This window comes from Uloborus diversus, chromosome 7 (assembly GCF_026930045.1).
Source record: "Uloborus diversus isolate 005 chromosome 7, Udiv.v.3.1, whole genome shotgun sequence".
NCBI lineage: Eukaryota > Metazoa > Arthropoda > Arachnida > Araneae > Uloboridae > Uloborus > Uloborus diversus.
The window spans coordinates 966,201-1,038,289 of record NC_072737.1 but is presented as its reverse complement, the minus strand read 5'-3'; the positions used below and the strand labels follow the sequence as shown (position 1 = coordinate 1,038,289).

Sequence of the window (72,089 nt, the reverse complement as noted above, 5' to 3'; positions counted from 1 at the left end):
ATAACGGTCTACTATTTTCCAGAAGCGTTTGGAATATTTGAGAGATTTCTTTCGATGTTTATAAAGGCGTCCCGCGTGATAAAGAGCGGGGTTTCGATTGAGATTTCGAACTGAGAGTGTATTAGCTCTGTTTATTGCGAGGCATTTCGCCGTGTTGTTTTCGTATTTGGAAGTAAATACGTGTGTAAACGTTGAGTTTACGGTGTTGTGTGATAATTGCTTAATTGCTGATGAATAATTTAGCAGTTGTTAACGATTTCTCCTGTACATAGTGTAAATAAAGCTCCTGTGTTTTTATCAAGAACTGTGTCTTCATTTCAAGAAGGTGGAAGTCTCGCCGGATCCGTTACAATATGTTAAAATACGAAACTTTTCACGTGATTAATAGTTTCTTCTACTGTTTGACCACGGATTGTATGGAATTGGCAAACATCCAGTGAAGGCGACTCCATCTGAATGAGGGGAAAAATAAAAATTTTACGCGCTCATTTGAATGAGACTCTGCTTAATCTAGAGGCTAACATGCATCTGTAAAAATCTGACATCCCTGAAAAATAATGGATGCTTCCATTTCCGCGTGTAAACGGGATGTTTGCCTTTCCATACAATCCGTGGTTAGACAGTACAGTCGGATCCCGCTACAACGCGATCCGACTTACGCGAAATGGCTATAACGCGAGTTTTTCATGAGTAATGAATTTTTTTAGTGCGGACACAAATGACTCGCGTGCAACATGAAATTTTTCGGAAAAGAGCGGCGGAGAGTCAGAATGGGCTTCGTTGATACTAAATATTGGTTTTGTGAATGGACTTTCATCCCTTTAGCATCACTGAAAGCGGAAGAGTTCACCCACTGTATTAGTCTAAACGACGCTTCTCTTTAGTTTATACAAATAACCGCTCCGATTCTTAACTATTTTTTTTCATTTTACATATGAAAGTTGATAAAATACATTCTGATCGCGCTGCATAAACCTTCTTCATTTTTTAAATTATAAATATATTTCCCAAATCTATACTGTTAAGTGCTATAATAATGCTGTAGGGTACATACTGTTAGTACCATACTGCTTTATTTTAAGTTTCTCTCCCCCATTAATCATTGATTTTGTGCTAAATTACAGAATTTTATGTCAAATAATAACGCTTTTTCTAAAATACAGAAAGTCTGTTCTTTGTAAAAGATACTGCAATACATAGTTAATAAATGGTTTGAAACAATATGAGGGGTGTTTACAAACGTTTGAAACAATTGGGTATGCTTATAAAAAATACTAACATACCATGTTCCACAACGCGAAATTCCGACTTACGCGAGGTGTCTTGGAACGCATCCCTCGCGTAAGTCGGGACTCAGATCTAAGTCATAAGGAATGATGGGGTTCCTTGAGTTGAAAAGCAAAAGGGTTCCGTGACCTAAATAGTTTGGGAACCGCTGCCTTATAGGAACACCACTGGTTATGCTTTGTGCGTTTTATGTTCTTTTTAAAATAACTAAAAAGTATTATTTTTGCGAAAGAGAAGTCAATTAAAAAATAATAAACGAAATAGTTAACTAATTTAACCCCTTTTGGAGGAGACTCCCCTCCCCTAAAATCCGTTGCTGGTTTAAGATAATATTTTTTATTATACACATTTTCCTTGGTGTCAGTCAACCTCAAGAGGGTCGAAAACCACCGCTCTAAACTCTTTTGAATTTAAACTCTTTTGAATTCTCCGTTAAACCAGACTCATTTCTTTGGGTGGACAGCATCCCGGCAACGAAAGTGACACAACCCAAAATTTTAGAAAAAAAAAACTGGCTATGGATTTGAAATCGACATTTGATGCTCTTGCTTTTGCCAAGTTTGCTTACTTGGTTGGTGGGGCATTCCACGGTATTTTTGACATTTATGTAGAGTCCGTAACGTGACCTTTTTTGCCATAACTTTTTTACTGTTTGATTAGCATATTGTTTTATTTTGATCTTTTCCTACCAACACACCAGCTCAAATTAAAATAATTTGCAAATCAAACGGCAAATTAAAAAGTTATGGCAAAAAAAGGTTACTTTACGGACTCTACATAATGTCCAAAATACCGTGGAATGCCTCTGGTGCGTGATGGCGTAAAAACGATATAATCAACAATGACCAGGGTTGGCTAGCTTTTGACAATTGGCGGTTTTTTTCTCCGGTTTTACCCACGGTTTTTAAAGCCATGTAAAAAAAAACCTTTTTTTGGCTTGGTTTCGACATGTGTCAAAAACCTAAGGAACCTGTCTAAAATGAATATGGACGACGAAATTCCCTTTTGAGCTATTGTTGCACCAAAATTGAATCAGCACCAGTATCCTTTAGGTTCAATAATTCTTCCTCAGATATAGCCGGCAAGCATAACTGAGAAAAGTTCGATTGCTCCACCTTCCTTGGAGGGATGAGCACCAAAAACGAACGGCCGCCAATTCACGTGGAGGTACAAATGCACCAAATTTCGTTCGATTCCATGCTCCCTTCGTTTTCGTTTGGCACAAAAAAACCGGTTGCATACATACAGATAGACATTTTCGATAATTAGCCGAAATGGACGCAACGCACCTCACAACGTGCAAGTTCGGCGAAATTCGAAAATGTTCACGAATCCAATACTTCTATATAAAGTAATATATAATCTATATATATAAAAATGAATGTTTGTCTGCATGTCATCCATGAACTCAAAAACTACCCGGCAGATTTGGCTGAAACTTTCACCGTTTGTTATTTTTGGTACTGGGAATGTTTATAGACCCGTTCGAAAAAAATCCGATCGATCGTTCCTTTTTTATTCCAATTTAAGTCACAATCCATTGGATAAATACGAATAAAATTATCGGCTGCAGAAATTGATTTGCGTGAAAGATCTCATTGATAAGAAGTTAGCTGTTGCCATTTTTCTTGAGTTTGAACAAATAAATTCTTTCTTTATTGTTTTATGGCTTTTCATGCAAACTTTTTCTATTTGATATTTTTAGCGATGGATTGATCTTGCAAACTGCGTGAGTACAAAATTTGAGTAGAGTCACGGCTTCACTGGATAGCCACTCGCCACCAGGTGGCACTGCAGAGTAGCAACTTCTGCCCCGTTCAACGATTGTCATGAAAATCAGTATAATGATGTTTTTTTTTTTTTTTTTTTTTTGTTGGCGTAGCAACGCGCGTCGGGTACAGCTAGTTCTTTTATATAAAGTAAGTTTTAAAAAAGAAAGGTAAAAAACGATTTTATACGCCTTTCGCTTCGCACCTGCTAGATGAGGAGAAGTTGGGAAATGGATGGGAATTTCGTCTTAGCAGACCTACAATGAGCCTGCTTTTTGGTCAATGCCTCGGAGTAGCAGCGAGTGAGAGGGGGAGAGGGGGCAACCCTCCAATATCCCTCCGTCTGGATACTCCAGGTTGGGCCCTGGCCCCAGAGCCCCGCTACCAATCCAACGAAGATTAAAAGTTTAAAATTGGGGGATAGTTGAAGACTGACCCCTGGAGTGGTTAAAGATACATGTAAAAAAAAACTCCTAGGTAACGGGACACCCCTCCATATTTTTAGACTTGTGGTTATGGAAAATATACCTCAAGAATTTTAGCTCCTTATTTCGCTCAACCCCCTCCCCCAAACTTCATACGTATGGGGTGAGGGGCTTAAAAAGTTTATTGAAGTGAAAAAACAATGCTACCTATTATAATATGCGCGAGTAATATGCATCAGTGGCGTATCCAAGGGGGGGAATAGGGGGGTTAGAACCCCCCCTTGAGCCCCAAAATTATATATATATATATATATATATATATATATATATATATATATATATATATATATATATATATACACACACACATATATATATATATATATATATATATATATATATATATATATATATATATATAATGTGTGTGTGTGTAAACTGAGGGCATAGCTTTACTTTAAACTTCAGAAAAATTAACCCCCCAAGGATTTTTTTCGCACATTACTGATATGCATATACATGGCAATAAAATAATTATTTAAAAAAAAAACAGCTGGGAAAATGAAATGTTTCTAAATTAGTGTCATTTGCTATGCTGCGGCTATTGTAAATCAAAGGGTCATGGAGCACCCTCTTAAAATTCGAGCAAGAAGCTAAAACTTTTACAGCATAATACTATTAGTAAGTCTTAAAAAAAATAGGGGGTGTTCTGGACTTTATATTGAAAAAAAACATCTTGAGCCATCCTACCGTCCCCCTATCCTCCAGAAAAAGTTCTGCCGTTTCTTGTTCTTAACCCGAGACTGCTCGCGCAGGGTATGACATACCCACATCTTCGCTTTCAATCAAATTTCTCCCCACCTTTTTTTAGAAGTGGACGATTCCTTGAGTAGCTGACCTATTGACCATAACCTTGAATAGGTAGAAACGGTGGGGACATTCTAAAATTAGTTTCTTTGGAATGGACTTCTACGGGTGTGTCACACCCTGCGCGAGTATTTCTGCTACAGTTCCGAACTGAAGCATACGCAATGCTTCCAAGAGACTTAAAATTGAAACTAGGATCTAGTGAAGACATTGCATCCCCTGCTAAAAAAGCAAAGTCAACCTACAAAAGCTGTACTGAAAGCCCCAATATGAAAAAAAAAAAAAAATTTGTGTGTGAAAAATGTGACAGAAACATTTGCATGGACCATCATATGGCATGCATTTGGAAAAAAAATGTAGAAATTGAATGCAAGTCTTTTAAGAAAGTATTTTATAATTATACTCTTTTCTCTTATTGAGCAATCACGATTGCTTATTGTTCTCATTTGACCGTTTTTGGCGTCCGTGCATTTTTCAACTTGAACCAGAAGCCTCTGCAGCACCACCGCCCACCGTCCTCTGCTGGCGGCGCGCTCCGGTTTTGAGCTATCCGCTTCTCCTGGTCGGAGGCGTCCATGTCCTACACACATGCACGTTCACACACACACACACACACACGACTTCACACACACACACGACTTCACACACATACCCTCACACACGCCTACGTGCATACACACAGGTCTACGCACACACACAACTATGCACACGTAACCGCCCAGGAGGAGAGGCAGGCTTGGGGGGGACAGGAGCCGTTTCTAGAAACAATAACTCCAATGAGTAGGGTCCTGTCTCAGTTCGTGATTGCAAAAAACATAATTTGAATTCAAAATTTCAGAATTCAAATTAATTTTCTTTTTTCTTTTTTTTGCATTTTCAACCTTTCTGGAAAAAAATCGAACTCGGAAAATACTAAAAAACCTCCTCGGGTATGAGATACCCTGCGCGAGCACTCCCGTTCGTTTTGGTTGCGCGAGCAATCTCGGGTTAAAGCGAGCGGCAAAACCACCGACAGGGTTCGTGCTCAATTTCAGAAATAAAATGAAGGAGTTTTGGAGGAGTTTTGAAGGAGTAAAATGAGATTTTTTGAAGGAGTACTAATGGAGTGTCATTAAATGACGTCACAACTTTTTTCCAACATATTTGATTCTCTGCCCCCTTTATCACAAAGTGTCACACTTCACCTAACTCCTCCCCTGTCACATGTCATATTTTTTACAAACATATTGTTACACTTACTGTGTGATGTCACCCCATGTCACAATTTCATGAGCCCGCCTCCTCCTCAAGGCATGACGTCATTTGTGGATGACCTTTTTTAGAATATCATAATTGCGATTAACTAAACAATTGTTTTTTTTTAACAATCACTTAATAAAGTACAGCTACGTATGTATTTTTAAATATTTAAATAATAACTAGACAACCGAACTTTTATTGCCGAGAGTGGTAGAGGGAAAAACAATCATAAAACTTGAAAAAATAGTTAAGCACTATTTAGTGATAACATTTTTATCTTCAACTTCTATGAATTAACTATGATCAATTAGTAAATCGCAAAAAAAAAAAAAATAAATAAATCCACGAAATTACCACATTAAAATCGCCTTTGTGACGAAGTTAGTTGTCAATCAAAGTATTATAAGTTACTGTCATAGAGGAAGATTATGTGATCTTGAACTAAAAAAGAAGGAGTTTTGAAGGAGTTAAAACCAAAATGAAGGAGTTAGAAGGGCCCTTCAAAAAAAATCCTAAATGAAGGAGTATTGGAGGAGTTTTGAAGGAGCGTACGAACCCTGTCTGGAACTTCATACTGAAAAAAAAAATCTTGAGCCATCCTACCGTCCCTCTCCCCTCCAGAAAAAGTTCTGCTGTTTCTTCTTCTTAAAGCGAGCGGCAAAACCACCGAGATGTACTCCCACTCGCCTCCAACAGATTCGAGGCTCCAGTCCAACCGGGACTTTATATAGTCGGGATCTCTCTTCCGTCATTCCTCGAAAGGGGAGGAGGTCCGAGGAATGGGGCCGCCCGTCATGCTCCTCGGGAGGAATGGTCACGCATGCTCCGGCCAAGGAATCCGGACTCTTCTCTCTCGAGATGGAAATAGAAAGGGATTCCAGCCAACTCTGCAGCCCAGACAAGGACACAAACGCAGCCGTAGGGCCCGGGACTAAAAAAAAGACTCATTTTCGTGTACCTGTTCCAGGGGGAATGACCCATTCCCCTCCAATGCATCGGCCTACCCCCCGGAACGATTTACCTCAAATCATCCCCTTCGTGTAAAAATTTCAAAATTCAACTTGGGAAGTGTGTCTTGACCTCTCCCAGGAAGCGTTTTAAGGGGGTCCGGGACACATTTTGAAAATTTTTTTATTATATACTTTAGAGTTTTGAAATTTTTTGCACTGATTCACCATTTATTTAATAAGCAAAATCATAACAGTAACATTTTGCAGTAAACGTTTTTTTCAAATTCGACGAATAAAAGTTAAAGTAAACTGTTTGAAAAAGATATGTTCCAAGTTTCATTACTTTATCTTTATCGGTTCCTGACTTATAAGAGTTTGAATGCAAGAAATCGGGAAAAATGGCATCATGGAGAAAAACGCGTTTAAAGTTTTAAAGTTAAGTACACATTAGTTAGGTGCATGAAACAAAGATAATTATATCTTTCGTTCTATTTAAGATAGAAACAAGATTCAAACCTCCTCTTAAGCAGAAAAACACGGAGTAATTTTTCACATGATAAAAAAAAATTGCAAAATTTGACGATTTATGTGTCCCGGACCCCCTTAAGAGAGACCCCAAGGATTTACGCTTGTGAGAGTACCATTGTTTATTCCCCCTTCCGGGTGACTCTTAAAAACAATAAGTTAATAATTAACTACAATTTAATAAAAATTTAAAATTAATTACAAAACCTGAAAAGAGGCTTACACCAGCTTAGCGATCAGCCAATGAGAGCGCTTTCCCATGATTCCTTACTTAGCCAACCAGAGCCTAAGTTGCATCAGCTCTCGCGGATAATTTAAACGGTTTAACTATTAAATTTATACAGTCACAAAGTACTTAATTACCAAATATCATGATGATATTTTCTTTTTTTCTGAAGCAATCACTTAATTGGCGCACAAGACTAGCTTGTGACCGTGAAGTTTTAAATTTCTAAGTTTTTCAACTTAAAAATTTAGTAACTGTTAAAATCCTATTTGAGACAAGATAAGGGGACCTTGAAATCCCAGATCTGTTCCCCCCATTCGAAGATCTCTTTAGAGAAATAAGTACCTGTGTAAGTTGACCACTCACGGTCCACTACTTTAGTGGTCAACTTAACCCCTTCAGTCGGAATTATGAAATATTTGACCAAAAATGTTGATATTTGGTACACAGTGTACTATGGTAAAGCGTACCTTATAGACAAAATATTGAGTTTGTAGGAGAAAAATTAAAAGAGTTATGGCACGTTCAATATTCCGGACTCATATTTTTGAAATCCATATTTCATATACAAAAACGACAAAATACCGAACAAACTTCATCATAAAATGTTCTACAAACAATTATAAAACAAAATTTAAGCGTTTGAAACGATTCATTAAAGATTATATATTTTTTAAAAAATCAGGAAAAAAACCTCGCTTTTCAGATGAAAATCCGTGGTCGGAAAAATGAGCCACTCTCTATCTCTTAATCCTCATATGTCAGTGTGGTCAATCCCAAAACGAAAAATTATTTCACAGATTATAATAAGCAGAATGTAAAGAATCAACTACAAAAAAAAAATCAACTAATGAAATCAATTATTAAATGATTAGCAGCTGTTTAAAGTGGTTGTCCGGTATACCGGACACCAGGTCTGAAGGGGTTAAACAGGTGGCCAACTTATAGAGGTTGAATTGTATGATAAAGATTTAATTCTGTGCCTGAAAATAGCGGTCAACTTAGACAGGTGGTCAACTTTACAGGTTTTACTGTACATACTGCACTGAAAACGAAAACGCTTCAGACCGTCACAACGCTGAAAAATGTGAGAACCTCCACCTCCTTGATTTTCTGAACGTATGTAAGAATAATCTTGAACGTTTATCTTTACAACGTCAATAGTTTTTTTTGTCCGAAACAGGGGGGGGGGGCGTGGTGGCCTGATCGGTAAGGCATCGGGTTCGCGACCGGAGAGTCCCGGGCTCGATCCTAACCGGTCGAAGATCCGCCGTCTTCATTAATGGTGACTGGGAGACGTTAAATATGCTCGTGGTCGCAAAGTCCTCCAAGTGAAACGATACCTCTGAGGGGTAGCGGACCAGGAATTGCTCGACTTCTGGTTTGGATCAAAAAATCAGAGCCGTCTTCAGGGTCCCATCCAAATGGTTAAACCACAAACTGTGGTAGGTACCCCGGAGTGAAAAGTGTCCGAACGGGACGATGTCGTTCAAGTCGAAACCGAAACCGAAACTGTTGCCAAGTAGTAATCAAAAAACCACTAAAATATCCCCCCCCCCCAACACAGGACGACGCCCACCGCGCCATGTCTTTGCTACTGCTGCAAATGGCAAGTATAAACCACCCAGCGATACAGGGGCGGATTTACAGTACATTCAACGGGGTGGTGGTTGAAAACCGTAAAAGCCATTCGTCCCCCAAAACCCGTCATGTACGAGAGCAGGGAGTCGATTGCCCCCCCCCTTTATCCTGTCTTTTAAATACTAATCCCCTCACGAACTTGTCGCCCCCTTGAATTTGCAAATCTCCCTATAGGGGCTATCACCCCCAGGGTTGGAAACCACTGTTCTAAGTCCTAGCAATGTATTATCATACCAGTATAGTGTAGTCCATGGAAGAAAAATGTTGGAAGACACATATAGAAATATAAACATTATTAAAGTTCAAAAGAAGGGGGGGGCGAGCTTAAGTTAAAATTAAAAAATGGGTAACGCTGTCCATCCACGAAAACACCAACTGTCTAAACTTAATTTAAAGTAAATTTGTGGAATGTACTTGATTGAAATTAGTAGCGATTGCTAGTAATTCCTTCAATTCTATATTATTGGTTTTAGAAAATCACGGTCACGGAGGGAGCGGTCGCCCCACTGCCCCCCTAGTAAATCCCCCACTGCAGCGATACCGTACGTTGATATGCCGGACCCTGTATGACACGTCACGAGTAGGGAATGATGCGTAAAAAATGGACCATTTCGTTTTTGAATTTTCTTATTCATTTTTGAAAGGGTTCAAACCAATTATTTCGATTGGTCTCAGTTTCATTCTGTCTTTGAACGAACTTTATCTCACGAAGATTTTTACGGGCTTTGAAGTGGTATCAAATTAAAAATGACATGGGAATTTGTTCATACAGATAACACAGCAATCATATGGATCTAAAATGACATTTCGAGCTTTTTTAGAGTGTTTTAAAAACCATTTTTACTACCAGGGGCGTCAATTAAGGGGGTCAGGAAGGGGAAATGGACCCCCCCCCCCGCTTTGAGAAATGAATGTTTTTCAGATAAATGGGCGTGGCTTCGGTATAATTTGCATGAAGTATACATCCTTTGACCCTGCCCCCCCAACCCCCTCCCCCCCATCTCCCAGGAAAACCTCGAAATGACCGAGCCTGCTTTTTATTCTTTCAGAACGCGCCTGTACTCCTGAATTGATGAAAATCCGAGGGAGAGCGAAAATTTGTGTAAAGACCATATATACATTTTTTTTTTCTTCTGAGTAACCGATTATCAAACCCACGTTGACTCCATTTTTAAAATTAGGTGAATCAACATCAAATATCAACCACATTCTATACGCTTTGCACGGTATAGGAAATTTCCGTCGCACAACTGCACCAACGAACAAATTTCTCAGAAAACACGAAAAAATAATCCCATTTTTTCTATAAATCTGATGCTAATTTCAAATATCGGACATGAAATCAAGCTAACACAATAACTGAATTTTGAAAGAGTGAAAATACTGTTGTCAAATGGCTTAACAGTACATTTTCCACAAAAGAAACGTACCAAAACGATAAGCTTACCGGGTCTTTTCATTCCAAAATATACACAGTAGTGATGCAGGAGAGGAGGTGATAAAACTTTCATTTCTTTTCTCACTTAAAATCAACTGTCAGCTTTGCGCGCCAGAATCTGGGTAAACGTTCGAAAATAACAGAAACAAACCGTAGAAGGACGAAGCGCTGGCTGATGCCATTCTGAAAACGAGCGAATATATCTCGATAAATAAACATTAAAAACATTCGAATTCCTTTTGTTAGCCTAGTTTTGATGAAAATAAGCGCATATTAAATGTTTTAAAAGAATCAAGAATAATAAGCAAAACACTTACTGTGTTCTTTCTAGCAGAGGTTGTTGAAATAAATAAATAAATACACACAATTTAATATTCTTCGAAAGTATCCGGGTATTCGAAATTATCGTCTGCGATTTCCTTTCCCCCTTTTCGATGTCTCCCCCCCCCCAGCGATGGTGTGCTAAAAATTACATAAGATCGGGACATTTTCATGAAACTTTCTTGCAGATTGATTCCAGTATGTTGTATTAAGTCGGTCTAGGAAGATTAGGCGCCGCAGATTGGGCGCCGGGAGCTTTGGGCGCCGAACATTTACGCAATTTCTTTTCTCTTGACTTCAGTTCGCATTGCTTTTAAATGTCTTTTTACTTCCTTTTCCAAAAAAGGAAGTATTGTATTCGCGAAAAAATTTTCACTCAACTGTCGGCCTTCATTTCCATTTTGCTCGCCCCCGAATGACTGTTGAGTTTATTTTTCAACCCGACCACACGTGGATACATGCCTAAGAACGTACAGACACCCGAAATATCCATTTTGACGACCCCCGACGAGTTAATTACAACGAATTTTCTCGTGACGTCCGTATGTACATATGTATGTGCGTATGTGTGTATGTGTGTATGTATCTCGCATAACTCAAAAACGCTATGTCCTAGAAAGTTGAAATTTGGCACGCAGACTCCTAGTGGGGTCTCGTTGTGCACCTTCTCTTTTGGTTGCATTCGGATGTTCCTAAGGGGATCTTTTGCCCTTTGGGGAAATCATTGTTCATTTCGATGTAAACTCAAGTGGTGTTGTAATTTGGCGGACACTTGGCGATAGATCGCCAGTCTGTTGGTCGCCAACCTGGCGACAAATTTGGCGACCTTTTTTTTTTTTTTTTTTTTCAATTTTAAATTTGCTTTCCATTTGGCCACTCTTGGTAATATTTGGAGAGTAAAATTGCCAAGAATGGGGAAATGACATTAAATTGGAGTAAAAGGAAGTCATGTGATGCACACATCACCTCGTTTGTCTTGAAAGCACGCTTGTTTGAGTCTTTTTTTTTTCTTCAATTTTTGCCAAAATAGCCAGCAAATGAAAGTTTAGATCGACAGCCGATCGGCTACTTTTCTCGCAAGCATGCAACACTGTGCGCATTCAGGAATACTATTGTAAAAGTAAATTATTTCTGTCACACAAGCTGATAAGCAAAGCAATGTGCTAAAAGGAACCCCCCCCCCCCCTTTTCTTACTTACGCTGCATTTTTATGCATAAAACTTTCCTAAAAGCTTCAACTTAAAAGGAGTAGTAATTCGAGATATAGAGACAACTTTGTATTGAAAACACTAAACTGTTTTCAGACTCAATGAAAATTTCGAGATAAAGAAATATTCGAGTTATAAGGCTTAGAGTTATCGCGTGCCTACAGTATATAATATTGTTCATATACATTTTATCTCCATACATCACAATGAAAGGTACATCATCGTAACGTCGTAATCAAGTTTATGTGGGTGTGTTTTTTACTTCCTTTTACAAAAAAGGAAGTATTGTATTCGCGAAAACATTTTCACTCAAAAATCGGCCTTCATTTCCATTTTGCTCACCCCCGAATGAATGTTGAGGTTTTTTTTGAACCCGACCACATGTGGATATGTGCCTAGGAACGTACACACACCCGAAATATCCATTTTGACGATCCCCGGGTTAATTACAACGAGTTTTCTTGTGATGTCCGTATGTACTTATGTATGTGCGTATGTGTGTATGTATCTCGCATAACTCAAGAACGAAATGTCCTAGAAAGTTGAAATTTGGTACGTAGACTCCTAGTGGAGTCTCGTTGTGCACCTCCCTTTTTGGTTGCATTTGGATGCTCCAAGTGGAGTCTTTTGCAGCTTTTTGGGGGTAAATCATTGTTAATTTCGATGTCGCACAGCAAGATGCAAAATTTAAATCTAGAAGGAAAAAAAACAATTCCTTTTAAAATTACAAGCCCAAGGCCGTAGCCATTATTTTGTTTCGGGGGGGGGGGGGTCATAAATTTTCGACAAGCGGACGAAAAAGTCACATGTTGAAATGATGTTTGAAGCATGCTACACATTGATAGAAATATGGCATAGGGGGGGGGGGGAGCAAAACAGAAAAATGAAAAAAATTTAGGAAAAACACGAGGAGTGTTAATTTTCTTGTATTTATTTAATTTTTTCTTTTGAACAGTAATTTTGCTGAATTATTAAGAGTACTTTATCAAAATGTCAGCAAATGTCTTCTCAAAACGTTTTCTCAGATAATTTAAATTTATTTTAATAATATTATTTAATCAAACAATGTGTGATGTCGTAAAAGTGCCAATGCGAAAGAACCTATGACACATAAGGACGTTTAGTTGGCCCTCAAGTTGGACACGAAATAGTACCCACCAATCCATGACCTTTGAGGTTCAGGATTGCCCAAAAGATTGTTGGTAAGGGAGGAGCAGACCTAGGATTATTTTTAACGTTTGGAAATACCTGCCAAACTGACACTGGGTTCGGTATCTCATTTTAGACTCAATTTCAAAAGACATATGCTTTTAAAAACGCAATTTATTTGGCAGTAACACAAGGAAAAGGGTTTGGTTTGCAGACGCTCCCCTGGAAATTTTTAAAACCTTAAAACCGCATTTGGGACTGTCCCCGGAAAATTTTGTTTTTGAAGTTTTAAAAACGCAATTTTGGGATACATTTTGACTTGTTAGGGGAGGCGGTGGTTGCTCTACCTCGGAAATTTTTTGAAGTTATAAGACCTCTACGTTTGATGACGCTGGGGGAGAAGAGAAGGTTCGGGGGTTCCCCCAAATTGTTGCCAACAAGACTTAAAAAAAACGCCATTACACATTTTCTTTGGATGCGTTTGAGGGAAGGGGATGGTTCTTAAAACACATTCTCGAGCATCTTCTTTGGCAACGTTATAGATTGGAGCTTTTGTTAGAAGCAAAAAGTGATGACATATTATTCTATTAGGGCCGCCTAGAGCTGAGGTGGACCCTCTGTCAGTTTGGTCCCCGGGTCTCCCTACCCCCAAAAAACTTGTCAAACATATACTACTCAGATTCCGAACTGGGCCCCTAGCTTCTAGCAAGGCTGACATGGCCTCTCGTCGGCCCTGTATATTGTTACGCAGATTTGTATCACATCTCACCAAATTTGGCTTTGTTGCAGAGATACATACCAAGATATTTTATTACTTGAACCATTGGTGGGGGTCACCCTCGTACGAGCAAGGGCACACATTAAATATTGTGAAGACCCCCCATGAGAAAAAATACCAGTCAAAACAACTCACAAAAATGTCAAAGGCGCAGTCTGCGCCATGACCCCCCCTCCCCCCCGTAGGTGGGCACATAGGGTTCGAAATAAGTCCAATTAAACAGTGATGTTCCCATTAACTTTTCTGAGGCTTTACCCCCAGTAATCCATTTTGCGCAATATGTGTATCAGGGTTGCCAGATTTAGGAACAATAAATACGGGACAGACTTCTAGAAGTGAAGAGGAGGGGGTGGACTTATTTTTGAGACGCCGCTGTAAATTCAATCTCAACTAAGCATTAAACCTCAAAAGCTGTCGCCTATCAAGGTATAAAAATAGTTTTCATTGCGAATGACGACGCATGCGCAGAGTTATATTTCCAATATTAGTCAATCAACAAAGAAGCAACCATTCGGCTCCTAATAGTCTGACGCAAAAAAAAAAAATAAAAAAAAAACAACACACACACACACACACATACAAACCAAATTAAAATTTATACATTTCTTTTTTTTTTTTTTTTTGATGTCAGATGATTTTCTTATTGATCCTTATTTCACATTTTTTGTTTATTTTTTCCCTTACAATAATGTCTCGTTCTGTAAAATATTGTTATCAACTGAATACGGGACTTTAGTCGTCCCGTATGGAAGTTCCCCGGGACACTTTTTCAAAATACGGGACTGTCCCTTGAAATCCGGGACGTCTGGCAACCCTGATGTGAACCTATACATAGTATATGTTCTATACATTATGAAAATTTATGAATTACGCTATGTGTCTAAAAAATGTTGGAGAGTCTACGGCGTACATGGAGTATTATACCCTACGGAAACACCACAGCAATTTAAAGAATATAATTACGTTGATCGGTAACGCAGGTTAGTTCTGTTTTTATTTCGGAATCCACCGACCGTCCCATGCCCACACGCTTCTTCCTCTCCCGAATCGAGGCCATCGCATTCCGACGTCACGCTCCCCTCCTCCGCCCTTCCTTCGCGCATGCGCGGGCTCCGAACGGGACAAAAAGTTGGCCTCCGCCGCCAGAGGCCCAAAGTTCGTGGCAGAGTGCGTGTGTGATATCGTCTGCGGAGTTCGCGTCTCGGTGCCACACTGGATACCCTACAACACTTGTGCGAGATGGGAGAGACGGTGTCCGGCAGCGCCCACAACACGGCAGACTATCTGGCCCAGCTGCTCAAGGATAAGAAGCAGCTGGCAGCCTTCCCCAACGTCTTCCTGCACCTAGAAAGACTCCTGGACGACGGTGAGTACACACATTCCATCACGTGCACGCCATTTTGTTGCCCCCCCGACCCAGGGCCGACATCTTGGCCCCGAATGCCCGTCCCGGACCCACGTTATCGAAGCGCGCTCATGTCGAAAAAAGAGAGACGAAATCGAATCAATTCATGCCCCATGTTTTTCAATATATCGTCTGCGTATGCTTTATGATAATATTTTGTAAACATGTTTTGGCAATGAGAGTCATTAAGAGCGATTGCAACGAGTTTGCGATGGTTTTCTTTCTATTTTGGGGCAGTAGAATTCGTAATTGTGTGTTGGGGCATCGTTCTAATAAAATTGTGGTGTTTTATAACATTGGTTTCTTTTTTCTTTTGAATTTAGTACCAGCAGTTATTTAGCAATTTTGAACTCAAGTCCGTTCGAAGTGAGCTTATGTAACTACCGTACACTAGAGCGCTAAAAGGTGTCAAAAATCCTTAGACGTCATTCTACTGGTTCCGAGAACCCCCTTCCCCATGACTCATTCGAACGTACTTTCGATTTTTCTTAGAAATCGAATGAATCAAACGTTATCACCAGACGATTAAACGAGCAATGTTAAACACTGACGAAATGGCAGGCAGATAATAATAAATAAGTTTTAAACATCGCTACCGACGATAAATAAGTTCCGACAATCCCGTGTCTTACGAAGAGTAGTTCGAGGAGGTAGTGTCTTTTGCGAGAACCACAACACTCTTTTAGCATTTAAAAGTTCTGTGTGTGGGATAGGCTCTCTCTCCATGACCTCCCACACGAGACGAAGTGGATTCAGACGCCATCGACACGAGAAAATGAAGGTAAACAGATTAAGGATTGGAAGCCTTCTCGGAATCAAAATGGGGGGGGGGAGTCGGGGGGACACCCACCTCTCCCATTCCTGCTAAAACGAAAGGAATGTAGGCACTAGAAATGGATCATCTGAGACTCCTTTTTTCTGTCGTGTCTCGTTAGTTTTGAAATGGAGGGGGTGGGGGGGGGTATAAACAAACAACTCAGGCCAGGAGGGGAGGACTTTCATTCTCAGTTGACCTCCATACGTTCTTGACATGTCACTTTCTGTTTGTCATGTCATTTTTGGCGGCTAAAAGGTACTTGCACACTTACTGTCTTGTGAATTTTATATTTCTTGACTGTGAGCCTATACTTTTTGATGCTATCCATTGGTGGGCGATACTTTGTTCGTGCGAAATGATTACCCTGATTATTTGTAAACTGCACCCTGAACGTCGTCTTCTAATTGGCTCTGGTCCCCCTCCCCTTCAATTTCAATTTGGCTCGAAATCCCATTTTCTGGCCAGACTTTTGTTTTCGACGGAGGACCGTGATCGAGTCCCGAGATTTTAACATCGGGTGGGACATTAAAATATGTTAGCTCTAAGTAAATTGTTTTTTTTTATTATGTGTTTGAAGCTTTGAAACTCTACCTGTCATGCGGACATTTAAAAATGACGAAAAGTGTCCGGGCAAACGTACTCTCACGAAAAGGATGGGCTGGACGAAAGTGAATAGGAAGGGACTATTTTATTCGATCCTTTTCTTTGAATGGAGACCAATACTATTTTGCCAAAATGAGGGACTTGAATTCAAAAGAAGAGTGCTCGGGAAAAGAATAAAATGCCAACATCATAGTTTTGTTTTGAAATGCTTCGGATTGAACCGGGGGTTCTCGCTCTCTTTCGACTCGCGGCACCCTTCGAAGGATTGGAATTTTTTCATTGCACCTTAGTCTATCTCTTACCTATCAAAATTATCTCGGAGATTTAGAAACCTTGTCGAGACAAGTAGATTAAAGATATGGCAACCATGCCGACTCTACCGCGGAATGAGTGTCGTTCCCGAAATGTTCTATGTGTGGATCTTTCGTGTTGATATAGTCTTAGTCTACTTCTCATTTCACTTTGTTCCAGAGTTGCCAGATTTAAGAATAGTAAATACGGGACAGGCTTCTGGGAGCAAAAGGGAGGGGGGGATATTTTTGAGACGTCTATTCATGATAAATCTGAAAAATTCAATCGCGACAAAGCATTAAAACTCGCAAAATTTTGCCTATCAAAATAGAAAAATAGTTTTCCTTGTTCTTGGCGACGCATGCCCAGGGATAAATTTCCAATATTAGTCGATGAGCAAAGATGAAGAAACCGTTCGGCTCCTCGTGGCTTGTCGCTAAAACAATAACATACAAACCAGATCGAAACGAAAACAAATTTTGCGTTTTTGATGCCCTAGGGGGGGGAGCAAGGACCCGTAGCCTGTGGGGCCACAATCTTAAATGTAACACCATTGAAAAATCTCTTGTATCGTCTGGAGGGCACGGTGGCCACGGGAGAAGGCAATCGGGAACCAGAAAGCTCGTTGTCGAGGAAATCTGTTGGATAATGGTGGGGTGCCCTCTCTCGTTGGAAAATAAACGACCATGACACGTTTCGGCAAGTGACGAGAGTCTTAAAACTTCTGCCACATTATGAAAGGTTCACATATTGAGCACTTGGGAAACAAAACAAATACGCACAACATCTGCTGTGTCTGTATTATGTCTTTAATAAGCCTTCCGAGCGCCGGAGGTCATTGCCATGGAGTTGGAAAACCCCTGGATTAAACTGTCATCGACTCACCATGCAATTTTTGTTTTCTCGGCAGAAGCGAAGGGCGTCTTTTCCTTTTTCCTTGGTAGTGCAGCCAATTTTCTGGAGTTGTTTTTAATTTAGTTACAGTTCTATGGATGGATAATAATTGATTTATGCATAGGCGGATTTAGGACAGAGTTCCTGGGGGGGGGAGGGGGCAGGATTTTTTTTTTTTGAGCAACATTAGTTGTAACAAAGACTGGATTTAGACTTAACACTGCCCAAAGCGATTTCAGGTTTTGGGTCTCTTTCGTAGTGCAGACAACTTTTTCTGTTGGTGGTGAAAGAGGCCCCAGTTTTTTTCCTGTGATACATAAAGCCTTATATTTTTTATGTTTTTGTGTTTGCTTGTTGTCCTTTTGAATTGAGCTTTAGAGGAGGAAATGGCAACTTTACGTAGGATATAGAATATTTAAAATTTTGGGGGGGTCCAGGGGTTTCTCCCCCCGGAGAAGATTTTGTGAAATAAGATATAAAATTCTGCATTTTGAAACCTTATAGGGGTAATTGGAACTACAAAATCTCGGCGAAAAATAGGCACACGTACTCTTTTGCAATTAATGATAATACGCAGTGAAAACTTTTTTGGGTCGATAAATCAACAGTATTCAGAAAGAGAACAGATGATTATACATTGTTATTTGCTTACATCGGCTGTCAGTTCAATTCAATTAGTTTTTGATCACGCCTCCTATCCATCCACAAATACAACAATGAATTAAATACAAAATGATCAATTGTAAAAAATGCTTTAAAAGAAATTGTGTACAGATTTCGAAAATAGGTAACAAAAGAGTAACATGCTGCCCATTTGGACAATTCATAATTTATACACTTGATAATAAAATTGAAGGACATTTTGTTTAGGAATTTCAAAAGACTGATCCAATTCTTTTCAAGGATTTGAGAACAATTAAGTATATTTAAGGCACTGCATTTGTCCTTTCCAGTCCCTGAAATTTAGTACTTGATTGTACAGTTTTACAGTATTGTTCTAACTCTGTAAGAGCAACTATTTTAAGTTTAAAAGGAAAAAAAACTGTAGATTCCCAATACACCAACTTTTTTTTCGATTACAAATAGTACAGAAAGCGAAAAGGAATAGAAGCTTGGAATTTTTTTTCCAAGCTGAACAGAGATGCAGAAGAAGCGGGATAAAAACAAGAAATACGTAAGAATTTTCAAAATACAGCATTCAGGATTAAAAACACAGCAAGATATGAAATATGCGAGTCACGAAAAATTATCTCAAATAATGTTACAGAAACGTGAGAACCATGATTTTTATATTTTTCCTGCAGCATACCCATTTGTTATAAATTTAAAAACTCATGATTTGTATCCACACTTGTTCCAATTTTCAAGGTTTTCAAGCACTTTAAAATGAAATTTATTTTTTCAAGAACTTTTCTTTTCTATTTTGGAAAAAATCATGAATTTTTTTTGGCGTTCAGGGCTTTCAACAAAGTGGATGTCCCAAGCTTAGCTTGTTTAGTTTGTAGGTAAATCTATTTTTTTTTAAATCTCTATTTTAGCTTCTAATTTGTTGAAATAACCATTGCGTCGATTGTTTAAAATATTGCAGCTGAATGTATAGCTCGGTCAGTCGATATTTTCACTTATATACTTTCCCTAATCAATTTCGGATCAAAATAGTTGTTTTTAACACATTTTTGGCAACCCAGTGACTGCTTTACTACTTCTAATACAGTGTACCTTGCGCCCCCATCGGAAAAGGACATTCGCTATTCTCTTCCTTTTTCACTTCTGAACTATTCAAGAAAAGGAAAAAAAATCATGATATCCCTATGACTTTTTAAACTAAAAGTGGAAAAAAGCACTATGTATTTATTGCAAGGTTCCCACGGGTCCTTGAATATCTTTGAAGCTCTTTATTTGGGAGACTTGTAACAGAGGGGCCTCTAAAGTGCTTAGTTTTGAACAAAAGTTCTTAAATATTTTGACAAGGTTTTGATTTAGCGAGTCTTTAAAAAATGAGAAATTCCATTCAATTTTTCTCTTATTTTGAAAATTATTGATTTCTTTTACTGAAGTTTAAAATTTCAATGAACTAAGGACTGTAATTCTTTTAAATAGTTTTTTTTTTTTTTTTGAAAAAAAAATTCCTGCTCTCATTTTCTGAACTAATGTTTTCTTTTGCTAAAACTGAAACTCCTCACAGAAGCAGGTTTTCTTCACATTTCTTGCCGAAATTCATTGAATGAGCATTTTCCAGCAATCGCGTAGAAACAAAAGGCCATTTTTTGTCTGGATTCCCCCCCCCCCCCGATTCATGTATTCATTTTCTGCACCCTTGTACTATTATAATTTTTCATAATTTGAAATTTCGAAACCTTAACTTACTTAAACTTCTTAAACAAAATTCAGTCATTTCGATTATATTTCGTTTATTTTAATCTTTTTTAAACGCAATATTAAACCACTCCGTCTTGCACAATATTGAACCGCACTATCCTCTACTTTACAGATTTCTTTTTTATTCTGAATTGTTGCTTTTGTTGTATGTTCAATTGTTTAGTCTGGTTACTTTTCCTGTGCTTGGCTACCTTTTAATATGGATTAATATCTTCCTGAATAAAGCGATATGTATAAAATAAAAAAATATATTTTGAACCACTTTGCAAAATCAAAATGTTCCAGAAAACCACAGTAGATAATTCTCAAATCATTTGTTCAGGGATTTCAATTCTGACTTAAATTTGGTGGTTCTCATTTACACTTTTATCCTAACTTTTTCATTTTATCAAAATATATTTTTTTGGTTTTCATTTATTTGTTACTGGGATTTCAAAGAACCCTGTGTAAAGTTCAATGCATAAACGATGGAAATTGATTTACCTACAAAACTGAGAAATCACCATGGTTGGATAAAAAGTAGGGTGCTTTAAAGCAGGGTTGGCCGGATTGGACCCAATGGTTTTTTTTTTAAATAAACCCATTGTTTAGCCCACTTTTGGGTTTTTTAAATTTTCTGAGAAGTTTAAAAAATTAATTTAAATTATTTTACAATTTAAACTTTTTTATTTGTTCTTCATCACAGCCAATGGAAATAAAAATTGAATTTTGAACTTTAATAGTATTTCTTAACTCTTAACGGCATTATAAAAATACTCTTCACTCTTAACGGCATTATAAAAATACTCTTCAAAGATTTTAAATAAATATATAACTTTTTTCTTTAACTGGTCACTAAATAACTCAAATTATCTTGACTAAGTCCTGTTACGTCGGATTTTCTCAATATTTGTAGATTGTACAGAGGAAACTACTCTAACTAAAAGGCTTTCATATAAATTATTTTCTGCAAACCTACACATCACAAATCTAGAATAAACAAGGTATATTTTTTAGAAACTAACAGGTTTTACAAACGGTCGGACAGAAAACAGAATAGGATGTACAGTATTTTCATTATCTTACGAAAAAGATTAATATGTCTTACTCTGTACACAGAAACGGAAAAACAGGCAACATAAAATTCAAAGAAATGTCTTGATTATGCTGGAATTCAGTAAAAAGGGATTTAAACTACTTGAGGTTCTACTGTAGTTTTGCATAACAAAATGAAACACAATAAAGTAAAATGCAAAAAAAAAGGAGTTATTAAAAACGAACAAACAATCGATTTCATCACCCAAGAAGTAACTTTACCTTAACTGTTGGTAATCATGGAAATTAAAAAATCTAAAGCTTCACCATTCTTGGGTTTCGTCGTCTTTTATACTTTTCTTCAAAAAACGCTTAATTTTCCAGCTTCTTATACCCCAAGACAATTTTTGTGCTTTGTCCATATACTAATGCTACAAATGCCCCACATTTTCCCTAAAAAAAGAAAAAAAAACACATTTCTTTTTTAAAAAAACCAGCTTTAATTGGGTTTTAATTAAAAAACCCTGGGTCCATGGGCTTTTTTTAAAAAAACCCCGGGTTTTTGCCAACCCTGCTTTAAAGTGCTTTATTTTGAAGTCCATGTTGGAGTGAGAATTCTGTTAGTTTTACTTTAATATAATTTTTTGTAGGGGTGTTTTGCTAAATCATTTAAAACCTATTCTCAGTCAAAGTGCATATTTATCTTTTTAGGTACAAAATGCTAGCTAAAGACCGTTTCGATGACAATCGTACAATAGGGTAAATAGGGTATCGTAGCCTCCTCTCTAAGTTTCCCTAGAAAGGATTTGTGTATTGCTGGAAGGGCTGAGTGACATCAATACTCTGCTGCACTTAGAGACCATTTTAACTAGGCTTTCCAGATATCCAGACTTAGATAAAATGAAAAGCTTTTAGCAAACACAAATCCTAACTGGAAAATTTTCTGCAAATAATTATTTTGCCCAACTCACCCTTGAATAAAGAATTACATTTATATTCAGGTATGAAAGAGAAAAACAAGTGCTTTAAATCATTTAATTTTTTTTACAATAATATCTAGTTTGCTTATTTTTCACCAACTGAAGAAAACTGCCAAAACCATTATTATTTTTACACATGTGTTTTAAAAGGCTTTTGGAGAAGGGCTTCAACAGAAATAAACTCTGGGATTTTCTTAAAAATTCCCTTAAAAAAAGAAAATTAAATCAAGGTTAGCAGTTTGAAAAAATTTCTGCAGAGCCAAAAATGTTCTGCGAACACCGTTTGGGGGTTCGTCTATAGTATGCAAGACTGCAGATATCCCGGTTTTCAGACCAAATCCCAGATTGCTTCACGATAAATTTGACTATACATTATAGCTGACCAATAATTAACTGTGAAGAATTATTTAAGGTAATTTCTTTGTCATTTGTATTTGTAGCATTGACTGGAAAAATTAATACCATAGCCTGTGAAAGGAATTATTTTTAGAAAAAAAATCTTACCAAATGAAAATGACATGTAAATATTGTTCCCATTTTTATTCCAATTCAAAATGTTTCTTCTTACTAAAGTAACTTATAAATATTATGTAGGAACCAGGGTTGGCAAGGTTTTGGACACTACGGTAAATACCATGGTTTTTACTGTCTTGTCCGAAAATGTCAAATTATTGATGAGTTTCCTGTGTATGAGGTCAATTGTAACCCCCCCCCCCCTCCCGATCTGATGCAACACTTTTTAAATAATTCAATTGTGCAGCAAGTAAATTGGAATTATTCTTATCAATTCAACTAATAAAAATCAAGCACTGGCTAAGATGAATTGTTCTAATTTGGTTGTTTAATTCTTTTTCCAAGAATCAGTCTTCAAATCGCAAGAATGTTACAGTTTAATTTTTCCGTTGCATTTTCCCCTGTCAACTAACTTAAATTTTTGCAACTAAAACACTCGGTCTAGGAACCCCCCCCTTTCCCTGGTGTTTGGATATCTCATCTTGTTTCTGTTTGTGATGTTTTTCCGCACTGTAGGTGTCACTGCTGTTCTGTTATGCAGTGTTTCCAGTTTCCATGTTCTATTTACTTAGCTTCCTTCCATTTTTCATCCATTTGTTGTTCAGTTCACATTGTGTGGGCTTTTCGTTCTTCTTTTATGCACTGATGAAGCTTGCATTTGACAGCCCCGAAACAGCTGTTTGCAGAGTTTTTTACTCTATTTGAATACTTTATTTGTACTGTATACACATTGTTTTACTCATTCCACAGTACAAAGTTTTCGACTGCTTTTTTGCAATTTGTTATAGTTTTTGTGCGTTATAGAATGTATTGTATTAAAAATATGAATTAAAAAAGGAAACTGCACAAGTTATAAAATGTAAGTGCATTAATATATTCTTTAATCTATAATTTAAAAAAAAATCACTAAAACATGGTATAAAACTTATATGCACAAAACACTTTAGATGGGGTGGGGGGGGGGGGGCTGAAGGTTTTTTCCTGTAAAATTTGGCTACAATTTTGAATTGCAAAATTCCTGATTAAATCACTTGAAAAAAGTGGAATGTGGCCAAAAATTAGGAACGGATGTCCAACAAAGACCATTTTCTTCCAATTCAGAGTTCCATTCTTGTTCGAAATAACATCGGAAAGGACCATTTATTTGACATTTTTAGCTTTAATTTTCGTGAAATAAATTGATCCATCAAGTAAAAAATCATTTTTAAATCAATCGATAATTTTTAACTCTGGAAAGTGAGGGGGTGGTGCCCCCCCCCCCTCCAATGTCATGAAATATTGCTGCTATATTAAGGAATTGGAAAGTAATTGTGATTGCTTCCCAGTCATTTAAGATAATGTTGTTGAAACCTGTTCTGCTTGGAAAAATTAAAATATGTTTTTTCCTTGTTTTGTTCTTAGAAATGAATATGTTGAAGTTCTGTGCCTTTCCCTGTAATAAATCGAGTCTATCAAAAAAATTCGTACTTAATTTTTTTTTTTTTTTGATTTGCAGTAATTTTTTCTTGCATTTAAATCAAAGCTAATCTGCTATGCTGAAGATATTGAAAAATAGCTATAATGGTTGCATTAACTTATATGGAAATATTTCACATAAAATTAAATGTTAAGTGAACTGACCTTTCTGTTCTATTTTTCCTCAACATTTCTGATGCTGATCCCATTCTATCAACTTCTCTGTGTAAAAATGTCGAAATCGGATGGCTTCCTCCTAAAGGCATTCCTTTGGGTCTGTTCAGACGCGTACTGCTTGCTGTGTCTAGATTCTTGAGGTCAATTTTTGTTACAAGTATGCTAGTCACTGAAATAATTACATTTACATTGAGAGTTACTCTTGAATGCAACTGAGTCCCGACTTACGATGCGTTTCAAGACTGCGTAAGTAAAAATTTCGCGTTGTGGATAAATATATGCATACAATTTTTTTAAAGCATACCAAATACTATTAAGACACTCATAAACACCTCACAAACTGCTCTAAGGCATTTTTAACCATACACGACAGTTTCTTGCATAAAGAACTGAACTTTTACCGTATTCAAAAAAAATAAAAAACTGGTATTCAGCATGAAATACTTTAAGATGCACAAAATGAATGACCAATGGGAATGAAAGACATAAAATAAAACAGTATGCACAGCATGTAGTAAAATTAAAATGATGTACTATAATAGGGGGTACTGTACAATAGATACAGTAACAATATTTAAGTTAAAAAATGAAGATATTGATGATTTATGCTCCATGATCAGATTGTTCTTATCTAATACATTTTTTAATACAATTGCTTCGCCTTTTCTTCAATTTGTGGCAACATCTCTTCCTGATCTCTTTATTAATCCACAATATAAGAGCAGCTTCCATTTTCATAATATTTACTTTGCTAGTCTGCTCTGCAAGCTTCAATACTGAAACTAAATTCTGAACTTTTACGGTGGTTTTTTTGTTTCGAGTTTTAATTGTACATATGGAAGATTCACTCTACTTATTATCGTGCTACCGTTGGTGTTTTGTAGTTGTTCAAGCATATCGAGAATCTTAACCCTGTTTTGAATTTTTTTTATCAGAAACTTTTTTTTCTCATTTTCAAACTTTAGATGAAGGGGACACTAAGGGGCCATTATATTTCATAGACTTTTACATTTAGAATGAAAAAAATTTAATGAAAGATGTCGAGAGTGGTTATTTGATGCACTAGACTAGTTTGGTGTAGGAACATTGGCTGTCAGTGATGCTTAAAGGGATGTAATAGCATTCGCGAAATCAATATTTAGTAGCCAATAACGAAGGCTGATACTTCCTTCCGAAAAAATTTGTTGTGGGTGAAAAATTCGCGTTGGCTCTAAAATTAGCTACTTGTGAAAAATTCACTTTATAGCCCTTTCGCGTAAGTCAAATCGCGTTGTAGCGGGAGTAGACTGTGCTAGGTTTTTGAACCAAAACTTCTAGCATCTGTGACAGTAAAATGGAAGAATGGCTACATTTTTATTAATTAAAATGGGACTAAACGAAAATCTGATAACAAGCTTGCATAAATACAAAAAAAAAAACTGAACTATAGGGATGCACCGGATATCCGATTACAATAACGTATCCGGCCTACCTGTCTGGTTTTTACTAAATCTCGGGGGGGGGGGGGCCTTCAGGCTCCGGTCCTGGCCAACAGGTGTCCCTTATCTCCCCCCCCCCTCCTGTCCACACCACTACCAGTATCATATCCAGCCAATTATCGGGTATCGATGTGGGGGTTATTCAGTGTATATATGGGAACTATTTGGCATAATATGGGTGTTAAATAGAAATTTCAATTTGAAATTTCAGTTTTTGATAAATCTTTTGGTTGATGTAATAACTTTTCATGTTTCCCTGAATAATTTCTGCTTCTACAGTGGGTGGCAGGGTTGGCAGGTTTTTGCCGAGGCGGTAAAAACCACTGGTAGAAACCGGTTAAAACCGGCATAGCAAAAACCCCTTTCTGCCACATTTATGGCAGAAACTCAAAAAAGCCATAAATGCAATTCCTGACATACAATAGAAAATGTGTAAGAAAAATAATTAAATATTAACCCAAATACAATTTATTTACACTATCGCCGTTCAAAATCAAATTTTACATTGTTTTCACACTGCAGCAGCCTGTAACAAAAAAAAAAAGTTTTGATGCTGTTTCTAAACCTAACCAATTTCCTAATTTGTTGTGCACAAAGGAGAAATTTGAGAAGATTCTTTCAATTCCAACAGAACTAGCTGGCATTATCCTCAAAGAACAAGCAAGATTCTCAAAACTTTCATCTATAGCACATTTTTTCAAACTGGACCACCATGTAGTATTTGGAGTAGTTGTTACAACGTGATTGGAAAAATAAGTTTTGGGAAAAGGGGCCGATTTGTTTTGTAAGGCAATGGTATAAGGTACATAATCAGGGTTAATATTTATGAGTCAAGTTCAGGCACTTTCTTCTTGATTACATGATAAATTTACTCCCAAATACTTTGGATGAAACATATAGGCAAGTAAATGATTATCAGTAACTGCTTGATTAAGCTCTTTGAGAATAGCTTTATTCAGTTATATTAAATGTAAAATGACAAGTTCTTGAATTTTAGAGTTTAATGAAATAAAACAAATCTGTATTTATTTAAATATTTGATATATACATATTACACTTTATATTAAATGCAAACAAAATAAACTGAAAAATTTGTTACTTACAACATTACAAGGCTAAAATTTCTAACACATAGCAATTTAAACTATGATAAATTTTAATGGAAATGTCAGTCTTGTTATTTAACTATTATATTAAGTTTTTGCAATGACGAAATGGAGTTATATTTTTTATTTTACTTAATTGCCTGTCATTAAGTAATTACTAGAGCTATTAAAAACGTTTTCTAGTTTTTGCCAGTTTCTGCCGGTTTTTACCAGTTTCTGCCACTGGCAGGGCAAAAACCAGTTTCTGCCGGCAAAAAGCCAACCCTGGTGGGTGGTCAAATTATTAGGGACAATGCTCGAATTTTCAAGTGTGGGCTGACTATTTGAAGTATATACATACACGTAGCATGAACTTTTCTTTACTCTGTATTGTTCCTGGTATCAATGTTATAGTTTTTTACGAGTGGCAACACTACCAGCCTGCCTAATTTTACAAATAAGCAAGGTTACTACTTCAATAATTTCCTACTAGGCATTTTATGTCTTAACTAGTGGTACCTGCACGGCTTTGCCCGTAATAGAAAATCAAAAGGTCTTTTGGTTCGCCTGTATATTTACAAATAATGTATGGTGAATTTTCTCGCCAATTGACTTGTGCCCATGTTGCGGTTCCACGTAATGATAATTTCGTAAAATACTCGTCCATCTCATGATGATTTTGTTCTTAAAATTGGAATAGAAAAAGAACCACATCGAATTTTTGAAAAATCGCTTCGAGGTGCACACCCCCATGATACAAACTAACTTTGTGCCAAATTTCATGAAAATCAGCCGAACGGTCTCTGCGCTATGCATGTCACAGACATCCTCCGGACAGAGGGACTTTCAGCTTTATTATTAGTGCAGATATTACAATGAGAAGCATGAATTGGAAAATAAAGTATTCCGTAATTAGCAAAGAAATTTTATATCGTTGCCGCAGAGCAGCAGTGGGGATATCTTAAGTGTTATTTTGGGAAGCATTGTTCTGAGGCGACAATATAGTTATTTTGCTTGTAGCACTCGCAACTTATCTTTGAATTTCTGATTTGATGTCGGCTTTAAGAAAATACTTAGGCTAGAAAATGAATCTGTCTTGAAGAATAAAGAGTGAATTTTAATTCTTGAGTTTGAAGTGAAAATAATACAAATAAATAAAACATCTTGCCTACATGAGTCATGCTGATTTCGTACTGTTATGACAATATATCTTGTCATTTCCCTGTCATGACGATATGTATGTAAGATTACAAAACAAGCTCATCTTGCCTCGAGATTGTTTTCACACTATCATTTCAATATCTTGACATTTTCCTGTCATGACAATATGTATGCAGTGTTACAAACAGGGTTGGCATGGTTTTTACAGTCTGTGGTATTTACCAGTTTTTACCGCCTGTGGGGGAAAACCCCCTATTTCTCCATGGTTTTTACTATCTTGTAAGAAAAAAATCCATGGTATTTTTTGTTTCTGCCATTTCTGTGCACATGCTTTTGTTTTTTGAAGTAAATTAAGGCTGAAACTGTTCATATTTAAGATTATACACGTGAACGGTTCAGATTTTTATTTACATTAAAATCAATTTTCAGTGGTAATGCTCGTTCATTTCAAGTCATTACCTAATTTACAACAGCAATCTAACTTTAGAATCCTCCCATCTTAAAATGGGCATTGAACTCGGGACGAGTGGGGGGGGGGGGTAAATAAAAGGAGCAGTAGTTTTTAACTTGGTGAAGATTTAATGTGAATCTTAAATTGGCTGATTTTTGCATGCATGATCATTTTAAGGAGGGAAATTTGGGTTTGTTTTTTTAATATATACTAAAGAATAAATTAATTTTTGCTAACTTTTAACAAAAACAACAATGATATAGATTATGTTTTTGAAGAAGTATTATGTAAACTCGTAACCCGTCATTTTAAAATTTCTCATTCTTAAAAGATTGATATTTGAGCTCATACAGCAAAAAAAGATGCTATTTTATAACAAAAGAATCAATATGAGTTGCCAAAAGACAAATCATGAATTTACCAGTTTAAATCTTAGTGTCTTCTTAACAGTATGCAGCAAAATGAAAGTTTTGTATAGTGAAATGAACAATTTAAGTTTTTGTAGCCCAAAACTTGTCCCCCTTCCCTATTATTTTGGATTTTTAACCAGAGCTTTTGCTTATTACTTATCAAACGGTCCAATGGTTATTTGCCCCAATATGCAACAATTTTAATACATTAAAGTAAACTGTAATTATTAGTTTGTAGAGACTTATTAGTAAAAATAATAAATCACTGCTAGCAGCAATAAACAAGGGCTGATGCTAATAGTATTTCCTAGGTTTTTACCATGGTTTTAACTGATAAAAACCTCGTTTTTCCCATGTCCTGGTAAAAACCAGTTTTTCCCAATAAAACCCAACCCAGATTACAAATGCAGCCTACCTTGATATTTTCTTTATTATGTTGCATACCAGGGTTGGTATAAAAGCTGTTTTTTCTTTTGAAAAAGAACTTTTTTTTTTTAAAACCAGGCTTGTATTTTTGGTTTAAACTGGGTTTATTTGGCTTTTTTTACTATTTGTAGGAGAAACAATTTTATTTTAGGGAAATTATGAAGATTTTATGAATTAATTCTTAAGGAAAGGTTAATATTCTTATTTGTACCTAATTTCTTTGTAATTAAATAATTAAGAGTAAAATCTTGTAATTTCATTTCCTCTTACTTGGATTTCTATAGGAGAATATTGTTTGAAAATCTTTAACGATTATAAAAAATACAATACGTTAATAGGTTTTGGTATAAATAATCAAAGAAAAAATTTACTGTGATAGTTCAGACATTATTAATTACAAATCCCCAAGAATAAATACTTGCAAATTTCCTCATAACCATAGCTATCTACTGTAAATAAAAAAGTGAAAGCTAAATTAAAATCACGCATTCTTAAACATGGGAAAGTATTTTGCACTAGCTACAAATGACTCATAAGTCTGATATACATTATTCAAATACAAAAGTGATGACCGGCAACAGGCTCTGGGCCCAGCTAGACTGGTTCCTAGTCAATTTACAATCCCCAGTGAAGATCAATAGCCCTCTTAAAACTACCTACTCCCTTGCTCATGACCACCTCTTCCGGTAAGCTGTTCCAAGGTTCCACTACCCTGCTGAAATAATGATTTTCCCTAATATGCATGTCAGCCTGAGATTTAAATAGCTTAAAACAATGACCCCTCGTCCTGTTTTCAGTGCTAAACTTTAGCCCCGTAACATCTTTCGTTTTAATAAATTTAAACAGCTGAATCATGTCCCCTCGGTCTCTTCTTTGCTCAAGACTGTACATTTTTAGCCTTCTAAGCCTGGAATCATAGTAGTATAAAAATTAAACGATCAATGTATATTTTGTCTAAAAAATTTTAAAAAAATTACAAATCATGTAATTTATTTACATAATGAGTGACAACAATTATAGAAACAGGACGAGTAAGTTTTAAGAAAATCATTGTTTTTCTATTGTGGACATTATTTCGCCTGGTTTAATTCATTTGGGAATACAATTTTTTTTATCAAAGAAAAAAAAGCATTTTAGCCTTAGTACAAACTTAAATGAAAATACTCTTTTAGCATATTTTAAATAATGAAGAATGATAAATTAATGTTTATTCATTCTTCCACCATTCATACATGAGGCTTTTATTATATTGGGATTAAAAAGTTCTTTGAAGGGGGGTGAAAATTTGGCACTAAATTTTTTTTAAGAGTACAGAGTTACTTTCTGATTTCATAATTTTATACATTTTCTTTTCTTGCTCTGACTTCGTCGTCTGTTGGGGATACAAAAAGTGTGCAGTATAAGTGTAATTTTATGCCTACTCTAAGTGTTCTTGGACTTTTTTTGTTAATTGTTTTTGTTGTCATTTAAATATTCTAGTGCTAAGATATTTTTACACTATGCATCACTTTAATGGTACATAATCTCAATAAATCTTAAGTAATCAAGCAAATTAGGTACTACGTGAAGTTTTGGTTGAAATATGCTTATTGAACTTAATTTTGAAATGCAAAATCGGGATGCAAAAATTAGCAAAAAAAAATGATAATTAAAAATTATCAAAGAACTACTTAGATTATTTTTTCCATTTAATTTTAGAAAAACTTAGTTGGTCTGCCTTGTATATTTAAAGCTGCATAGATTTAAAAAAGAAAAATAAAATAACTATTTTGCAAACTTGCATACCTTAACAATTCTAAATTTGTTAAATCTGTAATTTACCTGTAAAGCTTTGCTAGTTACTTTGCATCAATTAGATTTTATTCTTTGTAATAATGTGTAAAACTTATGAAAGCATTTGAAGGAAAATAATGAAATTTGTCGATTATTTTTTTTTTGAAAAAAAAAAACCACATGGTTTTTTTTAATCACTTGGTTTAAATCACAGTTTAAACCAACGTAATCTTATACCAAAAAACCCTGCTGCATACACCTTCACAAGTAAATAAATATTGTGGCAGTTTGCCGACAGCATGAGGGGAATAACATAACTATAGTGAGACTAGGTAGTTATTTTTCCTGATTTGTCAACCTTTATGCAATACGGAAGCAGCATATTTTGCTTACTGGGGAGCCATAGAAAATCTGTTGCGGTAGACTTCCTCTCTAAGTTTCCCCAAAAGTTTGTGGAGTGCCGAGTGAGCATGATCCTCTTTTACGCTTTACTAAGACCGTTTTAGCCATCTTATACCAGTTGGGGTGCTCATCACCCTATACATTCTGATTTTGCTACCGTTTTTCGGTACTTTCACAAAAAATCTTGTTTTGAAATCGGTACTTTCACAAAAATCAAGTTATAAAATCAGTAGCTCCACAAGAACATCGAAAAATTCGCATTTTAAAATATAAAATTTGTTTCTCTATTTAAAACAAAATTTACTCATAAAATAAAATTCTAAGCAGGGTTATATGAACAATCACTTAAATAGAAACCTTTTTGTAGTATTTTAACTCATTTTTAGATGTTTCTCGCCAAAGTGTATTTATGCAATAGTATCGCAATCTTTCAACATCTGTTTTGGGGAATCGTTTTTCCCATAATTTCCTATATTGTACACAGTACATAGCCCATTTTGCTGTAATTAAGATGGTATTTTTCGTACTCCTTTTTTTTTAGCACCCCCCCCCCCCAGAAAAAAAACCGAAACCTGCTAAAAATAATACCAGATGACATTTACACTTTTCGAACTAAAATTTCACTTGTTCTACTTCTCTTTTACAAAAATTGGGATGTCTCAAAAAGTTCACAAAAACAATGTTGATAAAAAAAAAACTTTCACAAAAATAGAATGATGCAATACTTTCACAAAAATAGGTAGCGAGAAAAAAATCCTGGATTGGCCCCTGCATGAACATCATGTTTTGCTTAAGAATTGGAAAGTAATTCGTTACTGTTTCCAGATCAATAAGCAGTTAAATATTTTGTTGAAATCTATATAACTTGGAATAGCTTAAATATTGTAGTTTTCCTTTATTTAAGGGGGGGGGGATGTGTGGAAGTTCTGGGATGGGATTAAAAGTTAAAGCCTCTCCGGTAGACCTCTCCCCCCAACATCATCGAAGTTTGTTAGTAACTATTTTGGAACTTCAATGTCAAAACATTGGGGAGGAATGATAGATTTCATTCAAATTTTCAAAAAGAAAATCTATCCATAGTTTGTTACATTTTAGTTTGTATTTTATAAATTTCGGTCAGTCAAGTCTGTATTATTGACCCTCCAAACAGTTTTACCCCCTGAATTGTTTTCTGGCAGTTCTGCATATTTTGCTTGGAAAATATAAATCTGATTTTTATCAAAAAACCAGCATGGTCAATTTTGGACAAACCTTTCTAGTTTCATGTGGGTCACTTCCCCATAGCCAGACTTGGATAAAATGAAAAGCTTTCTGCGAACACAAATCCTAACTGGAAAATTTTCTGCAAATAATTATTTTGCCTAACTCACCCTTGAATAAAAAATTAAATTTATATTCAAATATGAAAGAGACAAAAAAAAGTGCTTTAAATCATTTATTTTTTTTACAATAACATATAATTTGCTTATTTTTTACCAACTGAAGAAAACTGCCAAAACCATTATTTTTTTTACACATGTGTTTTAAAAGGCTTTTGGAGAAAGGCTTTAACAGAAATAAACTCTGGGATTTTCTTAAATTCCCTTAATTTTTTTTTTTTTTTAATCATTGTTAGCAGTTTAAAAAAAATTCTGCAGAGCCTAAAATTTTCTGCAAACGCCGTTCGCGCGTTCGTCTATATTATGCAAGACTGCCCATAGCTGGCAAAATATTTTCTAAAATTGTACGCTTTTGGTATCTTAGCTATGTGTTGTGTAAATAAATATTTTTTCATTCATTTTGTAACCACCATGCATCAAATTTGACCGAAATGGTTAACTAATGATTAGGGAAAACTCATCTTTGTTGACGTTATAAAAGCCTCCTGTTTTTTTATTTTTTTGAGCAGTCACGTACTGCTTATTGTTTTCACTTGAGTGTTGAATGACTTTCTTTGATTTTGCTGGTCCAGCTCCTCTGGTCCTGGGCCTCCACCAGCAGCACTCTCCCCCCCCCTCCTGCAGGGTTCGTACTTCCTTGAAAAACCCTTAATAAACCCTTAATTTCATTAAACAAAATTAAGGCCCCTAAAAGCCCCTTAAAAAATCCTTAATTTTCTGACAATTTCCTTGATTTTTACCAAAATTTATTAAGTTTGGTCCATGATTTCTGATTTTTTTCTATCCCCCCCCCTCAAATCTTGATCTTCAACAATATCTGCTGAAGACGTATGTTTAGGAAGCATGTCAACAATGTCAAACATGTGTTTTGCCGAAAATTAAGCGTCTTGTTTGAGATTTCAATCTTTTCGAATCCTGCAAGCAGGGTTGTAGTTCTGCCTGACAAAACCCATATGGTCAAAACCGGTTAATACTGGCCAAAACTGGATTTGACCACCATAGAGCTGGCCAAAACTATTGTATAAAAGCACACTGTGTGTTCACATGTAAGCATGACGTATTACACGTTTTAATGCATGATGAAAAGAAATAGGTTGTGTGTTTATCGTAATTGAAATAATTTTCTGATTTATTGATTTAATGTGACTTTTCTTTTACAAGCCTACATTATAAACTCTTCTAATAATGCCTGCAATATAAGCTATTCTTCACAAAACTTGTAACATGTTTTCAATGCGTAGTAGTTATATACTTTGATTAAATTTGAAATTCATTTTGTGCTCCTAAAACTATGAAAAAGGTATATATTTACACTGTTTGAAACATAAGTTTTTAAAAACTTATCACATAATCCTCCAATGAAGTGACTAACCTTTTGGAACATGTTGTCATTTAATGTTGGAAGGTTTTTTCACCATGTGATACTATATATCTGCTTTTTTTTTTATTCCAGTAATATTTTTATTTCTTAAATTTATTTTAGAAAAAAATGCAAAAGTTGGTCAAAAAAATGTAATCCAACTACCAGTCTCCGATTGTATTGAAACTTGCCGTGGTTACTCTTTTTATGTATTTAAAATATTTATGGTTAATCTCTAATGGGGTTTAGGCTTTACAGCCTGTACAATTTTTTGGAATTTCATGATTAAATGAAGCAACTTAAAGTTATTTTTCTGATCCTTAAATAGTATTTTAAAGTTTTTTAAACCAAATTTTCACTTCCAATCCCTGTATAAAGTATGTTTTACTGCGTAAGGAAAACTTGGATTTTGCACTCTTAAAAAAGATTCTTCTCTCAAAAAATGAAAAATTGGTATAATTAAGTGATGCAACCTGACCCTTGAACTCTGACCCTTTGTCGAGGACTCGGGGGTTAAAAATTGCTGCCTCCCTTTCAAAATTTATTTTTATATAGAAATAAACAAACTTGCAAGAAATGGTGCAATGCAGCAATTTGTACAAAGGGGGATATTAACAACAATCCCCAAAGCAGAATAATACTAAATTTGCGACTTACGTCGCAGAATAGATGCCTGAGCTGCAGAACAATTCTGTTCAAATGTGAGAGGAAAACTCAAATTTTTTGCAGAAATTCTACAGATATCAGTGAAATTTCTGCAGAAACTGCGGTGCAGAAAATCTGTATAAACCACGGCGCAGAAAATCTGCATAATCCGTGGTGCAGAAAATCTGTAGAAACTGCAGATTTTCTACAAATATCTTCCAACTCAAGATAAAATTTTGCGGAAATTCTGCAGATTTCTTAAAATTAGAAGAAAATCTAAAATTCTTGCAAATTACGATAATTTGGCGGAAAGCTCGCGATGTTGAATTCAATAAGTCCTTTGTAGGACTTTCCCAATCGATCTTCATCCACTGCAATTTCCGCCACACACGTATGTTTCGGAAACATGCGAACATTGAAACACGTTCATCGCCGGAAATTGCGTATCTCGTTTGAGATTTCAATTCCTCTGCATCTAGAAAATATTTCAATTATTTAGAAAGTTTTAAAGTGTTTTATTATATGCAACCCAAACTAGACTCATTTTATTTATTATTTCAGTAATTCAATTTCTTTATTTAGTAACATTATTTTAATTGCTCATAATTGCCATGTAAATTAACCAAAAAAATGTGGTTTGACACCTAGGTTCGGATTTTTATAAAATTTTGTATCTTTGTTCTTTCTATACATTTTAGAAAGCATATAAACTATTTTTGGAGAATCTCAATCGGTTTAGGTTTGACACCATGTTAAAGTTTTTTTGATTTTATAGTTTTCATGATCAACTAATTTTCCAAATTCAGTGCTCTTTAGTCATTTGGTTGAAAGCTGTGATGTTTCCGGAAATATTTCATTTCCAAAGAAATAAATAGCAACAGTCCAGTTAAAAAAAAAAACTCCTGTCTGACCACGGATTGTATGGAAAGACAATCATCCGTTTTACAGCCGGAAATGGGTGAATCTATTATTTTTGGCTGATGTCAGCTTTTGCAGAAGCAGTCTCATTCAAATAAGCGGAAAATGCTCATCAAATTTTTACTTTTCCCCCTTATTCACATGGATTCGTCTTATCTGGACGTTTGAAAATTCCATGCAATCCGTGGTTGGACAGTATATGAAACTATTTTGATAACTGAAATTTGTGAAATAAATACTATGCTTTGAAAACAATATGTGCCATGTACTGCATTAATTACCATCCAATTATTTCAAACATAATTAACAGGGAAAATTTTTTGTACTGTCTTTAAAACTGGTAAATTAGCTATTTTTTGTTGAATTTTGGAATGGTCATGAACTTCAGGGGCTATTTTGAACTCATTTCTTTTCTGTGTGATTTTAAAAATATTTTTTTTTTATTTCCTCTTTTTTGCTCTTTGACCACTCATCCTTGAGATACATGAAATTTTAAAATATAACTCACCGATAATGGGGCATCACAGTTGATTGGCCTCTCCCTGCATTTTGGGAACAATGTTATGCATTTGCGTTTTTGTATGCATAATATGTGTATCAAATACTTTGTCCCCTCCTGGAAAACTTTGAAATGGTGTACCTAAAGTTATCTAATTATTTCTGATGAGGCCTTTAAAATTTTAGGCACCCTGAAACTCCTCGATGGGGATGCCTCTCAGGAGTGCTGTAACATGGTTTTGGATGTTTTCCACTTTTCCCCAATGTTTTCCTTTCATCTCTCTTGAGTCGGGGAAACAAAAAGAAGTCACATGGAGCTAAGTCGGAACTGTAAGGGGGATGAGGGAATACCGGGATGTTGCTCCGGGCCAGGAAGTTGGTAATGATGAAGGCTGTGTGGCTGTGCCGCTTCCCAGATTGTGATCTTGAAATGCAGTCGTCCTTGAAGGCTTCTTACAGCATCTTGAATGTTTCGGTTGCATTTTTTCCGAGCCTCACGCAAAACTTTATGGCGTATCGTTGTTCAAGCAAATGCTTCGTTGCGTTATGTTACAAAAGTTGAAAACACACTTCAAGCGGAGGCACTTATCTCCGCTCACACTGCTCGAAAGCAACTGACGACTGGATGCATTGAAAGGACATATCCCGCACCACATTTCCCAGCCGGTTTTACCGTGCTGCCACCTATCATCGCGTCACAATAATATCATGCTCATTACTTTCATAATGGACCCTGTATTTATATTGCGACTCTGGTTAGCCAAGCTATGATTTTGACAACGTTTACCATTGTTTCGTGTAATAGGGAAATGTAATTGGCACTTAGTTGAGTTGCGTTACTTTCGTAGCAGCTTTGCAAAAATGTTACAACTGAAATCTGAGCCAATAACATGTTTCTTTTTCACATAATTCCTTAAAGCCAGGTAAACATTGTCGAGGTCATAGCTCAACTAACCAGAGCCACACAATAACTCTCCGACAGCGATGATCTTCTCATTGGTTTGTCTCGAGACCGAAAATATCGGAACAGTCTCCGGATTTGATGACCCGGGGCTAGAGACCGACGGATCACAGTGGAGTTTCTGACAACTTACGGTGCTAATTGGAATGCCGAAAGGCTGAGTTCCGTAAGTCAGTCGGCAGTATTACATGCTTATACCAGCAGCGATACCACGCAGTAGAAGATGCAGAATTAATGTCGATGTGAAGAAATGAACATTGGAAACTTGTTTAAAAGCTTACCAAAAATTTATTGGTCCATCAAAAACTAAAATAAAGTGAACAAATAAACTAATAAGAATTAACTCTGGCCATAAGCGGAGGCAGAACTTGATAACTCACTGTACTTACCAGACCTAACACCTGAGAGTCTGTGTGAAAAGAGAACAATTAGAATCATTCACTATTTATACAGGAATGCCTCATATGCAAGTGGTTGGGCATCAAAGGATGCCAACCTAATACTGCAACTTTACATGTGCCCAAGAGAGTTGAAAAGTCAATCTCATTTGATAGTTTCACACATTAGGAATGAGAACGCAGTTAAATATCGTTTACTGACGTCTATCACATACTTGCCAACTCTACTGCTTTTAACAGGAGGACTCCTGTTTCTTGCTTCCATCTCCCCCTTTTTTTTAAAGATTTTCCCCCGTTCTTGCAGTTTTTTACATCAATCATCAAAAAGTTTCACTTTGTTCTCAATAGATGGCACCCTTTTCTAGTCTACCAATGTCAGGGAATAAAAAATTTTCAGATTAATAACTCATTTAGTAAAAATTAATTTCTTGAAAAATTTCCACATTGCATGTTCAACGAGGAACGTGTTTTGCTGAAAATGGCAGCAGATTTCAATCCTTTTGCATCTTGAAAATATTTCAATTATTTTGAAAGTTTGAAGTTATTTTAAGGTGTGCTGCACTATACATACTTATTTTATATTTTATTTTCATTATATATTGGACTTTTTTTTTCGGATTTTAGTAATTACATTTTTGTAGCTCTTTTCGTCAAGATTGGAGGATGTGCGAAACTTTTTGCAAATTCACCCCCTATTTAGTTTTTTCTCTGCAGTATATTTTTCTTGCTGCTACAAATTAGCTTAAGTCTGCGCATTTCACTTTAAATTTAGCATACACATTATTTAAAGGAATAATTTAATAATTCTGTTGTGAAGACATGTTGCTGGTGAATCGCCTATATACCTCGAGTGGAGTCTACTTTTTCTTTCAAAGGTTGGCAAAGTCGATCGAGTCTTTAAAAAGAAATAATTTCGCCCCGTTTCGAACGTGCTGCCGGAAATCCGCGGGGCTTTCCCGATGGGGGGGGGGGGCTCTTCTGCTTCTCTGTGCATAATACTTTAACTGTGTGTGTGTTGCATGTGTGTACTACCGACTGACCTGACTAATCCCTTCTTCCTGACGGCAGAGATCAACAAGGTGCGCAACAACCTCTTCCAGGTGAACGGCGTCAAGAAGGAGCCCATGGTCCTGCCCGACGCGGACGGACCCGTCGTCGCCTGCTCAGAGAAGGTGTACGTCCCGGTCAAGGACCACCCCGACGTAAGTGACGACCGGGGAACTAACACTTCCTGTTAACGTTTCCTGTTTAACATCTGGAGCATAAAATGTGTAACATTTCCTGTTAACATTCAGGGAGCAAGCTCTTAAATGTGCAATATTTCCTCTTAACATTTCCAGAATGGAGTATGAAATGTATAACCGTTCCTGTTAACAATCGGGGAACAGACTCTGAAATGTGCAACATTTCCTGTTAACAATCAGGGAACAGACTCTGAAATGTGCAACATTTCCTGTTAACATTCAGGGAACCGATTCCGAAAGGTGCAGTATTTCCTGTTAACATTCAGGAAACACTCTGAAATGCGCAATATTTCCTATTAACATTCAGGGAACAAACTCTGAAATGTGCAATATTTCCTGTTAACATTTAGGGTGCAAACTTCAAAAATGTGCATCATTTCCTGTTAACATTCAGGGAGCAAACTTTGAAATATGCATCATTTCCTGTTAACATTCAGGGAGCAAACTTTGAAATATGCATCATTTCCCGTTAACATTCAGGGAGCAGACTTTGAAATGTGCATCATTTCCTGTTAACATTCAGGGAACAAACTCTGAAAGGTGCAATATTTCCTGCTAACATTCAGGGAGGAGACTCTGAAATGTGCAGTATTTCCTATTACCATTCAGGGAACAAAATCTGAAATGTGCAATATTTCCTGTTAACATTTAGGGTGCAAACTTCAAAAATGTGCATTTCCTAGTTAACTAACATTCAGGGAGCAGACTTTGAAATGAAATTTGAGGAGTATAAAATGTGTAACATCGTTAGCATTCCGGGAACATACTCTTAAGTGTGCTATATATCCTGTTGACAATGAAGGATAGCATAAACGTGGCACAGGAGTGGGGACGGTTCCGGGTCGACCCGCTGCAGTGTAACATTTGGGAGCAAATATACAAAAATTTCCTGTTAACACTCAGGGAGCAAACTTTAAAAAGTGCAATATTTCCTGTTAACATTTCTAGAATGGAGTATGAAATGTATAACATTTCCTGTTAACATTCAGGGAAAAACTCGGAAATGTGCAATATATCCTCTTAATAGCATAAACATGGCACAGGAGTGGGGACGGTTCCGGGTCGGCCCGCTGCAGTGTAACATTTGGGAGCAAGTATACAAAAATTTCCTGCTAACGCTCAGGGAGCAAACTTTTAAAAGTGCAATATTTCCTGTTAACATTTCTAGAATAGAGTATGAAATGTATAACATTTCCTGTTAACATTCAGGGAACAACTCGGAAATGTGCAATATATCCTCTTAATAGCATAAACATGGCACAGGAGTGGGGACGGTTCCGGGTCGGCCCGACGCGAGGCACATTTGCCACGGTGTAACATTTGGGGGACAAAAATTTCCTGTTAACATTTAGGGAGCAAACATTTAAGTATGCAATATTTCCTGTTAGCATTTCCAGAAAGGAGTATAAAATGTGTAACATTTCCTGTTAACATTCAGGGAACAAACTCGGAAATGTACAATATTTCCTATTAGCAATGAAGGATAGCATAAACATGGCACAGGAGTGGGGACGGTTCCGGGTTGGCCCGACGCGGGCACGGTGTAACATTTGGGGGACAAAAATTTCTTGTCAGCATTAAGGGAGCGAACGCAAAGCATTTCCTGTTAACAGGGAGGCATACTTGGAGGCAGAGGGGCTGGGTTTCAAACCACAAACCTTTTTGGTGCTGACCCAGTGCTTTAACCACCGAGCCAAAAGGACCTCGTGGCAAAGTTGGGCATTATGCTCTCTGATGTACAACAATAGTAGATAGCAGCATGGGAACGGAAACTAAAGGGTGAAACTCTGAGAAAGTGTGACGCTGTCTGACATAGGTGTGGTGTAACATTTCCTGTTAACATTTTGAGGATACAGTATTCCTTTAATGTTAACATGGTATTCCTTAAATGTTAACAAGTTATTCCCTGAGTGTCACATACTTGAGTCTGTCTCGAGTGTAACATTAACATTTTGAGGATACAATATTCCCTTAATGTTAACATAGTATTGCTTAAATGTTAACACATTATTTCCCGAATGTTACATACTTGAGAGTCGGTCTCGAGTGTAACATTAACATTTTGAGAATACAGTATTGCCTTAATATTAGCATGGTATTCCTTAAATGGTTGCACATTATTCGCTAAATGTTAAACATTTGAGAGTCTGTCTCAAATGTAACATTTGGGTAAAAGAAACTGGAAAATGTATATCATTTCCTTTTAACTTTACTTTTTCTATTAAAGATACCACAAAATGGAGCACATTGTACTAGCAAAATATATCCAAATTCGGTTTCAGAGTTGTGTTTTGTTCAACATTTGAGAGGTATTGCAACATTTCCTATTTCAAATTTGGACGCAGAAACTCTAAAGTGATGTAACCATTCCTATTAACTATGGGGGGGGGGGACTTCATGATAATGCAGCATTTTCTGTTAACAATTAAGACAGCACACAATAGCATCAGAAGTTCTGATGCTATGCTTGTGCTGTCTAATTGTTAGCAGAACAGAAACGACTAGCAAAGGAATGAAAATTGGGTTAAACTCTTCCAAATGCCTCATAAAACTATTTTTGTGTGAACCTGACATGTGTTTTGCATGAAATGAAGTCATTTTCAAATGAACTATTTTTGTGTAAGATAGCATTAAACAAGTAAACACAAAGCACCAATTTTTTTGTGTGCACTTGATAGATGAGTCTGCTATAGTAACATTTTGCAGTGTTTCAGAAAGGCAATTTTTTTATTCGAAATATTTTGGTGAATCGAGAAAATCCAAGCATTTTGCCTGATTTTTACTTTTTGCTGCTTTTTCTTTAAATTGAATCTTTTTTTATAATGTGTTCAACTTTTTGTCTCCCTTTTGATACTGTGTAATCCACCTTTGATTATTTTTGCAATTTTGACGATTTATGAAGCTTGTCATAATTATGTTCAATTTATTTCAATGTTTCAAGAGTCATGTCTGGGGGGAGGGGCTTTTAAAAAGACTGGCTGAACTACAATTATTGTATGTGTCATGTGCCCAGGGTTATGTACTTAAGATTAAAATATAGTTCAAAAAAAAAAGTACAGTCGAACCTCCATATATCGAACTTCCACATATCGAAATTTTCTATATATCGAAATCCCAGCAAGTTTCTATGTTCATTACATAGAAAAAAATTTTCTATATATCAAAAAAATCTCTATATATCGATTTTTTTTTTTTTCGAGATATTCGTAAATTTTTTTCCACTTTAGACTATTTTTCTCATGAAAAATGAAGGTTAGGGGAGAAAATTATGTTCACTAAAGTTTGCTACTAAATTCATAAGGATTCTAAGGTTGAGGGGTGTGTAGTTAGGTCATTGTTTCGTTCTGGAGTTCTTAAATTCTCTCAAGTTTGTTTCAAACCTGATAACCAGTAACATTGTAAAATTAGTTTCAAGTTATCCCTTTTGTCTGTTGATTATCATTCCTAGTCTTTTTAGCTGCAATAAAAATGATTCAAGTAGATTTATTTTTTACTTTTCTATCGATTACATTGTAAAAAAGAAAATCCCTTAATGTTGCAGATCAAGTTCAATTGCCGAAGAATGAAGATGAATGAAGGCGCAAAAATGCAATATCTGTTATTTTTTTAAATTATTAATTTTCATTTTATCCGATGCTCGTATAAATTAGAAATCGGGTTTCATACACTAAAATTAACTATAATTTTAATGCGTTAGGGGATTTTTAGGATAAAATAAGATTGTTTCTATATATCGAATTTTTTCCCGGCAATTTGCTACTTCGATATATGGAGGTCCGACTGTACTTTTTATTTTTTTATTATTAAATTTATGAAGAGAAAAAAAATTCCGAATTCATTACCTGAGGGCTTATTAGTTTGACATCTTTAGGGACACGTAAATGTCCTGTCGAAAATAAATTTTTGTGTAATCGACAATTTAACAAAGAGTTTCATTTTTCTTATGCCTTTTATTCATTCATCATTTCAACTTTAAAAGTGTTTTCATACTGAATGTAATCATGGAAAGAATCAAAATTGCGCGAATAGCAGTTGTGTGTCCACCAATGGGTATTTTTTAAAATGTTGTTTTTTAAATATTTTTGGATTTGGTATCTGGTACCAAATGGACTCTATATCTGTCTACGAATCAGATGCACATTATTGCTCGGGCTGCATGGAACATGAGCTGTGGCCAGTCATATAATATATATATTCTTTCGGCACGTTGATTCTTTGCGAGAGTCTTATTTCCCGTTCTTCTTGCAGTACAACTTTGTGGGTCGCATCCTGGGGCCCAGGGGAATGACTGCCAAGCAACTGGAGCAAGAGACTGGCTGCAAGATCATGGTCAGGGGAAAGGGATCCATGAGGGACAAGAAGAAGGTGAGTCCCCCCCCCCCTTTTCCCGCTCATTTGGCAGAGACATTTTGAGATTATTAATTTTTTTTAAGAGTTTTACAGGAACTTTACAAAAACGCATGCTTGTAAATGATAAATTTACATAATCTAATGACTTTAAATAACATGTTAAGATTGTGCATACTTGACAACTCTGTTTTTAACGGGAGACTCCAGTTTTTTGCTTCCATCGCCCGATTTTCAGGTTTTTTCAAAGATTTTCTCCCATTTTTGCAGTTTTTTCAGTAAATCATAAAAAGGTTTCACTTCCCTCTCAATAGATGGCGCCCTTTTCTAGTCGATCAATGTCAGGGGATAAGAATTTTTTCAATTAATAGCTCATTTAGTAAAAATTAAATTTTTTAGAAGCTTTCCACATTGCATGTTCAACGAAGCACGTGCTTTGCCGAAAATTGCAGCAGATTTCAATCCTTTTGCATCTTGAAAATATTTCAATTATTTTGAAATTTTAAAGTTATTTTAAGATGTACTACCCTATACGTACTTATTTTTATTTTTTATTTTCATTATATATTGATTTTTTTTTCTTTGATTGTAGGAATTACATTTTTGTTGCTTTTTTGGTTGAGACTGAAGAATGTACGAAACTTTAAGCTAATTCACTCATTGTTTGGTTTTTCCTTTTCAGTATATTTTTCTTGCTGCTACCAATTTGCTTACATCTGAAAAATTCCCATTTCACTTTAAATTTAGTATTCATGTTATTTAAAAGCCCAATTTAATAATTCTGTTGTGAAAATAAGTCGCTTGTAAATCACCTATATGCCTGTATTGCAATCTCCTGGTTTTTTTTTTTTTTTTTCCTTTGGAGGTTGGCAAGTATGGTTATGTATCAACTTGGCACTGTATACCGAGAACTATAAATAAGAGACGAACTAGACTATCGCCATTGTAAAAACTTCAAAAAATACTTAGTGTTACCAGACAATAATTAAGAAATAGATGTAAAAAAAAATAAACTTTTCTATTGACGGCACTGTTTAGGGAATAAAACCACTGGCACTTTCTTTTGTGATAAGTGAAAATATTTATTAGTTAAAAGGCAAACCAAACCTGCCTACTCTCCCGTTTTTTGCCCCTTGGCTGTTTGAAGAATTTGCTAGGTTTTTATTTAATCCAATTGTAAAAAAGTTTTCATTATCTAAACAGTATGGATATCCCTTTTTAAGAAAATGACATTGCATATTCTATTAGCTATGAATGTGACTTCTTGTTGAATTTTGCTTTTACAACAAGTGATATCATGTCTGTTATGTGTCTTCAGCTTTCAAGAGTTTTAGTAATATATATTTTTCTCCTCTTTTGCATTTGTGCTCTCTTATGCCACAGGGTAAGTATACTATTTTTAGCCTCAAGTTACCTTGTTATCAATCTTGTTCCACATTTGTGAATGAAATGGCTCAGTCCGGGAGGTTTCGAAACCTGCAACCTGCCTACAGATTTTGCCCCTCTTACCAGCTGCAGAAAAAAAAGTTTTTCCAGTTGGATAATAGAGCAAAGTCTCATTACCGCAAGCACAGATGTGACGAAATAATTTGCTTGAATTACATTACAATGAAATTCCCCTTCAAACTAGCAAAAGTTGCAGGCTGTTGACCGGGTTGCCACTCTGTAGGGAAACCTTGAAAAATTCAGGGAACTCTAAAATTTACCAAAAAAAAAAAAAAAAACAAGGATAATCCAGGAAAGTTTGAAAATTTCCTTTAAAGCCCGGAAAGTGCTCAAGTGCCTAGTTGCAGGGCTTAAAATGAAACGTGGGCAGAGACCAGAAAAACCTGTTGGACCGGCAGAATGTCTTATGTTCCGTTCAACAATTGTAAGCATGAAAATTGTCTGGAATCTGCTGAAAGTTTTTGCCTTAGTTGATAATGTTTAGGTTTTCTTTGCAAGAAAGGATGTAATGTCTACCTCATATTGTTGGTTTACTTCATTTTCAAAATTAGGACTCGAGACTGGACCACTAAGAATTTGTATGGACCAGTAAAATGCTGTAGTTGCATGTTCCATTTTTCCCAATTTGTACCCTTGCTGGTTGTAAGTCAAATGAAAAAAAAGATTCACTCTGTCGGTAGTCCGTTCATTCTGTCCCATAACACTAAGGGGGAAGTGTAATTAAGCTAATTTCTGTACCAAAAAATTGGTTGCTACTAAGTAAAAAGCATGAAATAAAATCAAAAACATTCAATTCATTTTGTTTTTTTCCGCTTAAAATTTTAAAATGTCTATCATAAAAGTAAAAATGTTATTTGTCTTGAATGTCATGCGAATTTAATGTAGGGAGAATGAAATGAGTGATCACTATTTGTTGTTCTGCTTCATTTTTATGTTTAAAAGCCCAAGAAACAAATTTTTAAGTGAGGAGGTTTTTTAAAAATGAATTTAATCTCCATGCCATTGTTTCAGTTACAATGAATTCCTATCTCATACCTGCCAACTCTACTTGGATTTTCTGGGAGACTCCCGGATTTTCGACATTTCTCCCGGTCTCCCGATTTTTATTGAAAATCTCCCGGTTTTTATTAATCCCTAAAAAAAAAAATCCTTCCATGTAGGGATTTTCTTGAAAATGATAAAAAATAATCCCCTTTAAAATAAATTTTTACATCGTTTTAGCGCTTTTACTCCATGGTTTGAAAGTTTCCAACTCAATTTCAAACTTTAGCGCATTGGAATCTGGCAACATCATTTCTTGTTTACGTTTGCGATCTCTCTCGCGCACTCATCGCTAAGCCTATGTTGCACAACATTTCTTCCTGTACACAAAACGACCGCTATTATCGGGCACTTTGGGGCCGAAAAAAGTAGATTAAATCTTGTTGAAGACCTGAAAAAACTTGTCTATGATTGAATTTTTACAGATAATTGAAATTCTTTTTTTCCCTAAAATAACTTTTCATTGAAAAAGGACAGGGTGGCGACAGATCAGGGAAAAGTCAGGGAACTTTATTAATCAGGGAAAAGTCAGGGAACTTTATTAATCAGGGAAAAGTCAGGGAAATATCGGGGAATTTTGAAAAAAATAACAAAAAATCAGGGAAAATTGATTTTATGAAGAAAAAAAATTTTTTTTTTTTTGCTTTACAAAATTAAGTACTCTATTTTCCTACGCATTTTCCGCCAATTATCTGTTCAAAAAAAAAAAAGTAAAATTAATGAGGTGCGATTATACACTGCCGCATATTTGTGCATCTTTTTTCCTCAACGTCAAAGTATTGAATCTTACTTATTAACCACAGGATGAACTTCCTAAGATTGCTTCTGTGTCTATTCGGTTTATTTTACCTTGCTTAATATTTCCTTTTACGCTTTCAATGCTACGTAAAATAAATTCTTGCAACAATTATTATACTGTTTGAAAACTTAGTTCAAAATAATTTCAATTACCTTTTAGTTCTATCATAAATAAACAAATAATTTTAAGAGTAATTTTAATAGTTTCTTAAAATTCTTATGCTAATTGGTTCCTGGAAGTAAAGTATTTTTAATTTTTTTTAATCTTCTCATAATCTTTCCATTGTAGAAAAATTTAATATACTGTTTTGTAGACTTTTTCCCCAAAAAAATTGACTTGATATGTTTTTTTAAACCATTTCATTAAAAAAGCAGCATCTTTTTAAAATATAGTTCAACAACTTTACACAACTTAAAACGCTTAAAATATACAATTTTAAAGAAAAAATACAATAGATTTCAAGTAGAGCAAAGAAAGAAAACCATTATCATTGGTAACGTAAATCGGGGAAATTCGGTAAATTTAATAAGGGAAAAGTCAGGGAACTTTTTTTCAGCTCCTGTCGCCACCCTGAAGTATTACTTTAACTTTTATTCTTCCATTTAATATTTTCATTGATTAAACTCTGTGTATATGACTCAAGGAACTTGCATATGATTGTACTTTAAGAGATAAAAAAAAAAACCTTTTTCCCTTCAATAACATGGAAAAAAGCGATATTGCGCTATATTGAAAAAATCTACTGGATTTTTTCCTTTGAATGTTGGCAGGTATGCTATCTATTTTGAGTCCCAAAATGAAGTCACCAGGATATTATTGTGCAAGTTTTATATCATTGTTTGTCGTTCATGTGAGTAGCGCAGACTGAAGCGTGTCTCTTCTGTCAGGAGGAGCAGAACCGGGGCAAGCCCAACTGGGAGCACCTGAACGATGAGCTGCATGTCCTGATCACTGTGGAGGACTCGAGGAACAGGGCCCAGGTCAAGCTGCAGAGGGCCACCGAAGAGATCAGGAAGCTGCTGGTGCCAGTGGTACGTATGGCACCTGTGCCAATTCACGCATTTCCAATTTCATTCAGACGCCATCATTGTCGAGGAATGTCTCGAAACTTTCAGTCGGGGCCGGATTTAGGGGAGGGCAGGTGGAGCTACTGCCCCGGGGGGGGGGGCCACAGCCAAGGGGCCCCCACAGTGAAATTTTTACAAAATATCCTAACTTTCAGGGATCAGCAAATTTTACGTTTTTTCGCCCAGACTTTTTTTTTTTCTACAAAGAATGCTTGCACAAAAATATATCGGAAAGCCCCTGACTGCAAGTATCCATTTACTATCATTTTTTCATTTGAACGACCATTTCAGTGGCAATGTATATTTTTTTTATATTCATTTAATTTGTAATTTGTACCTACGAGTTAAAGAGAAATAAAGTAAAAAAAAATCCTAAAAATGGTAAACTTTGCAGGTCATCCTTAGAACTTCTCGCTTCTTGAGCCCAAAAATTTAAACTATTTGAATGGAAATTTTTTTAATCAGAAATATCGGATATATATACATATATATTAAAATATTCGGATATATATATTAAAGTATCCGATATTTTTTCGAAAATATCATCTTTTCGAACCCTGATAATCCGGCCCTGTTTTCGGTCATGTGTCATGGATGTCGGTAATTTCTTCATCTCGGACATCCTTTGTCATTTCTGACAGCCCTATTTGCTGCATGCCATAGTGCAGTTCATTCAGGGCCCAAATACAGGCTGATTTTGCTACCGTTTTTCGGTACCTTCACAAAAATCTTGTTTTGAAATCGGTACTTTCACAAAAATCAAGTAATAAAATCAGTAGCTTCACGAAAACATCGAAAACTTCACGAAAATTCGCATTTTAAAACATAAAATTTGTTTCTATGTTTAAAACAAAATTTACTCACAAAATAAAATTCTCAGCAGGTTTATATGAACAATCGCTTAAATAGCAACATTTTTGTGGTATTTTGACTCATTTTTAGCCGTTTCTCGCCAAAGTGTATTTATGCAATAGTTTGCAATCTTTCAACATCTGTTTTGGGGAACCGTTTTTCTCATCATTTTCTATATTGTACACAGTACATAGCCCATTAAGCCGAAATTACGATGGTATTTTTGGTACTTTTTAAGTTTTTAGCTCCCTCCCCCTCCCCAAAAAACGATACCCGTTAAAAATAATACTAGATGACATTTACACTTTTCGAACTAAAATTTCACTTGTTCTAACTCTTTTACAAAAATTAGGATCCCTCTAAAAATTCACAAAAACAATGCTGATAAAAAAAAAACTTTCACAAAAATAGAATGATGCATTAACTTTCACGAAAATAGGTAGCAAGAAAAAAATCCTGGATTGGCCCCTGTCATTGCACCTTTTGTTTCAGGGAGGGTTTTACCAAACACATCTCGTGAAATCTAGGCGATTGATATTTAATTCTATTTCATCCGTACGTTCTATGGTTTTTGTTACGATATTCAAATGGGGAGGTTCCATTTTGAGGGAGCGGGCAAATGCAAGAGATGACGTATCTATTCAGGGCCCAATACAGGCTGATTTGGCTACCGTTTTTCGGTAGCTTCACAAAAATCTTGTTTTGAAATCGGTACTTTCACAAAAATCCAGTTAGAAAATCAGTGGCTTCACAAAAACATCGAAAATTGCTCAAAAATTCGCATTTTAAAATATAAAATTTGTTTCTCTGTTTAAAACAAAATATACTCATACAATAAATTCTAAGCAGGTTTATATGAACAATCGCTTAAATAGAAACCTTTTTGTAGTATTTTGACTAATTTTTAGCTCTTTCACACCAAAGTGTATTTATGCAATAGTATCGCAATCTTTAAACATCTGTTTTGAGGAACCGTTTTTCTAATAATTTCCTATATTGTACGCAGTACATAGACCATTAAGCTGAAATGACGATGATATTTTTCGTACTTCTTAGGTTTTTAGTTCCCCCTCCCCAAAAAACGAAACCTGTTAAAAATAATGCTAGATGACATTTACATTTTTTCGAACTAAAATTTCACTTGTTCTACTTCTCTTTACAAAAATTAGGATGCCTCTAAAATTTCAAAAAAAAAAAAAATGCTGATAAAAAAACTTTTACAAAAATAGAATGATGCAATACTTTCACAAAAATAGGTAGCGAGAAAAAAATCGTGGATTGGCCCCTGCTATTAAATTGAAAGAAAAAATAGGATGGGTGCTCTATTGACCCCTGCTAAATATTCAATGTCTTTTCTTTTTTTTTCTTAAAAAGCATAGATGTGTATGCACATATGAATATGCATACATCTTATATTAATATTTTTTGACACATTTAAAATAAGTTATATAAGAGTTTGGTCTTTCGAATTCAAAAATTTGGAGGATTTCGTCAGAGCGTCGGGTAATGTTCGGTAAGAAACGGCGTTTGAAACGATGACGTGGAAGTTGTGCAATTCTTAAACCCATGATTTAATTTTTTTGGCAAGAATAAGGTGCTCAGCGAATGAAAAGTAACTTTTGGAATAGTGTGGAAGAGTTTCGGAGGGGGTCGGAGCCCTAGAAGCCCGCTTATTAAATAAAACCCCGATTGCATGTTATCTGCAAGCTCGGGAGTTCGAACTTTGAAGGAGGGAAATGTTTCTTCGCTTTTCCGATGCAGCAGGAGATCGATAAACGAGACAGACTGAATCTTAAACAGTGTATAGTCGAAACTGCATGAAATGATTCTGCTGTATCCTATTGCCGAAATTTGCCTGCGCGACTTGCCCTCTCCGCAGTTTTGTGGTGCACTGCGACTGACAAACTTTGTGTCATTTTTTGATTGCAACGTATGAATAACCACAGTAACATAGCAGGGTTTCCGCTACGTTCGCATTTTTCGCTTTTTTGCTCAAATAAAAAATAAATTATTTTTTTTTAAAAAAAAAGGAGAAATGTATGATCCTAGAGGGGAAGCATGCATGGCGATAACCAACTTAATCTTTTTTAAATCTTAGCCAAACTACAATTAAGTTCAATAACTGTTAGTCTACGTCCCCCCAATAACTGCTTTATTAGGAGGAGGGGACAGCAACGTTCTAAGCAACAATCGTGTTTTCTTTTTTTATTTTATGTTTTAAAAAAATAGCTGTTGTACTTATTTCTTCAAAGATGTTACAGATGAAATGTGAATTTTATTTTCAACTTTAGATGAAACACACTGAGGCATATATGAGAATTGTAGCATTTTGCTAACGTTTTTTCCTCAATTTTAGCTTTTATGCTAAAGAACCAGCTTAAACCCTGTAACATAGATTGTGTTATATGTATACATGTCTTTAGCTTACTTAATGAGCAATGTATTTTTATTTTTTTCTGCAGACTGAAGGTGAAGATGAGCTGAAGAAGCGTCAACTGATGGAGTTGGCCATCATCAACGGCACATACAGAGACAGCACGGGAAAGAACAACAGTGAGCCCTTTTACCTTGTCTCTCATGCAGGGGTCGAAGTTGTCCTATATATCCTATATTTCCAAAAAAAGCATCAAAACCGTCCTATATTTCTTATATTTTTTGAAAATGTCCTATATTCCTGTTTTTTACCTTGTCTCTCACGCAGGGGTCGAAGTAGTCCTATATGTCCTATATTTCCAAAAAAAGCATCAAAACCGTCCTATATTTCTTATATTTTTTGAAAATGTTCTATATTCCTGTTTTTTACCTTCTCCCTCACGCAGGGGTCGAAGTAGTCCTATATATCCTATATTTCCAAAAAAAGCATCAAAACCGTCCTATATTTCTTATATTTTTTGAAAATGTTCTATATTCCTGTTTTTTACCTTGTCCCTCACGCAGGGGTCGAAGTAGTCCTATATATCCTATATTTCCAAAAAAAGCATCAAAACCGTCCGATATTTCTTATATTTTTTGAAAATGTTCTATATTCCTGTTTTTTACCCTGTCTCTCACGCAGGGGTCGAAGTAGTCCTATATATCCTATATTTCCAAAAAAAAGCAAAACCGTCCTATATTTCTTATATTTTTTGAAAATGTCCTATATTCCTGTTTTTTACCCTGTCTCTCACGCAGGGGTCGAAGTAGTCCTATATATCCTATATTTCCAAAAAGAGCAAAACAGTCCTATATTTCTTATATTTTTTGAAAATGTCCTATATTCCTGTTTTTTACCCTGTCTCTCACGCAGGGGTCGAAGTAGTCCTATATATCCTATATTTCCAAAAAAGAGCAAAACCGTCCTATATTTCTTATATTTTTTGAAAATGTCCTATATTCCTGTTTTTTACCCTGTCTCTCACGCAGGGGTCGAAGTAGTCCTATATATCCTATATTTCCAAAAAAGAGCAAAACCGTCCTATATTTCTTATATTTTTTGAAAATGTCCTATATTCCTGTTTTTTACCCTGTCTCTCACGCAGGGGTCGAAGTAGTCCTATATATCCTATATTTCCAAAAAAAAAGCAAAACCGTCCTATATTTCTTATATTTTTTGAAAATGTTCTATATTCCTGTTTTTTACCCTGTCTCTCACGCAGGGGTCGAAGTAGTCCTATATATCCTATATTTCCAAAAAAAAGCATCAAAACCGTCCTATATTTCTTATATTTTTTGAAAATGTCCTATATTCCTGTTTTTTACCCTCTGTCTTTTAAAAAGAACAGTAAATAAACTTTCCGACATGGGATTTTTCGCCGAAATATAGCCGAAAGTACGTCCCCAAACGAATTTCAAATTGAGAATCAAAACTGACTAAATCCTGCAACAGGCATCTTCGCTCATTGGCTACAGCATTGTGACGTCGTTATAGTGGGGTGGAGTTTCGAGAATTAAACCTGAAGTTGGTTTTAAAATTTTGCGTTTGGGCAACAGCCGTTTGTTTTGTTTTCCATCGTGGTTTCCGTTCGTATATTTTTGTGTTCAGTGCATTTTGGGATCGTGGAATGTTACTTCCTTATGATGTTAAAACATAGTTTGTTGTAATAAGTGGAATTATGATGGCGAAATCGCATCGCTTAACAAAATCTGGTATGGAGTGGTTGAACCAGGAGGACATTAATAGTACAAATTTTGGTGCACTAAAGGAAAAGATGATTTTTTCTGCATTTTGCCATTTTTGCAGCTGTTCAGTGCTCATAAGCAATAGTGGATTTTCGCAATGGAGGCAGCATGCTGAAACATTCAAGCATAAAGAAGACTGGGAAAAACGTCAAGAGGATCCTTCTCAAGCTCTGTTTGTTCTTAATACAAGTGGTAAAGGGTTCAGTTTAGATATAAAAACCAAAGAACAGTGGAATTAGTACTTGGGTCATGAGTGAGGAAAAAATAATAAAATTATCTTTGTTCAAATTTTGTTTAGTTATTTAATCTATAAAGTACACTGTCTTTTCAAAAAATATTCTTTCAACTGCAGGAAAGTCATTTCAGATGTAAGTTATAATTTTGTCTGAAGCAAAATTATTCGTATAATGTGTCCTATATTTGTCCTATATTTTTTGTGGAAAATGTCCCATATGTGACGAGTCGATCACTTCTACCCCTGCTCATGGGTTAGACCGTGAAAATGTCCGGTTCAAAGTGATGGTTTGAGTCGGAAACAGTCTACCTCCAAAAGTGGAAAAAAAATCAACCAAACATTTCATTGAAACATTGGATGCAGGGGGGGGGGCGAAGAGAGAAGGCTCATTTTAAGCATAATTTAATCATTGTGAGCTTTTTTGTTTTACTAAATTTTTTAAGGGTCGTCTTCACTTGGTATTCTTGAAACAAGGAGCCTGCTCCATAAGGAAGCGAATGGCACGAAAAACCTCGGCGGTTTTTGAAGTACATGAATTACATTTTTATGCGAGCAACAATACTGTTAGACGTCGCTTCTGGTATTGGTAAAAAGTCATTGCATTTAAATCTTTCATCGCTAGAGTAAAGGTTTAAAGAGTATGAAAAAGGCATTCACATGCATTCGATAATGAATTTAAATATTTTTAACTCTTCATCAGTAGAAAAGGCCACTTTTGTAGTGCTCTTTGAGAACTGCTACTCATTGCCTAAAAGTGAAAAATAAATTCTTAAATGAAGTGAAAAAATTTCTGTAAAAAAAAATCATTCTTGTCTTCGGGTGTTAATATCTTCTGTTTTTGAACACTTTTTGCGAAAAAAGTTTTTGAAATTTTTTCCTTTTATTTAAAGACTCATTTGGCACACTTTTCACCCCCCCCCCCTCAAGCAAATAAACAAACTTTTACTTTGCTAGAGCGCCCTGAAAAAAAAAATTGGGAGGGGAGGCGGAACTTTCGAGTTGCTGAATGAAACTCGCCAAATGATTAAATACAGTAGAAGACCATTATAATGCACACCTTGGGACCAGAGCTTTTGCGTTATACAGGATTTTGCGTTATATAGGTCATTTCACAAATTTTTTAAAACTAATATTCAGAATATGTCTCTATATTAGCACTTCGGAATGAGTTTTATCTGCAGTGAGTATTAAAGCACCAATATTACAACTACTTATTCCCAAATAAATATGTTTCACAATCAAAATCCTGCACTTCTGCTAGCTTCATGGTTTGCGTAACAGCTGCATTTTCAAGAGCAATCTGGTATTTTCTGTTTACTATGAGTACTCATTTTCAATTTAAACGCTTTGGATTAAGATGGAAAGATGAAAAACTTTCAAAATTTAACTTACCTAACAATTTTTATTTTTGCAAATCAAAACAGAGGGATTTTTTAAACTTCAAAACCCATTGTTTACTTCTGAAAAGTAGTGCGATTTATAGAGAATTGCGTGATACAGGTCGGCGTTATAACGGTCTTCTACTGTATGAGCATACAGTCCGACTACAAATCGTATGAAAGGCAAACGTTCGGTTACGAGCGAAAATAGAAACATCTATGTTTTTGGGAATGCCAGGTTTGCAGATGTATGTGTGCCTCTACATTATGCTCATTCAAATGAGCGGAACACGCTCGTCCAATTTTTACTCTAACCTCTCATTCAGATATACTCTTTTCTTAACTGGACATTTCCCAAATCCATATAATCCGTGGCAGGCAATAGCTCCATGTATAAATAGCAATTTTTTGAAATACAATCTCCAAATTTGCCAAGTAAGGCAATTTTTTTGGAGGTCACAGTGACCTCCCATCAGCAGAGACCATCTACAGATTTAGAGATTACCAGTAGGCTGCTGCGTAAAAATGTTGTCTGTCTGGGTTATAGCTTGTTCTGCATTCTCTATTTGTTTCATTTCGAAAAAACTCTTCTATACATGTTGTTTATTGCACTTAACATAAGCCTTGACTAAATTTAGTTTCATTGTTTTTGTGCCACAGCGGCAACAATACTTGAATATATTGATAAAATGGTTTATTTCAAAATTATGAATGTATCTTGTAGTCTTGTCTATTAAATGTTACTTTATGTTGTTAGTCATCCTCTGTAATGCATCAAGTTTACAATACACTTTTCAGGATGGTAACACCACCTGAAATTTGGAAAATTTAATTTCTGGAAAAAAATCAGGGTATTTTTTAAATTTCTCAAAATAAAAGGGAAATTTATTATTTTCAATCACCAAACCCCTCAAGTTTCCCCCCTAATATTTTTTTAATTTGGACATGATTTTTTTTCCAAACAAAATTTGCCGAACGTTCTTAAAGTTAATTTTTTAGAACTGCTACATACCAATAGAGCCTTGATTGAACCGGACAAAAAATAAATTACCCCAATTCAGATGTTTCTTTTTCATTCTTTTTTAATTTACTCAAACGTTGTGACAATAGCGTCTAATTTATTGATACTATTTTAATTTTTTTGTTTCACACAGCTGATCTCTCCATTTTTGCAGCTGTGTTTTTATTTATTCTCCCCCCCCCCCCCATTTTTGTTTATTAGTCAAACTTTATTAAAATGCTTATTAATATTTATTCAAAAATATTTAATCAAAGTCTCATGATCATTTTGACTGTGAGTTTTCAAACGTCACACAAGTTAAATATTGAACCGAACAAAATTCAGTTCAAAAAAAGTTTGCTCTTATAGTATCTTGAGTTACTGTTTTCTCTCTTGTTTTTTGTTTTAAAAATCTTATTTTCTTATATTTTGAACTAAAATCTACTACTTGTTTCTCTTGCAAAAAAGGCAGGTATGCTATATAATGTGGTTCTTTCTTATGGATATGTTTAATAGCCACGATTGTGAAATCGGGGAATTTTTCGGAACTAAATAGGGAACTTTTTTTCTGGGTTTTGTTACCACCATGCTATTTGGAGAAAGAGGAGGGGGTTATTAAAAACATTCAAACATAAATTTGGAAATTCTGGGGAATGAAATTGGTTCCCATGCATGAGATGGGAGGGGAAAAAAATCGACCAATCGGGAGTCTCGAAACGGTCACGAGGTCCCTGGACGAATAAAAGTTGCTTATCATTCGTGGACTCTTAATGTGTGCTTCTCTCTTGCAGACATCTACATGTTCCTGGGCGAGCCCGAGGCCGCCACCCCGGCTGCTGGCCGCGCCGCCCATGGCGCTGGCGTCCAACCCGCTCAGGACGGGCGGCACGCCCCTGGGGGCCCCCCTCATCCTCTCCTCCCGCATCCCGGTGCCGTCGCTGCTCAACGGGGGCGCCCCGCCGCCCCTCATCTCGCCCGCCGACGCGGGACTGCTCTACGCCACCTACGGGGACTACCAGCACTACGCCGCCCTCGCATCGCCGCTCCTGGCAGAGTACCCGCACGCAGACGCCACCGGTGCGTTGTTCGGACGCTGACCGCCGCCCTTTCTTCGTCTCTCCCTCCCGCGGTGCCGTGGCGACGGGGATGCGTCGTCCGTCGCGCCGGTGACGACCTCTCGCACGAGAATAAAATGAATGACGTCATTGTAACCGAGAGAATTTGAAATTTTGGACGACGCCCCCCCCTCGCGCGGTGCGGTGTCGACACTCCGTCCCGTTTCCTCCTCGCACGTCGCCGTGACGACGGGCACGTCGTCCGTACGAGTGTGGAGAATTAAATGGCATATTGTAATTGAAGAAATTTGAGATTTTTGACGACACCCCTCTTGCTCGTTACGGTGTTCACACGTCGTCCCGTTACCTCCTCGCACGTAGTCCGTACGAGTGTGGAGAATTAAATGACATAATATTGTAATTGAAGAAATTTGAGATTTTTGGCGACACCCCCCTCGCTCGTTACGGTGTTCACACGTCGTCCCGTTACCTCTTCGCACGTCGTCCGTACGAGTGTGGAGAATTAAATGACGTAATATTGTAATTGAAGAAATTAGATTTTTGGCGACACCCCCCTCGCGCGGTACGGTGTTCACACGTCGTCCCGTTACCTCCTCACACGTCGTCCGTACGAGTGTGGAGAATTAAATGACATAATATTGTAATTGAAGAAATTTGAGATTTTTGGCGACACCCCCTCGCACGGTACGGTGTTCACACGTCGTCCCGTTACCTCCTCGCACATCGTCCGTACAAGTGTGGAGAATTAAATGGCATATTGTAATTGAAGAAATTTGAGATTTTTGGCGACACCCCCCTCGCTCGTTACGGTGTTCACACGTCGTCCCGTTGCCTCCTCGCACGTCGTCCGTACGAGTGTGGAGAATTAAACGACATAATATTGTAATTGAAGAAATTTGAGATTTTTGACGACACGTACGGCACGGTGTTCACACGTCGTCCCGTTACCTCCTCGCACGTCGTCCGTACGAGTGTAGAGAATTAAACGACATAATATTGTAATTGAAGAAATTTGAGATTTTTGACGACACGTACGGAACGGTATTCACACGTCATCCCGTTACCTACTCGCACGGTGCCGTGACAACCGGGAGTGTCCGTCGCGCTAGAGTGTCGTTGGACGATCTCTCGTGTGAGTGGAGAATTAAACAGAAGGAATGACAAAATTAATCGAAGAAATTTTGAATTTCGGAGCCGTTCGGTCTCTGGACTTCGCTCCCTCGCGCTTGATTTGTCTCTCTCTCCCAGTGTCTCCCAAGAATTTTAACTATCTGCAGCAAAAAAAGTTTTGTAATATAGTGAAAAAAAAACTATGTGGGTGGGTTTAATTAATCTCTTAGACATAGATTTTGCAGTCGCAAATATTGTTTTAAGGATCTTTTTTTCGTAGTGTCGCCATTTGTGGCAGGGGCATAAGTTAATATCTTTAGAAATGAATTTACATCTTTTACAAAAATGATTGAGCACCTCAGGAAAGAAAAAAAAATATTAGACGGATTCGGGACGATTTAAAAATTATACGAAACTTGCCGATTTTGTGTTCAAACGTCAAGATTTGAACGAGATATGGAGACGGTAGTAAAAGCCATTTTTTGTATTGCTGCTACCAATGATTGTTACGAAGAACCAAGTACTTCCTCTGTAGCAATTTTTGTGGTTTTTAAGAGAAAAAAATTTTTTTTTAAACCACTGCGCCAAAGCTTTAAAATCTGCGAGAGAATGCGAGGAGGAATCCGTGGACTCGTTTTCGGAAGGGACTCTCCCCTTCTTCCGTCCCCCGTTTTTCTTCCAGTTCTGTGATAAAGGAGATTTTCCTCTTAACTTATTCATTTTGTATGAGATTGTTTTTGTTCAATTTTTCAAAACAAGCCTTTTCGTTCGGCCTTTTTAAAAAAAAAGTGTTTCTCGTCGGCCGTCTGTTTTTTGAATTTTTATATATTATATATATATGTGATGTATGTTTTGGATGCATGTCTCAGGGAAGTGGGTGTCCACTCGTTTACAGAACGGGTGATTTTTGTTGAGTTTTAAGGATGAATATTTTCTGTTATGTTTTATTCATGCTCAGGATATATTATTTTACTGCTTCAGTGTATCGAAAATTTAAAAAAAAGTTAGGGCAAAGAATGCCGCGTTGAGTTGCATTCGGATGTCCTGATCTCTCTTTCGTAGTTTATAGAGCTTATACGAATTCCCATTTAATTGTAAGGCTCCCACCGTTTTTAGAATTTTTATATTTATGAATTGTTTCTTTTTGAAGAGATTATGGTCGATGTCGTGTCCGCGGAATGGGGCCTCTGCTCGTCGGAATAGATTTTTTGTTAGTGCTTTCAAATTTTATTTCCCAATTTTATGTTGTTCAAAATAATGATGGATGGGGCCAAATGTCTATATTGAAGTGAACGGAGAAATGTTGAGCTTGTATATGTTGGTTATTATTTAAAAAGCTCTTTTAATAGTTATACTTATCGATAGTAAAATGTTGTCCTGTGACATTTTAATTATTTATTTTTTTCAAATAAATTTTAATTTATTTTTTTCAAATAAATTTTAATTTATTTTTTTCAAATAAATTTTAATTTATTTTTTTCAAATAAATTTTAATTTATTTTTTTCAAATAAATTTTAATTATTTTTTTCAAATAAATTTTAATTATTTATTTTTTTCAAATAAATAATTTTAATTATTTATTTGAGTGTTACCTACAGACAAAGCTGTAAAAAAAATTAGGTTTTTACCCCCCCCCCCCTTTATTTTGTATATTTTCATAAATAACATATACGTATGTTTAAGAAGGGCATAGATTCAAGTAATTTTTTTTTAAATCCTAATGGGGGGGGGGGTTTCTTGTTGAGGTGCCTATCATTTTCATAAGAATTTAAGTTTAAAATGAAGCACCTATCGGGGTTTTTTTTCTTACATCCGTTTTTTACATCCATGGGGAGATGTTTACCCAAATGTGCACAACACTGCACATTTGTAATGTCAAATGTTTAAAAAAAAGTATAATTGTACATTGATTTTATAGAATTTTCCCCACACCTATTGAATGGGTCGATATATGTAGTCTTTTCTCGGTGAAATTAAAAGTAGGAAAAAAATCCAATTTAATAGGTAAAAATTTAATGATACTGTAATAAGATGAATATTAGAAATTGTTGATTAAAATCTAATATTAAATATCTAGCGAGTTTACAAACTGTTCACGCGGAAATAATGGATTTTAATATTTTTGAAGCTCAATATGAATGTGATGTTTTGAAAGCTCTTTTAAAACTTTAAAATTTTCATGAACTGATGTGTGTAGGATTTTTATTTGGATGAGTCATTTAGCACCTTTTTAAGGTATTTATGCATGAAGTGTAAATATAGCGAATCAAAATGTTTTAAACTTTCTTTATGTAAAGTGATATTGAATTTAAAGTCTCTTTTTTATTTATTTTTAAAAATATAGTCATATGATTATTTATCATAAAATATTACCCGATACAAAAATAGTGTTCTGAAAGTAGATTTGTTAGTGTCTGTATGAAGAATTCAAACATAATGTTAAAAACAAATTTCCTTTTACAAGGAATAACGATGTAATTTGTTTTTTGTGGAATATGTATGGTTTTCTTTCTTTTTGTAAATTTTATTCCAACAATATTTAAACTTTTAAATCGGTGTCGAGACTTTCGGGTACTCATACTTGCCAACTCTACTGTTTTTGACGGGAGACTCCCGTTTTTTGCTTCCATCTCCCAATTTCCCATTTTTTAAGATTTTCTCCCGATTTTTCAGTCAATCATCAAAAAGTTTCACTTTCTTCTCAGATGGCGCCCATTTCAGTCGGCCAATGTCAGGGAACAAGAATTTTTCCTATTAATGGCTCATTTAGTCGAAATTAATTTTTCGGAAGCTTTCCACATTGAATGTTCAACGAAGCAGGTTCTTTGCCGAAAATTGCAGCCGATTTCAATCTTTTTGCATCTTGAAAATATTTCAATTTTTTTGAAAATTTGAAGTTATTTTTACATGAACTACCCTATACCTACCTATTTTATATTTTATTTTCATTATATATTGATTTTTTTTCCAGGATTTTAGTAATTAAATTTTTGTAGCTACTTTTTTGGTAGAGACTGGGGAATGTACGAAACTTTAAGCAAATTTACCCTTTATTATTTGGTTTTTCCTTTGCGGTATATTTTTCTTGCTGCTACCAATTAGCTTACATCTGCAAAAAATCCCAATTTCACTTTAAATTTAGTATTTATGTTATTTAAAAGCATAATTTAATAATTCTGTTGTGAAGATGTCGCTGGTTAATCACCTATGTACCTCTAGTGAAATCTCCTGTGTTTTTTTCTTCGAAAGTTTGCAAGTATGGGTACTTTAAATTTCCGGTTCTGAGCATTTCGACTCGAGGACTGAATTGAGAAAAACATTAGATTTAAATTTTTTAGGAGCTAATATGTCTTTTTATGTCATCCATTTTCAGTACAGTTATTTTTTATTGATCGAATTGGTGTTATTGACAATTGAGTATGGAACTGCAGTGTTTGTTTGCAAAAAAAAAAATCTAAATTGTGTTATGTAGAGCCAACCGGTTTGTGTAGCTATCCTCGGTTGATACAGTGAAACCTCTCTGCAGGAATATTTCTTTATATTTGTTATTTTGCAGTGCCTGGAATAGGTGAACAGTGCACTATAAATGGCCCTGCCAGCTGAAGTCACTGTCACTTTTAAACCTCTGCCAAACATTGCTTTACTCTAGGTGGAGGTACTTCCTTTCTTTTCTCGATAATATCTTTTTTGAAAAAAGGAACTATGTTCACCCCTCATATTCCATACTTCAGACTTGGATAAAATGAAAAGCTTTCTGCAAATAATTATTTTGCCTAACTCACCCTTGAATAACAAACTAGATTTATATTCAAATGTGAAAGAGACGAAAAAAAAGTGCTTTAAATCGTTTAATATTTTCTTTACAACAACATATAGCTCGCTTATTTTTCACCAACTGAAGAAAACTGCCAAAACCATTATTTTTTTTACACATGTGCTTTAAAAGGCTTTTGGAGAAAGGCTTTAACAGAAATATACTCTGGGATTTTCTTAAATTCCCTTTAAAAAATTAAATCAACGTTAGCAGTTTGAAAAAAAACTTCTGCAGAGCCAAAAATTTTCTGCCAACACCATTCGCTTGTTCTTCTATATTATGCAAGACTGCCATACTTGTCAACTTTTATATGGATTAGGTGTAAAATTTTTGCATTTTATTTGTTTCTAAGGCATCGGTCCCAAATGTTTACGCATTTCGTAATCCGATAAAATCTGCCTGTGGGAAATGTTTCTGTATGATTCTACTGCATGGATGTCTAACTTCATTCTTACCATTATTTTTATCTTTACCTAAAATTCCATTGCGGACGACTCGGAACGATATTCATTTTGCCACGCCCTCTGTGGAATTTTCATCCAGTCGCATTCGAGTTCAGTCAAGCCAGACTATTCATATTTTCCAAAATTTTAATCGTGTCATTTTAATGTTAAACACATCAGTTTATTATCCCTTTGTCCTCCTATTTTTATATCCTTCTTAATTAAATTTTAGCAAATTTTTATCTTGACGAGATAATGGCGTGCACGAAAAAGTTGACTGATGCCCATTTCCAAAAGTTGCCAAACATGATATTCGTTTCGATGACGTGCGACTGTCTTCAAAAATGTCGAACAGTTTCGATTTGCGGAGTCTAATACTGCTGCGCCCATTCTGCACTTTAGTCTTAAGGTCTTCCCCTTTTTTTAGGAGCGTAGTCTCACAAAAGCTCTGTATACCTAGCCTGTCCCTTGTGTTTTAAAAAATGATGGTTTCGATTCTGGGAGGACTGTTTAAAATGTGCCAAAAAAAATTCTGGGTAACGGGAAATAGAATCTTTCGTGTTTGCAGACCTCGTTGGTGATTAAAGATTTTCTTTAATAAATTTTCCAGGAATCAAAGTTTTATAGCCATTTCTCATTATTTACTGTGCACTTTAGGTATAGAAACTTGTTAAGGATGTGATCTCCTTTTTTGAAACATCTTACCCGGTGATTATAAACATGTAAAGTAGCCAGAAATGTATCGGTAGCAATCGTATCCACGAAGAAGATTGAAGTTTCACTGTATCAAAACTGGGGTGGCCATGAGTTTGATAGCTAAATATGAAAAAAAAAATGGTGTCCTCTGAGCGAGCTTCTTGGATGTGTGTGTATCAGTTGCTTGTATGTTTTCCTCCTGCTACTCTGTGATACCCAATGCCATTTTAGCCAGGGCAAAAAATTATAAGTAAAATAGCAAAGATTCAAATTCTTGCAATAAATCATATTTTGAATCTTGAAAAAAGTCTGATATAATATAAGCAGTGGTGTATCCATAGGGTATACTCCACATACGCCGTATACTCTCAAACATTTTTTAAACGCGTAGCGTATACCCTCAAGCTTCAAAAATTGTCATGCGGACATATGTATATGATTGTATACACATATTGTACTCAATGAATTACTTGGAATATACCCTCAGAAAAATTGATGGGAACATCACTGAATATAAGTTGAAATTAGGTACACAATCATTGTTCGGGGTGTCCGATAAGTCTTTTCCACAAACTTTTTAAATGTGTCAAAACGGCCAAATTGTTGTACAAATATGCGTTTTGCATGAGAATTTTAAAAAAGTTCTCAATTATTTATTTTTTGACATCATAAAAAAAAGAAAAAAAAAGTACCAAATTGTGTTTGAAGGTGCCGCTTGTACCATCATGGCAAGAAAAACAAATATTAGGTGATGTGTTAATCATTTTCTTTAACAGAAAGCAGTTCCTTTCATTACCAGAGTTGAAATTTGATGATGGAACCTCATCTAAATGGTGCCAGAGTTCATCGTGTGTTCTGGCCACCATGGACTCTGGCCTACTCTGGTAATTTGCATTGTCAGATCTTAAGTGCAACACAATTTGACACAAATATGTGAAGTCGAGAATATTTGACCCTGAAGTATTTCGGTGCAAATCGCATAATCGTACGACAATTTGTTTTCTATGATTTATCGGACATCCCGTATTGACGATCTTGCCGTGAGTCGAGTGCTTCAGGATGGCTTTGGGTATCAGGGAGGTAGCGCTCCCCCTTCACTTGTACTAACACTTTCCTCAACATCCAGGTGCCGTGGTTAAACAGAGGAGAAATTTGGGTTTGCGAGAGCACCCCTATCAGCGCTCGGGCTCCCTCTCTTGAAAGGTCAGTCTCTGTCTTCTGTAGCCTCTCACTGCTTTATTAATATCATGTCAAGTAGATGATTAACCTCATGTTTAGTCTGTTGTTTCTGAAATTCTATTATCTTTAATATAAATGTATACTGTGAAATTAACCTCTAATGTCAGTTTGTTTTAACACTCAAGTTTTCTCACGGACTGGGTTCGTTTGCACCTCATTCCTCGAAACCAGTTTCTGCTCCTTGCACTCGCACATTTTAAGTATCGCACGAATGCACTGGCAGTCGTTTGCTCTTCGAAAGCTTTCTCCGGTGACACGTTCCAGTACTTAGCTTATGGGACTTTATACAAAGTTGAATCGAAAAGTGAACCACAGAGGATCTGAGCTCATTTCTTAGTGGGGTTAAAGTTAGTATTTTTTAACTTTTCTTCGAGGCGGTGTATTTCTATTCTTCCAATGGATCAGCTTGTGTGATTTGCCTGTATTTCTTGCTCAGTATTACCCAGATGCTTAATTCTTTGCATAATCGCATAGAGCTGAACTCTCTACACTTTGACCACAGAGATCCAGTGGCTGTTATACTGAAATATTTAGACTTTTTGATGCTTCATTCAAATAGGATGTTTTCTTCTCTCACATCCAAATGATGGCATACATTTAGTCTTTTTAATGGAATTTATTCCAACCAAATTGAGCTTAACAACTATGCATTTGGGGGGGGGGGTTCTGAATTTTGCTTGACTGTGAGCAATATTTGATTTTTTACTCATGGAGTGAGAAAAGTTTTTGGTTACAATATCAACAAAGCTGAAAATGTTTGTCTTGAGTGCTCGTTTTGCGAGAAAAGACCGTCCACTCATCCTGGAGTTGTTGCCTTTCGGTCCATAGAATGCTTCCCCAACCTTTTCGATGCTCATGAAGCACTCCGTTTTTTTTCGTCTAAATGATAGCCTAAACTTGGTCCTTATTTTGCTGTAAAAGAAAATTATACTGCTAATACACAATGCAGTAGTCAGAAGTTGTTAGTAAAAGTTTTATTCAGAAGCGCATGATTAGATGGATGATAAAATGCAAAGAAATGTTCATACTGGCCTACTTTTCCAGATTAGGTGTTAATTTTATGCATTTCAGCAGAGTTTTTTCTTTTTTAGTAGGCTCCAATTTTTTATGCATTGAAATCCAATTCCATCTGCTTCTACCAAACTCGCACATTTTTTTCTTCGGTTGGATTCCACTGCTTGGACACTAATCATTATGTGTTTATCATTATTTTTAACCCTTATATTTTATATTTTCCAATGGAGGACTCGAACAGAGTTAAAGCCATTAACGCAAGTAAAATTCGACAGTCATTTTGACCCGTTTTTGCTTTAGGTTGGTCAATAATTTCGATAATACAATTTACCTAAAATGGGATTGAGATTTCTTACAATAGCTGCAGGATATGGAAATGGTTGAGTTTTCATAGTAGCATTTTGGCTGAGTATGAATATGTTAGGAATAACTGGGATTGGCCTCTTTTTTTTTTTTTCTTCATTTTTAGCCTTTGCTAAAATGTATAATACGGCTATCGTATTGGCCGTTCGGTTACAAAATGCATTGGTAGTCTGTATTTGTTTTGAATTAACTAAAGGAAACCATCATTCATTTTAGCCCCCTTGGCCCATTCCTCTACATTATTCATTTAAATATTGACGTAATTTCCCGTATTTGAACGTGTGACAGGTAGTAGAGACCAGCTTAGATCCTGTGGTCAGAGGTTGTGGTGAAATAGTCTCCCCGAAATCGGCCAACGAGGGATTCCGTTAACTTTTCCGTGAACGAGCCCAGTCCGTGTCTCAGTACTGCTTTGCTAATGAGTGTCCTCTCGGAGACTAACGGTCTTTTTTTTTTCGCTCTTAACCCTTCAGCCTCCAGTCGCCTGATCCGTGGCCGAGCCGCACTAACCCACCCGCCTGCGAACACTCTTCTGCTGCCGGATAATCGACTAACCCGCCTCTCTCTTGTCCCTAAGCTCGATCTGGATTAACACTCCGGGAAGCAAGACTCAAGCCACCAGGACGCGTCCTCCGGATCCTCGGTTTCGGAGGACGCAGCGGCGTGTCCTCTGGATCCATCGCTGTTTTACAGGACAAAGTATATGATCCTTTGTGTTTGCGGAGTCTGCGCTTCGGTTTTGGAGGACGAGGCGAGACGTCCCGTCCTCTGGATACGAAGCACTTGCCCGGTTTGGTGGACGAGGCGTCTCACTGTCTGGATCCGAAGCGTTTGCCCGGTTTTGGAGGACGAGACGTCTCGTCGTCTGGACCCCAAGCATTTGCCCGGTTTTGGAGGAGGAGACGTCTCGTCGTCTGGACCACAAGCATTTGCCCGGTTTTGGAGGACGAGACATCTCGTCGTCTGGACCCCAAGCATTTGCCCGGTTTTGGAGGAGGAGACGTCTCGTCATCTGGACCACAAGCATTTGCCTGGTTTGGTGGACGAGCCGTCTCGTCATCTGGATCCGAAGCATTTGCCCGGTTTTGGAGGACAAGACGTCTCGTCGTCTGGACCACAAGCATTTGCCCGGTTTGGACGAGGCATCTGGCTGTCTGGATCCGAAGCATTTGCCTGTTTCTGTAGGGCAAAGTGTCTCGTCATCCAGATGCGAAGCGTTTGACTGGATTTGGAGGACGAGGCGTCTCGTCCGGATCCGAAGCGTTTGTCCTTTGTTTTTGGAGGTTGAAGCGTCTTGTCCTCCGGATCCAAGGCATTTGTCCTTCGTGTTTGGAAGGCGAAGCGTATTGTCTTCCGGATCGCTTTTTGTGAAGATGTGCAGACTCCTCGGGGTTCATCAAGAGTGCTCACTGTTTGTTTTATATTCTCTTATGAAAGTTTTTAAGCTTGTGCGATCCCATTTTCAGTTTCAAAGAGCACAATGAATAAAAAATGAACAGACGCAAGTTTTCAGAAGGAGTGATCGTTCAAATCTGAATGTTATCCTTCTGGGAAATGCATACTGGATCAAAAAAACTGTTTCTATCCTTTTTTATTTTCACCCGGTAGGGTATTTCTGCCACAGGGGGGTGGGGGGTCGACCCGGCCCTCTAAGCAGCTCCGTACTTAGGTCACGAAGTGCATTTACTTACTACTTAATATTGTATATTTTCCTTTTTTCTTTTTTAATCTATTATATATATATATATATATGTGTGTATGTTTTGTATGATAGACAAGTTTGAAAGTATCAAATGTAGCTATATACTTAAACTCTCTGTTTTGAATATTCTTTTCGTCGCCCCTCGCGATCCTACTTAAGACGTCGGAATCTCGAGTGAATGCTCCAATTTGTCGTGTACTTAATCCCTTTCGTTGTTTATCCAATGGTGCCAAAAGAAGTTCGCGGAGCGCATCGCTCGGAATGGCCATAAAAATAGCGAGTCTCTTCCACTTTTAATCGGGCATTCTCCGAATTTTATATTTCGTTTTTAGGACATTTATTGTCGGCCCACGTGCAGCAAAATATCTACGTCTGTTTATTCTCTGCGGATATCCGTTCTGGACTCTCTGTGATCACGATCCGCCTTGCATCGTTGGCTATTTTCATGCAGATCCATTGCCGTTGCGTTTCCCCTCTAGTGTTTTAATTTACCTTAAAAATCGGCAATTCACCTTACGGCAAAATTTCTCGGCCGCCGAAACTTAATTTTTTTGTTTTACCCCATCGTTCGAAGCATTTATGTAAAGAGAAACGTGCGGGCGATGGCATCTCGTGGATCGTCATGGAGTTAAGAATTTTAGACTTTTTAAAGTGATTATTTTTGCAAAGTATTTTCTCGTTAAAAGCTGTGTTACGTGAAGAAAGAGGCTCTGAAATTCCAGTTGTACATAATATGGCAGAGATGTTTTTTTCCACTTGTACCATTTTTGTTTGATATGTTTTGTTTTAGAATCTCATTTAATTGCATGAACGTTTGTCATGCTGTTCAGTGGTGCTACACCCAAGTGCCTTAAATAAAGTGTTGTGCATTTCTTTCTCATTTGTGTCAAGGAAGCGATGGCCCCCCATGGGATGCATGGAGACTGAAAATCTCATTTTAATGGATTTTTCTTTTATTTTCAATATTTCGATTTACGTAGCAATAAACCTATTATGAAATAATTCATTCGTTTTATGTTTTGACGCAGATTAAATATTTTACAGGTGACATAAGTGTTTTAGGAAGTTATTGAACCTGGGTTTTTAAAATAACATGTTGATTGTAAAGAATGAAGAAAATTAATTAAATTTGAAGTACTGCAGTGCACATTTTAAAAATATTTCAATTTTTTTTGTCAAATTTAAATAAACTTTTAATTAACTTTTTCCCTCTATATTCTTAACATGAGCTAGACATATAAGCTACTTAAAACAAAAACATTAATTAATAAATTAAGATTAGAAACGATCATTGCCCCATTATACATGTTTTACAACCTTTGAGAAAACGAAATATTAAAATGGCAGGAGTTGGGTTCCTTTAAACTTTTAAAATCTCAAATACAGCTTGAAGGAAATTCGACAATTATTCAAACCTCTTTCCCCCAGACTCTTTGATCCCTTTTTGGGCAGAAATGCCGTAGAGTTGTGAGAGCGGGCATTGTCTGCATCCCTGGCTGGCCATGGCTTCCTGGTTTTGCAGTGGACTGTCGAGAAGAGCAGCTAGATGTGTGTGCAGCTGCTCCCTGTAAACTGTCTCGTTGTACTTAAAAATGTGTTTTTCCAGGGCAATAAAAGTTCATTTATTACATCATGTGTCTCTCGTTCTTTTAGTGCTGTGCCGATCAGTTTCGACCTCCACAAATTAAATTATACAAATTCTGGCAATTTTTATTCGTAGAAGAACGTAAAATCTTGTCAAATAAAGCTTATTAGGATACAAATTTTAAATTACTTAATAAAAAAATGAAAATGAATAATGTATTTATAGTGGGAAAATTTAGCTTTAAGAAATCCTTATTTACACCTCCTTTATATTATTACTGAATTTAAAATGAAAACTTTTAACTAACACCATAAATATATTAATGCTATATTATCACTTCATCTCATTTTCTATCTTAATTGCATTTCTGAATTTAACTTGAATAAATAATATGGGAAGTTTCTTTACTTCTTGCGATGTGAGTGACGATTCTAGAAGTTTTCTTTTTCAAAAAGAAAAACATTTCTAGATTCGGGCCTTGTACGTGTGATGTCATTACTCTGGTTTTACAACGAAAAGAAAGTGATAAAAAAAACAGTAAAAAATGCGTCGAGTTTATGTCGTCTCCCTCCTTTAAATGGAGATAATGGCAATGAAATTGTCGAAAAATGATGGGGAGGGGGGGATGGAGGTCATATTAGGATTCAGGAGGACATTTTTGCAAGAATATCCAGGAATGGTTTCAGAAGCAGTTTGTTTACTAGTCGCGAAGTGTAATTAGTTTGTTTACAATGAAAAATTAAACTTTTAGTTTTAAAAAAAGAACTTACTTGGAGTACTATGCGCGAAAGCTAAATATTGCTTAAGAGTAAAAACCTTTTTTGACAGTGATATTGAAGTCTAATTGAAGTTTTCTTACAAGAATTCTTGAATTTAAAAAAAAAAAAAAACTTGACCAAGGCAAAATAAAAAAATTTAATTTCTCACTTATTCTGTTCTGCAATCAGGATGACCATGTGAGAAGCATAATGTATTTTACTTTTTAAGCTGCATTTACATTGAATGTGGAAATATTTTGATGATTGGCAAAAGGGTGTTAACGCTCTGTACCCACCCCTTCAATACTTTTTTATAATTTAAAGGGAAATAAAGCTTATTTGTGAAATTTCAAATAATTCGATCGAAGTTCTGCAAGCATCGCAATGATTTAAACTGGAGTCCTGTAATCTATTCTGACAAAAAAAAAAAAAAGTTTTGACCACTTTGATTAAAAAAAAAAAAAAACCTTACTTTGAGGTTTACGTCAGAAAATGTTTCTGTGTTTTACTTCAAAAACGTGTTACAGGTCTGGTACAGATGTATATTAGCCCCCCAATTCCCGAAATTGTGTTTCAGGTTAATGATACCTTAATTCTTATCCCTTAATTAAACTACACAAAACAGTTTTTTTTTTTGCTAATTAGCAATCGTAATACCTGTATTTGCTATTTTCGGTATTAGCAAAAAAATAATAGTTTTTAATCAAAGCTTTCAATTTAACCAATTAGATATCTACTGTTATTTTAAATATAAATTTATTTTTCGATGAGACAATCAATCTATTGAAGCAAAAATGGCTTCAAAAGTACAAATATTAATGAATATAAAAGTAGCGGAAATATTGCAAAATGATATTTTCATCAATGGTATGATGAATCGTAGTTTCGCGAGTTTTATGAGAATCACGTTTTTATTTTCTTCACTTGCCCTAGTGTGAAAATTAATTTTAAGTGTGTAATTAAGTATGGTTGTGCTTTTAGCAGTTTACTCCAACCATCCATTGCAGAAGTTCTTTATAATATTTCATAAAAAATATTTGTCTCAACTGTGCTGAATTTTGAAAAAAAAGCTTTTTCTTTTTAGTACTGCGACAAGTGTTGTCACCGGTATTGGCGTGCTGTTCTGTCTCGCTATTTAGCTTTATTCCAAACGAGATAATATTTATAATGTCTTGAACATTTGTAAAGAGATAAGACATAATCAGTTGGAAGATCTTTTCAGACATATACATATTAATTGTGAAGAATTTCGAAACGAAAAGAAGAAATCATCCAGATCAAATGCGTTGTAATTTTCAAATTTACTGTAGGGGAAATGAGGGAGAAATGGTACAGAAAAATTATAATTATGTATCACGTCTGTAAATGGGTCAAGTGCCCCTAGAGCTAGGCAGACTTGACCAAACGCCTAGGGAGAAATGACCCCCCGCATTTAATCTTATTGCAGAAAAGCAGAAGTCTAAAATTCGGAACTTTATCAGTTAAGACCTAAACAATATTTCAGTTAGTTCATTAAAAAACAAATCATTGGGCTTGAAGATCATTAGTATTTTATTTGTCAAATAAAAACAATTTATTCGACCAAAATATTTTAGTTATTCTTTAAGTGAAAAAAATTCCCCCTTTATATGTCTCAGCATTAAAGTTATTGCTTAAATAAAAGCAAGTCTAAATCACAATATGTTAGCTCTTCATAAACTAAAATTCATTGAAAAAATATCAAATTATTCTTTGGTTCAAGGCTCCCTAGTTTGCTTGGGTCAAAGCTTCTTAAGTAGCTTTCTCTTGTTTACCTTAAATTTTTAGCACCTTAGATCAATAAAATAAAATCATTCGGCCTTAATCACAATATGTTATCTATTCAAAAATAAAAATGCATTGAAAAAACATCAAATGAGTCTTTGGGTCAAATCTCCCTAGTTAGCTTGGGGTTTAAGCATAGCATTCTTTTGTTAAATTTACACTTTTAGCAACTTTGATTAAAGTTATGTAAAACTACTGTATATTAATAGATAGAAATACTGTATATTAATAGAAAAGTGACTTAAACATGAAAACTTTTTAAAATCATTTCCCTCAAAACTGGAGGATAAAATGTTAAAAAATTCCAAAATCTTCAAAATTTATTTTTTAGGTGTAGTATCATTTTAACACTGAATTTCTTGAAAACCACTGATAATTCTGAAATGGCTTGGTCCTGCAAAATACTGCTGTGTGACTGGTCAACCAATGACTAAAAGTTTCCCTAAATATACTTTTCATGGAAAAAATCCTCATGGGTCAAACCTACGTAGTTTCCCTCAACTACGTGAATTCAGAAAGAATATTTTTTAACTGCATTAAATTTTTTCACTGAAATGAGTTCCAGGCTTAGTGACAATTATGTTCCTTGCTATTGTTGATTTTTTATTATGGTATTTGTTTACAATAATTAAATAAGGCACTTTTTGCACAAAATAATAAAATATAGCAACAAAACGTGTTTTTTGGAAAATTTTTAATACCGGTAGTCCAATTAAAAAAAATACCGAATTCCGGGATTGCATTTTTGGTCCGGTATTGCAATCCCTATTCAAAGCTACAAAAACACTTGGCAAATCAGAACTACAAAATACTCGAGGAATCTAACAAAGTGGTGAGAATAAACAGTACAGCGGATTCAAAATTCATTCTTTTTGCGTATAATGGTTGAACTCATTCCTATGTCATGCGAGAGTGACATGAGAACCTTCACCAAACTTTAAAATGACTTACAGTAGACAGTAGAACGCCAATTCTCCGAATCAATTGGAATAGAATCCCATTCGGATCGATAAAAAATTTGGGTTTAATTGGGTTTTTTTTTCTGAAATAGGATATATTTAAAAAAGCTTTTGTGCGAACGTTGAAAATGAGAGAAAAAAAATTATTATTAAAGAAAAGTTTATTAATTTAATGTTAACTATACTACTTGCAAATGCATCATGTTAAGTGTACTTGCTAGTGCTGAACATTAAGTACAGTATGTGCGAGTACCGTACTCCA

General features: G+C 35.9%; 1 protein-coding gene across 1 annotated transcript; it reads left to right on the top strand.

Annotated features, from left to right (window-relative positions):
- Nucleotides 1-15,003: 15,003 nt before the first annotated feature.
- LOC129225857 (protein held out wings-like) lies at nt 15,004-65,737 on the top strand. The gene is given in 9 exon segments (XM_054860379.1): nt 15,004-15,189; nt 38,765-38,898; nt 43,189-43,305; nt 47,461-47,604; nt 50,955-51,045; nt 56,056-56,093; nt 56,095-56,341; nt 63,531-63,607; nt 65,494-65,737. Coding segments are annotated over 8 exon segments (972 nt in total). The 5' UTR covers nt 15,004-15,062; the 3' UTR covers nt 63,605-63,607; nt 65,494-65,737.
- The last annotated feature ends 6,352 nt before the right edge of the window (nt 65,738-72,089 follow it).